This window comes from Pezoporus flaviventris, unplaced genomic scaffold (assembly GCF_033815535.1).
Source record: "Pezoporus flaviventris isolate CSIRO_AGI_PZ_B2104156 unplaced genomic scaffold, CSIRO_AGI_Pfla_v1 ptg000008l, whole genome shotgun sequence".
NCBI lineage: Eukaryota > Metazoa > Chordata > Aves > Psittaciformes > Psittacidae > Pezoporus > Pezoporus flaviventris.
This window is the reverse complement of record NW_026892556.1, coordinates 1,883,643-1,950,936: the sequence shown is the minus strand read 5'-3', so window position 1 is coordinate 1,950,936 and position 67,294 is coordinate 1,883,643. Positions and strand designations below refer to the sequence as shown.

At 51.9% G+C, this 67,294-nt stretch overlaps 5 protein-coding genes across 12 annotated transcripts; 4 read left to right on the top strand and 1 right to left on the bottom strand.

The window, feature by feature from the left end:
* The first annotated feature begins 8,105 nt into the window (after positions 1-8,105).
* RSPO1 (R-spondin 1) lies at positions 8,106-34,308 on the top strand. 3 transcript variants are annotated; one of them, XM_061449888.1, is made up of 6 exons: positions 8,106-8,301; positions 28,937-29,333; positions 30,920-31,111; positions 31,870-32,019; positions 32,625-32,813; positions 33,368-34,308. In XM_061449888.1, the coding sequence occupies exons 2-6, from the start codon at positions 29,240-29,242 to the stop codon at positions 33,523-33,525; spliced, it is 783 nt and encodes a 260-aa protein (XP_061305872.1). In that variant the 5' UTR covers positions 8,106-8,301; positions 28,937-29,239; the 3' UTR covers positions 33,526-34,308. The 3 variants fall into 3 exon arrangements, with proteins under 3 accessions (XP_061305872.1, XP_061305873.1, XP_061305874.1); XM_061449889.1 differs by lacking the exon at positions 8,106-8,301 and adding an exon at positions 20,197-20,693; XM_061449890.1 differs by lacking the exon at positions 8,106-8,301 and adding an exon at positions 21,175-21,226.
* A 5,661-nt stretch (positions 34,309-39,969) lies between these two features.
* On the top strand, positions 39,970-51,589 carry GNL2 (G protein nucleolar 2). Its single transcript, XM_061449874.1, has 16 exons — positions 39,970-40,047; positions 40,137-40,221; positions 41,297-41,391; positions 41,835-41,974; positions 43,288-43,472; positions 43,914-43,980; positions 45,277-45,435; positions 45,993-46,106; positions 46,823-46,951; positions 47,647-47,751; positions 47,859-48,017; positions 48,166-48,273; positions 48,582-49,012; positions 49,663-49,742; positions 50,431-50,519; positions 51,409-51,589. Exons 1-16 carry the CDS (start codon positions 39,984-39,986, stop codon positions 51,556-51,558), a joined length of 2,160 nt encoding a protein of 719 aa, XP_061305858.1. The 5' UTR covers positions 39,970-39,983; the 3' UTR covers positions 51,559-51,589.
* A 650-nt stretch (positions 51,590-52,239) lies between these two features.
* Positions 52,240-56,098, bottom strand: DNALI1 (dynein axonemal light intermediate chain 1). Its single transcript, XM_061449891.1, has 6 exons — positions 55,991-56,098; positions 55,793-55,917; positions 55,528-55,697; positions 54,725-54,903; positions 54,286-54,450; positions 52,240-52,584 (listed from the first exon to the last, which is right to left on the bottom strand). The coding sequence occupies exons 1-6, from the start codon at positions 56,069-56,071 to the stop codon at positions 52,549-52,551; spliced, it is 756 nt and encodes a 251-aa protein (XP_061305875.1). The 5' UTR covers positions 56,072-56,098; the 3' UTR covers positions 52,240-52,548.
* Positions 56,099-56,190: 92 nt separating this feature from the next.
* Positions 56,191-59,057, top strand: SNIP1 (Smad nuclear interacting protein 1). The gene is made up of 4 exons (XM_061449842.1): positions 56,191-56,416; positions 56,500-56,596; positions 57,237-57,826; positions 58,454-59,057. Exons 1-4 carry the CDS (start codon positions 56,247-56,249, stop codon positions 58,716-58,718), a joined length of 1,122 nt encoding a protein of 373 aa, XP_061305826.1. The 5' UTR covers positions 56,191-56,246; the 3' UTR covers positions 58,719-59,057.
* Positions 59,058-60,235: 1,178 nt separating this feature from the next.
* On the top strand, positions 60,236-67,263 carry MEAF6 (MYST/Esa1 associated factor 6). Of its 6 annotated transcripts, none has more exons than XR_009742797.1 (8): positions 60,236-60,377; positions 60,511-60,626; positions 60,713-60,800; positions 61,212-61,257; positions 61,781-61,973; positions 65,302-65,359; positions 66,003-66,036; positions 66,504-67,263. XR_009742797.1 is itself a non-coding variant. In XM_061449897.1 (8 exons), the coding sequence occupies exons 1-8, from the start codon at positions 60,282-60,284 to the stop codon at positions 66,510-66,512; spliced, it is 612 nt and encodes a 203-aa protein (XP_061305881.1). In that variant the 5' UTR covers positions 60,236-60,281; the 3' UTR covers positions 66,513-67,263. The 6 variants fall into 6 exon arrangements, 5 of the variants coding, with proteins under 5 accessions (XP_061305881.1, XP_061305882.1, XP_061305880.1 ...); XM_061449897.1 differs by lacking the exon at positions 65,302-65,359 and adding an exon at positions 65,169-65,198; XM_061449898.1 differs by lacking the exon at positions 65,302-65,359.
* Positions 67,264-67,294: the final 31 nt, after the last annotated feature.

Sequence of the window (67,294 nt, the reverse complement as noted above, 5' to 3'; positions counted from 1 at the left end):
GCGACATCCCTGTGGATGTGATGAAGAAGATGGGAAGCAGTGCAGGAGCAGAGGGAGGAGAGAGCCCAGGAGCGGGTCGTTTAGAAGGGAAGGTGCTGGTGCATCCTCCTTAGCTGCAGTGATGTGTCAGGGACAGTCTCAGTGCAGCCCCTGCACATCAGCACCAGCCCTTCCAAGCCTGACACTCAGGATGAGGACATCCCCCCTGGGAATGAGCAGGGCAGGTCCGACACGGATTGTCCCAAGCCATCCCTCCTGTGCTGCTGAGCGCCGGCAGAGCCGTGCACTGCCTCCCCTGCGAGCAGCGCTCAGGTTACACTTGACATGGAGAAGTGGCAGCAAAATGGCTTTAATTTATTTACTTTTTTTAATGTAATGACGGAAAACAAAACATGTTGCAAAAGTTGTTTGTTTCGTACCCAGCTCTGCACAGACCCACTGAGGAAGGAGTGGCTCCTGGCAGCTCCTGCTCTTCGGAGACCGGCGATTACTGAGCCGACACGCTGTGCCAAGGACCAGACGGCTGCTGGAGACACCCTGCATCCCCAGGGGCTGCGCTGGCCATGGCTGAGCCTCAGAGAGGGCCACGATACCCTGGCAAAGGTGCCTGGACATGGGGCTCCTGGGGCCATGCTGCTGACCCGCAGCTGCAGAGGGCTGTAGGTGCCACAGGCAGCCCAAGTGAGCGATGAGAGGAGCTGTAAGTGAAGGACACGCTCCTGCACACCCTCCAGCAACAGCACCCTTGGTCTGCTTTGCTCCATGCCTGCCCAGGGCACAGCCCCCTGCAGACCAGGCACAGGGCAGGGTCAATCATAGAATCACAGAATGGTTTGGGTTGGAAAAGACCTCCAGATCATCCAGTTCCACCCCCCTGCCATGGGCAGGGATGCTTCACACTAGACCACGTTGCTCAAGAATCAGTTCAACCTGGCCTTGAACACTGCCAGGGATGGAGCAATGCAGGGAGTGTGCCTGCCTCCTGGGACAAGGGGCACCCACCAACACAGCTCGAACCTCCCAAGGCAGGACGGGCTGTGTGGCTGAGAAGGGAGCTGTCAGCAGACCCGGTGGCCCTGGGGCAGCCACCCTGGCGAAGGGCTCCAAAGTGGCTTGGGGTTGGGTCTGGGTCATGCGGGAGGGAAGGCGCTGGTGTGTCTTGAAAGCCAGACCCCGAGATGCGCCTCGAGACACCAGCCCCCTCGGTCCAAACTTTCCCCTGGCACTGTCAGCCCTCAGAATTTATGGTGGACCACCAAGCCTGGGCATTGTCAAGCACCTAATTGAAAACACTGTAAAAGCAACACGGCAGCAAGGCCTGGGAGCCCAATGCTGATGGCCACCCGGGTGTTCCATGGTACCGGGGGCCTGGCACAGTGTGATGGTGGTGAGGAGCTGGGGTCCTGTTTGCTGGGTGCTGCCCAGCCCCGGGTCCATCCCAGTCAGGAGTCTGTAGGCAGGGGAGATGCCATGGGGAAGCCTCCTGCAGCCGTGCTGCCTCCTGCACGGGAGGGTGCTCTTTCCCAGAACTTGGGTTAGGAGATACTCATGAGTTAATTAATCCTTGAGTTCTTAAGCAGAGACATATTTATGAGCCTTGTAAGAGGCTGGGGCCTGGAGAGACATTTCTTTATTCTTCCTCCAGCTCAGCTGAAGGAAACCATAAGGGGAAAGAGCGACTGAGCCACGAAAGCATGGAAGATGGATTTCGGGCTGGTGATGGGGAAACAAAACCCGACTTGCTGGGGTGGGAACAGTGGCCAAGTGACAGCTCCCTTCCCTCTCCTTTGTCTTCTTGTTCTTTGTCTACAGGGTGCTTGCTAGAGCCTGGCCGCTGGATGCCAGGGTATCTCCAGCGTTTAAAGTACATATGTGAAACACACACACGGTGTGAGAGCCCACCACCAGCCTCCCCGGCTCCTTTGGGCTGGAGGGGGCTGTTGACGTGGTCCCATTGCCCCCTGCCAGCTGCACGCAGCACAGGCAATGCTTTGGGGTGAGGGTTTGGTCCATGAGCTCCCAGCACCCAAAGAACAGCTAGTGAGGATATGGGAGGGACCGCACTGCCTGCACCTCCTGTACCCAGCCCTCTCTTTGCCCTCTCCTGGCTGGGTCACCTCTGATTTCCTTCCCTGGTGCTGCAACCCCTGCTCAAACACACCTGCATGCGCTTCGCAGCTCTCCAAACTGCCCCTTAAATGGACCTGGGGATGAGGAAGGTGTTAAAGCAGCTTCTTGTTCCCTGCGATTCTCATGTGCAGCCTCCCCACAGCAGCAGAGGTCTGGCTCTCAGGAGCTCTGGCATCTCCTGCCAAGTGGATCTGACGGGCTCTTCTCCCAGGAGATGTGGGGCACATCTGGGAGCGGGTGGGAATTGCCATTGGTTGCCTGCAGCCAGGGGAGCAGGGGAGGGCAGTGATGCTGCTTACATCAGCCAAGATGCCGATGGAAAACCAAGAGTGGAAGAAACATCCACTGCGCTTTCACTGGGCTTCTCTGCTGCATCACAAGCAGCCGAGAAAGTGAGTGATGGGGACAACCAGATGCCTTCCTGCACAGGGCACGTCTTTTTTTTCAGGCTAAGAGCTTGGAATTGAGGCTATTTTGCTTTATCCCTTTCCTCAGAGTGAGCTGCTTATGACATTCCCTGTCTCCCTGCAATCACCGCTTTATCTATCCACCTCAAATGATGCTTCCTCAGCTTTACTGCGCATCTTGGCCAATAGCGGCTGAGAAATGTGGCCACCACATGTTGGCAGCGATTGAATCCTGGGCACATTTTTTCTCTGCACAGCCTTTAAGCTGTGGGAACCATTTCAAAGGAAACCATTCCCCCTATAACATGCTTGTGATCTGAAGATGTCTATTTAGATGGCAGCCCGGCATTAATTTAGCAATTCACTACAGAGTTTGGCGTGATGTTTAAAGCACTAAAATAAATTGTGGTGAAGTCGTTTCCCTCAAACCAGATTGTGTGGTTTACATTATTTGTCAACCTTAAGTACAACTGGCATGTTTGTATCACTCATGCAAAGCCCCATTGTGCCTCTCTAGAAGGGGGAAGAATCCGCACAGAAAACGCATCCAAGTTCCTGCCCCGGCAGTCTCATATCCCTGGGAGATCTGCCCCGGAGGCACACAGCCCAACTGGCTGGAAGAGAGCCTGGGCTTTCCTCAGGATGATGGGTGTTAAGTGCAGGCTCATATAGGTTATATTACAAAGGGCCGTTTTAATCAGACACAGATTTGTACTTTCTGCCTGCAGTGCCTGAAATCCACTGAGCCGCGATGACTTAGACACGCACATAGGGGCACACACATGCACACTGACGTGTGAACGGGGCTGCACGGGGACCCGGGGGGCTCTTTGCCCACCGAGGATGCTGCCTGCTGCCAGCACCGGGTGACAGCCTGGGCCTGACACCGCTGCCCTGCACACGGTGTCCCGTCACCCTGCCCGCTGTGCCCCAGCTCCTTCCTCTCTGGAGAGCCTGGTTTGATGCCCCGAAGGCAGCCAAAGGGAGCTGGGATGGGCTGAAGGTTTCTGGTCTCGTTGAAGTCTCTGAAGGCTGCAGGGGACATCCATGGGGGGGGGGGGGGGGGGGGGTGTTTGCCTCTGGCCAGACTGAGATTGTGCCCCACCAGGCAGCACTGCGGGGTCCCCTCGTCTCTCTGGCCATAGCCGGGCTGTCTCAGTGCCGCCAGACCTGGGTGTCCCTGCTGCCTTTGGCTCTCGGTGTGCGGCGGGGCCGTGTGCGGGGTCAGATGGGGACAGCGCGTCGGCACTTTCACCAGCGGCGCCGGGAGCAGGTTGGAGGGGCGTGCTGCGGTGCTGCGCCTGCCTCCGGGCGAGCAGGCGGGATCCCGCCTGTGATCTCAGCGCTTTATCCCTTCCTTCCCTTCCCTTCCCTTCCCTCGGTCCCTGCAGCCAGAGAAATCCCCCGATGGCTGTCACAGCTCTCCGCGCCTAAGCGGGGCTGGCAGCGCCGAGGGTGTTTCATTCCTCTACCTCCCAGGGGCTCCCGAACGCCAGAAGAGCTGTCCTGCGGGAAGCAGCCAAGGCTTTGCACTGACACGATCGCACCCGCACGTCTCCTCCAGCCCCTGGCAGCTCTTGCTGGCTCTCATGGACGGTGCTCCCCACCACACCGAGCTGCCCTCGGGGCGTGAGGATCACAGGGCAGGTTCGCTCTGCATGGAACGGGCAACCCCCTCACCCTCCGCTCCAGCAACCCCATCCCAACCCTGGGAATCACTGTCCAAGGGTCCTCTATCTCCCTCTCCCCGTGCTACATACCCCACCTCTACAGGTCTACTAGACCTGGATGGGAGCACATCCCTGCTCCCCTCCCGCAGCTCACCGCATCGCAATGTGCGCTCGGAGAGCAGCAGCTCGTCAGCTGCGTTTCTTCTGCAGCATCTCTGAATTGTAAGAGACACACAATTTTCTGGAAATTGAATTCAGACAATGAAAACCTCGGTTGCTCCCAAGAGCCGTCTGTGTGTGCTCTGGCCGGGTACATGTTTGTGCTTTCATTGGATAATGGCAGAAACTCCCTTGCTCGGATGAAAGCTCGAAGGGATGGAGCAGAAGCAGAGCCAGGCTGAGCAGGCATCTGGCAGCACTGGCGGCAGCCTCTAGACGCAGATGTCCATCCCCTGCCATCAGCCAGTGCCCAGGTAGCCTGTGCAGCCTCTGTCCTCAGCAGCGCTTTAGATGAGACATCGCCCAGCACAAACACATCGCAATAAAGGCAGCACAAAAGCTCCCAGCCGCGGCATTAAATAATTGTCACATTTTTCTCCTGTAAGGATTAGCGTTCCTGCTAACCTTGCAGCCCTTCATTGAGCTATTGTCACCCCTGCACAATCGCCGAGGGATTAGGGTGTCTGCGGAGCAGCCTGTCCTGTCCTCGCTATTGTGCGCTCCCGGCGGGGGGAGGAAATCCGGCGACATCAGCCGTAAAGTCCCTGCGGCGGGGACGCCAGATTCACTGCAGGGACAGGCACAAGGCAGCCCCTCGGCAGCCGGGGGCTGGATGTCTGTGGTGGTACCTGGGAACCGTCCCCGCATCCCCGCTGGTGCCTGGGAGCGTGGCCGGGCTGGTGGCACCCGCGCTTGGGGTGCCCGGCATGGGCAACCGCTGCCTTGGGCACCAGGGAGCCGATTCCCGTCCCATCCTAGGAGCAGGGCGCCCGCACCGGGCTCCTGGGCCTCCGAAGGCACGTTCATAAATCTGAATGCTGAGGAAATCCCATAAAAAAATCGAACAGGAAATACAGAGCCATAAAGGGAAGCTCTTGGCTTTCCTTGCCGGCTGTCGGCAATGCCCGCTGTGTGCGCTGCACTCAGGCACCTGGCAGCCACAGCAGGACCTTGGCTGGGACATGCTGGATTAGCAGCTAGTTCCCACAGCCCTCCCTTTGGAGCAGGAGGAGAGGAGTATGGCAGCAGCACAGGCTGATGCTCCTGGGAGCAGGACTTGGGTTTCTGCAGAGCTCAGCCTCACAGGCACACAGCACAGGCAAAAGCTGTGTTGCAAGGATGCAAGAGAGAACAAGAATGCTAAAGCAAACACAAGATTTATGCACATAGGTCCCATGAAGGTCTTACAATGCTTATAAATGACAATACGTATTGTCATCCCAGCGCCTATGTTCAGTAGCAAAGGAGAAGAAGTCTCCAGCTCTGCAGCTATTGCACAAGAACAGAGAATGGAAAACAACCTCATCTACTTGTCTCCAACATCTGGACCCTGCTTCAGCATCCCCACTCCCATGGCACTTTCCCAAGGGAAAGAACCTCCACTGAGAAATGGGGAGGATGAAAAGAGAGGAGAGCCCAGAGAGAGTGTGGTGCACAGGGAGCAGAGCCCAGCGTCCTTTTGATGTGCCCAGTTTGGACTGCTCAAGCAGCAAACACCAAGTGCCTGCTCCAGTCCTCTGCTCAGATAGGAACAGACTGAAGTTGCCATCATGGATGGGTGCTGGTTTTTTGGGCATTCATTTCTGCCGAAGGGCTTGATCAGGCTTTTGGAGAGGTGGCTGGGTCGGGGCAGACCTGCACAGAGAGGGTCTGCAATGGTAAAAGCAGCATCTGGACCCCATAGCCCAGCAGGATTTGTACTTGCCAGCTCTTTGGCAGGGCGCTCAGCATTAGGAAGCCAGCACTTGCTCATTGTTACTGCTGTGCAGTGGGATTTCATGGTAGGTTTTCATCAGCTTTGCACATGTTTGATCATATAAATAGGGACTGAACCTCCCCACAAGTGACAGCAGCCTGGCTGGCCAGGGCCTGTTGGGATTTTGGGGGAAAGATGTCCGTTCTCATCCAGAAACTCTGTATTCTCTGTGCACGTGGGGATAATTTGGCTTCCTTTCTGGTGCTATGGCAGAGAAAAGGCTTCTCCCTCTGCCTTGGGGATTGCAGGTGGCCATGCATGGGAAAACAGCGCTCCTAAACCATGCCTTCCACAGAGAAGTCCAGGACAAACGTGGCACCAGCACGAACATAAAGATAAGAAGAAGTCACCTAAAGTCCAAGGGAGTTTCCTTTCCATTGGGCTTTGCCAGCAGAGGTGGGAGTGAGTGCTCTGGGGAATGGTGTAGGTGGCCTTGAAACCCCCTGGAACTGACTGGTGATGTCCCAAAGGGTGCATCTCATGGCACATGCTGAATGTTAGGCTGGTGGCTGGCCATGGAGCAACTGGGAGCTCCCCCTGCTAAATCCTACAGCAGGAGCTTCCCCTGGACACCTCTGCTGGAGGTGAGATGTGGGATTTCCATATTAATCTGCTTTGCTTCATGTGGAGAGGCTTGGAGCAATGAGTCCTGCAGTGAGGCAGGCACTTCTCAGAGTGATCTCATGAGGCTGCAATGAGCCCTTGTGGGCAGAGAAGGACCTGGGGGCACTGGGTCCCCCGGGGGCACTCATGGCTGGGGGCAGCCTGTGCCACTGTGGGACTTCTTCTCATTGAACCCCTCTATTTTCTATTAAGGTGTCCATTCTCAAATGCAGGTGGTGACTCCGGTTACCGGGATCCATCCTAAGACATCTGGAGCGAGGCTGATTTCAGGAGGCAGCAGCAGACGGGCTTTGTGCCTGTTGAAAATGAGGCTCCTCTTCCATAGCCCAGAAATACAAGGATTGGGTTTGGAAAACACAACCAGCTGCAAAACCCCTCTTTCTTCTGAGGGCAGGAGGTGGCCATGACCCCGCTCTTTGTTGCTCTGGCTCCTGTGTGGGGCAGACCAGCTCTGGGCCACGCAGTGAAATCAGTTTCACTGCATTCATTTTCCACCGGGGAAGGTCATGAGGGCTGGGATGGGTGTCCCGCCCTGCGAGGAGAAATCGGCTCATGCCAACAGAGCCACCAGCGCGGCGGTCCGAGGGTGGGAGTCCCCGCGCTGTGACCGATGGTTATTGGCTATTCCGGAGCTGGTTTCCATGAGTTTTTAGTTGGTTTTTTTTTTTTTAATGGGTAAAAAAAAAAAAAAAACAACAAACCTTAAATTGAACAATTCTGGATTCATCCCCATGCGGAGCGGGAAAAATTTTGAAATCTTGAGCATTTTTGAGGGCTTCAAAACAATTTCCCACCCAGTTATAGCCACCAGTCCCATCAGGATGTGTTTGAAAGCACTCCAGCAGGAGCTGAGCAGAGCTGGTCTCAGCTGGATACCGCTCTCGACGAGAAATGCCGTGGTGAGGGGTCATGTTTCTTCAGAAAAGAAGTATCTTCAATAGGTCAGGAAGTTATTAGTGTCTGCTAACAATAAGAGCTTTGGATTGATTCAATAGATGCTCATTTTAATTGTAAAATGCCAGTAATGAGAAATGTGCCATCCAATGACTCATTTTTCCCTTGTAAAAATTATTGGACATTTTTATTAGTTTTACAAATGACAGGACCTCGTATTTCTGAGAACACTTTATACAAGCCTTGCACAAGCCCACTCTCATAAAAGCGTGTCTGTGGTGACATCCGGAGCCACAAGAAGGGGAGCGGTAGAAAGGCCCAAAGTGGTGAGGACAGCCCACAAGTGGAACTGGCAGGACCGAACCCCAAGAGGGTGGGAAGGGGTGGATACAGCACCGGAGACATGAGCCTCGGCGCTCCTTCCCAGCAGTGCCTTTCTGGAGAGGCACGGGGCACACAAGGGGATGGGTGCCAGCCGGCGCCCGGAGGTCGGCCCGGCGCAGAGCCCCGGAGCGGGGCAGCGGCGCCGGTGTTGAGGCGGGCGATGCAGCGGGCACAGGGAGGGCAGGAACCAGCCCCGGCCGGGTAGAGCTGAGCCAAGGTAAGCGCCGTCCCCCGGCCGCGGCCCCTCTGCGGCCGGCGCTGGGCAGAGCGGGGACCAAGCATCCTCCTCCTCCGCTCCCAACGGAGCCGCCGCTTGGCGCCGTTAACCCCAGCGCCCGGCTTCATCCGTGTCGGGGTTACCTCTGCCGGCAGACAGCGGGGGCCCGGAGCGCGGAGCTTGCCTGCCCTTGGCTTGCGAGGAACAAGAAAAGGGGTTGAGCGCAGCCAAGGAGCAGGGGGCACAGGGACATCCCACGTCCAGCCCGCCTGTGCGCTGGATGGGGCTGGCGGGGAGTGCCGTCGGGGTGTTCCTCCTTCTCCGGAGAACAGAAGAGCTGCTTTGGCCAGCTTTGCTCTTTTGTAAAATCCAAGCAATTTCCCACGGAGAATTAATTTGCACAAGGGGGGCGGGGGGGAAGGGAATAGTTTTAGGGAATTTCTCATTTCAGCGTCTCCTTTCCCCACTCTTGTTGGTGGTGTTTGTATGTCTGTTTACATCCCATGACAAGTCATCCGTGCGCAGCGTCCCATGAGCTGGCATGGTGTGACATAATGCGAGAGCCGAGATAGCCTCCTGCTGCTATTTTAGTGGGGAGGATATTTTAAACTTTATGTTATCCAGGAAATTTCTGGAATATTTGTCTTCATTCCAAACCAGAATGAAAACAATTCCTGAAATGTTGGAAGTTCCCGTGAAACAAGTAGCGAGAGCTTCCAGCTCTGGCACCACCGACAGCCGGGCAAGGGGAGGCCTCAGCAGCAGGCAGTGGGTGGCAGCAGCAGGGAATGGGCAGCAAGGACTGGGCAGTGGGAGCAGGGAATGGGGCAGGAGGGAATGGGCAGCCAGAGCAGGGAATGGGCAGCGAGCAGCAGGCTGAAGGCATCACACCTCTGCCCGTGCCTTGCTGCAGCCTGGCATGCATTTGCTTTCCAACAGCACAACTGCAATCGTGCATTAGGGCACAGGTTTAAAGGGGGATGGCTGAAGGAAAGGCACAGGGAGAGTACCAGGCACAGGGATGGAGCTGGCTTGGACCTGGCACATGCCACAGCCTCCCAGCATCACCCGGGCAAGGAGCTGGGACAGGGAGCAGGATGTGCCGCGGTGTCAGCGGATGGCAGTGGGGACAGGCAGCCCTGCTATGAGCTTGTGCAGCAGGCACAGCGCTGCCTCTCCCTCCCCATCAGGGGCAGGACACGATGCTGGGCTGGGAGGGCTGTAGAAACTGGGTTGTGGCAGCTTCCCCCAGCGTTGTTCTTGGTCAGTGCAGTTCTGGGCCTGCCTGCGGGCTCTCCTCAAGGGCATTGGTCCAGCCCAAGCCCCCGGGGCTGATGCTTTGCAGGGAAGGTTAAGGTTGTGTGGGGGACAGAAGCGACTCCAGCAGCCCCCCACGCTCCAGGGCAGACGCTTCCTTGTGCCAGGATGTGCTAGGAGAGACCCAGGGCTGCTTTGCAAACCCTCTGTGGTCTGTGGGGACCAGCCTCAGCCGGCAGCTGTGGGGCTGCAGGAAGGAGGGATCTGCTCCGAGCCTCAGCGCTGCATCTGCTGAGCCTGAGCCGCCATGGGACAGGCAGCGCTGCGCAGGGACCGCAGGGAGCCGGGGTCTGTGCGTCTGTGTCGGGGTGGAAAGCACCGTCAGGTTCCCGAAGCGTTTGCTTTTGCTTTTGCCCTTGCCGCTGCGCTGAGGCTCTCAGTGCTCGGAGCTTTTGTTTTGTGCGCTCCGGGAACCGACAATTTGTAAAGCCACGCTGCCGGGCTAATCCTCCATCAGCTCCCGCAGCAGAGACCAGCTGGGATCTGGCAGCAACCTCCCTTCTCCCGCTTCAGCCGGCTAAAGCAGCGAGTGTCTGTAACCAGTAGCTCACAGGTTTTGACTTATACGCAAAGCAGAGCAGCAGCCTTCTGCAGCCGGCAGCCGGCACTGCACAGGCACGTCGTGCTCCTGCGCCAGCACAGGGACCGGCTGGGTGGGCAGGCAGAGCTGTGCCAACAAGGTGCTGAGCGCCGCGCTGAGTCCTGGGGGCGATGCCAGCCTCGGTGGTGAAATCATCTTGGCTCTCTCCTGCCTTCGGAGCCGCTGTTATGCCCCGGAGATGCTCTTAAGGAGGGGAGCTCTTTCCACGGCATGGTTTGCCGTGGCTCCGGTCCATGAGCTAATGCATTGGGGAAGCAATGAAATTAGACTCTAAAACAGAGGTAGCTTCCTCTTTGTGTGCAGGAAAGCCCATCCACGGCACATGGTTTTAACAGAGAGCACGGTAGCGCTGTGAGTCTTGAACCAAGTTGTGCTGTCTCCTCTGTTGAGCCCCAGTGTGCCGGCTCGGTGAGCAGCAGGCTCCATAGCCGTGCTGGACGAGCACAGGTAGAGCACTAGGAACAGGGAGAGCTGCCCCACTTAAGGGAGGTTCAGGAGAACAGGGAGGACTTGGATCTCAGGGTGCTGAGATTTCACTGGAGCCAGGGGTTGATGCGTAGATAGGTGCTGGTTGGCATCAAACCCCACATCTTTCCCAGTGGTTAGCAGGTATTGAACACGGGGCTGGAAGCAGTGTCTGCTAATCCTGGGTATGCCAAGGGGAAAGGCAGCACAGGGGCATCTTCAGCAAGCCAGATGTCAGTGGAGAATAAACACAGCCCTGAGAGCTGTGCCCCGGGCTGCTGCATGCAGTTCGGAGGAGGCAGACAAGCAGGATGCTGCTGTTAGCCACTGGCTGCTCAAAGAGACACCAGTGTCCCCACGGACCGGCTGGCTCGCTCCAGGATGATCCCAGCTTCCCTGCATCCTTTTGCTCCCTAATCCCAACCAGTGCCGCCACAGCTCAGTTTGGGGTTAGCTACGACTGGTGCCATGGGATGGCGGCACAAATGGTGCCATTGGAAAGGCTATGGAGCACCCCAAAATGTTCATCACCTCTTTGCCAAAGTCCTGCTCTGATGGGACAGCGCAGGCTGACCCCAAAGTGCATCTGGCACAAGAGCTGCCCCATCCATCACTTCTCGGGCTGTACCAGGGAATGGCAGGGGTTGGGGGGGAAGCATGTAGCCAAGGGACCAGCTCTGCTGCACAAGGGGACCCTGCCCCAGGTCATCCCAGATGGCAGAGGTTGAACAGGGACCTGGTAGTGCCAATTGTCCCCCTGCTCCCAGGGATGTGGTACTGTGACACTGTGATACCGTGATGTGCTGCTGGACAGGCACAGAGCTGGGTTTGTCCTTTGCAAAGACAAGGCAGCATCTTCCCTTGATGAGGCAGCAGCAAGGGATGAGGGTTCCCCACCCAGGGCACCCCGTCCTCTGTGGGTAGCAGTGCCCTGGGGAGCTGCAGAAGCTGAGCATCCATTGGGCTCATCCTGCAGCTCCTCGTGGGAAGCTCCGAGCCCACGGCTCTGTGTGCAAAGAGCCTGTGATTTTCAAGGGAACTCATTCTGAAGCTGACTGGAGTCTGTCAGAGCAAATCAGCTGCAGTCTGAGCTAGCCACTTGTCTCTGCTTTAACCCTGGGAAAGCAACTGGGCTGCAAATGTTTACCTTATGAGGCAAACCATCAATATCCTTGAAACTTTGATTAAAAAGAATACTGGACGAGAGCATCTTGTGGGTTTCTTTTCTGGTTTTTTCTTCTCCCTGATTCGTTTCACAATAAGCCAGAAGCATGGCTTGAGTTAGGGCTTTGGCAGGGGTTTTTATCATGATGGATATAGTGGAGGAGAGAAAAGAAGCTTGGTTATCAGAGGATGCCAGAACTCAACTTCCTCACACATAGATTTAATAATGCAAAAGTTCTCCTTTAAAGGTCTCCTTAGAACAAATCCCAGTCATCACAAAGTCCACAGAGATAAATTAAATTACATTTTAATAGTGGAGAACTCATTCCTGGGCCGGGCGCAGTGAAAGTAATGTTCTGCCTTAGACAAAAGTAGCCTCGTCTCCCATCTGAATGCTACCATATGAAAAACTTAATTGGAAATGGAACCCCACAGCTTCCAAGGCACAACAAGGGGCCGTCATGGCTGGGATAGCTCTCTTGCAGGCATTATGGTCACTGGAGCATTATTCTTCTCCCCCCCCTTTTGTAAATGAAAAGGCGTCTCCAAGAAACTGCATCCAACACGTATCTGCTGGAGCTGCATCTGGAAGTGGCTGGCCACAGGCAGTTGTGTCCAGCATAACCTAAGCTCTGCCTCAGGGAACAAGGATGCAAGGCACTGCGCTTCCCATACATGCTTCACGCCCTTGAGAGCCCCACAACAGGCTTCGGCATCGCGGTGCTCCAGCGAAGCATCCTTGCCTTTCTCCTGGGATCGTTGTTTTCCGCTCTGCCACCTTTCCAAGCCAGGCTCAACCCGTCCTCATCTTCACGCTGTCATCCTGAATGTGTTTAGGATATGTACAAGTGCTTCCCATGCAGACACAGACATTTAAAGGGCATGGGGTGTGTGCGGTACGTGCCTCAGGACGGGGTGATGCGGGGTGCAGGCTGGGCCAGCCTCACCTCGAGGCCCTGCGTGATGAACACTCCCCAAAACCAAAAGAAAGGGGGAAAACCAGGCAGGAAAAGCGTGAGGGAAGAGCTGCCTTGTTCCTCTCCGTGTCTGCACAATCCCCCAGATCCCTCGGCAGAATTAGCTCCTTGCAGAGCACTGCATTCAATTAATTATACAGTTTAAAACACAATACGTAGACGTATCCCATTGACACCAGCAAAGCTCTTGGCTCCGCTGGAGACCTCTGTGAAGCTGCAGTGCAGCAGAAGTCGGGCTGTGCCACAGGAGATGCTCTTAAATTGTCATTAAAATCATTGTAGTGTACTACAAATGTCACAGAACGCAGCTTTGGCTGCTCAAGGAGCCCCTCCACATGTGTTTTCAGCTGATTTAGCTAGGCTGCTTTCAGTACAGTGGGATCCCTGTCTGCTTGCATGAGCCTGGGCTGAGCAGTGCGGGGTACATGGGTTCTCTACGGGGACATGGGGACACCCCATCTTCACCCTTTGGTGCTGCTTCAGTGCAACCCAGATCACCACCATCAGTGCTGCAGCCCTTTGCGGGTCCGCAGGAACACCCAGCTCATATCTATGGGGATCCCAAATCACCCCAGGGCCCCAAAACCATCTGAGGGTCCCTCCTGCTCTCTGCAGGGGCACAGATGGGCAGCAAGGAGCTGAACCAGGGGCTCACCCACCCTTTCCTTGCTGCTCCCAGAGCCAGCCTGGATCTCTGCTCTGGCTGCCGCACGTTACTGATGGGGGGCACTCAGGACCCCCGGGATCACCAGCCTGCATCCCCGTGCAGCGATGGGAGCCCACAGTGATTACAAGCTTCCTGCGTGTCCCGCCGCTGGGGCTTTGTCACACACGATGCCTCACATCTGGGATTCGACCCTCTTGGTGGGGATGGTAGTGCCATTTCCATGTCAAGCTGCAGCTTTTTGACCCCCAGCCGTTTCAGGGCTTGCAGCTATTGTGTGGGGTTTTTAATGTTGCAAGAATTTATATTGGGGGGAAAAAAAATTAATTTAAAAAAGTGCCTTTCCCCCCTCCCCTCCTTTTCTCAATGCCTTGGGAAATGTCATCCAGCAGGAATGTTCCCAAGAGCTTCCCGTGGCCGAGAAGAGCAGGGGCCCCCATGCCCAGCTCCTGCCCTTGTGCCCAGCCTCCTGCCATCAGCTCTTTAAGCCGCGGCTCCCTTGGGTGCCCCATCCCTGCTCCCCAGGCATTGCCCCACGCTCCCAGGGAAGCAGGGCCGGCCCTGCCCCACGGCAGCACCAGGTCCTGCTCTGCTGCTGCTGAGGCAGAAGGGAGGAGGCTCGGAGAGGGACAAGCTGTTCACAGAGCCACCTCTTCTGCTTAAGCTGTTTTGTGCCCTCTTGGCTGTGCCAATGGCCTCTTCCCCTTCCAGCTTTGGGCAGAGCTACAAGAAACGCTGGAAACCCCACACCTGTGGCTTGTCATCATTCAAACTCCATTCAATTGTGTCCCAAAGCAATTCACTTTTCCCAAACATCAAAGCCTTCAGAGTGATGCTGGGAGAGGGAGGGCTTCCCCCATGAATCCCAATGGCTCCTGCACTCCCTGCCCTGCTCTGGTCCCAGGGGCTGGACACCTCCATTGGCTGTAGCCAGGAGACCAGGCTGGCTGTCCCCTCATAGCCCATAGAGCTTCAGCCTGAGTGAGAAGCGTGATGTGCTTTGGAAATGGATTAGCACTGTGTGATGGGGCCGGGATTCAGCTGGGTTTGTTGAGCAACTTCATCCTGGGGAGAGGGATGCATCTCAGATGGGGTTGTGAGAGCAAGGGCAGGGAGAGCTGAGGCATTGCTCGCAGGAGGAGGAGGCAGATCCTCCCCAAGAAAGTGCAAGTGATGCTGCTATTGATTGCCCCATGAGAAGGTGCTGGATGCCTTTTTCCAGCCTCAGCATCACATCACAGACCACTTCCACGGGACTCATTGCGGGACAGAAAAGGCTGCAGGCAGATGTGTCTGTGTTCACCAGTAGCTTTGCTGTGATTGACCTCAGAGGGTTCTGGTTCGTGTGCAGGGAAGGGAGCAGAGAAAGGTGTCTGCAAACCCGCCTGCCTGTTGTGTTCTACATAGCAGGGAAATAGAGGGTGATGCCTGGGACCGTGCATGGGGCAATGAGCAGGGCAGTGCACAAGGCAGTGGCACAGCACCATGTGCGGGGCCAGGTGCAGGCAGTGCGGAGGGAGCCCCAGCCTGCCCTGCGTTTGGTACTTAGAGCGTGGTAGCCCCATCTGGGGCTCAAAAACCCAGCCCCAGGACCAGGTACCATAGAGAAATAATGAGGAGAAAGAAATAAGGGGGAGACGCCAGGACCAGAGTGGCCCCACACCCCTCTGCGTGCCAGCGGATGCTGCGGGATGCAGGTGGGATGCTGGTACCCAGGGTGCCCTCACTGCCCCATCAACACTGCCCTCCTCCCCAGCATCCGAACTTGTGTAAAGGCAACTGCATAGGAAAAGCTGTAGCAGCTCCTGCCTCTGCAAGCACCGTGTGCTGCTGTCCCTGCCGGAGCTCGGAGCTGGTTTGCCTCAAGGAATCCGTGAGATTCGTCCTGCTGTGATCTGTAACAATATTGGGATTAAATTAGCTTCCCTGAGCTGCAGAGGGGTCAGCGTGTAAGGCCCCCTGGTTAATCCAGCAGGCCAAAGAGAACAGAAGCCTCCCTGCATTGGGAAAGGAAAACAACGGGGTCTGTTTGCAATCCGTGGAGCTAATTCAAACAGCATTCCTCAAACAACAGGGGAAAAAGGGCCTTGGGAGCGAATGAGAAAGGAGCATTTCCCAACATGCGCATAGCATCGCTCCTTGCAAAGAGGCAGAATGTCCAAGCCTGCATGGGGTGCAGCGTCAGGAAACCCGGCAGGCAGCGAAGGAGATCCTGAAGAGCAGGGCAGCTCCCTGGGACACACATGGGAGCTCCCTCCCTGCCCTGTTCCTAGGGAGCACAAAGGGAGCCGGTCCTGCCAGACCCCTCCGGACCTGCCTTGGGCAGCACGGGGGGTGCAGGCAGGCTGCCCATGACACATCAGCGGGATGGGGCGCGTGGATCTCGCTCTGCCTTCACTTCACGGCATTTCCCTGGCTCAGCACCAAAGTCGGGGTGACCTCCCCAGGGCTGTTCCTGGAGGGACACGCGCATCCCAGCACGGCCACTGCCGGAGCAAGGCTAGGAAGCAGCGTTGCCCTGTGAAAGCCCAGGCTTGCTTGCTCTGCCCAAGGAGAAGAGGCATGCCCGGGTGATCCTATCAGGATCACTCCCGTTCCTCTTGCCTCCCCATGGAAGGCATGATCCTGCGTGCCCCCGTGCCTGACCCCCCAGCACGGCTTGTGCAGCCTGCCTCAGGAACTCGATAGTTGTCTTTGCAACCAGAGCACTTGTTTGCGCAGCAAGCTCGGCGCTTGGGATAACTGCATTGCTGGGGAGCCAGGACCGCAGGTGTTGGGATGCTGTTGCCCAGGCTATCAATCATGCTGCAGGAGATAAGCCTTCTGTGTGAAAGCAGGGTGCAGGGGAGCAGGGGAGCGTCAGAGACAACTTCAGGATGTTCTTGCTTTCCTTCTGCTTTCTCGGCGAGCGTCTCGCTTGCTTTTTGCTTATGCTGAGATATTATCACAGGCTGATGAGGCACCGGGGATGAGTAATGCACCCTCTGTGCCAGCTGAGAACTTGTAGGCACTGGTACCTGCCTCTGCACACAGGGTTAACGTCAGGAGCCCTGGGTCTGACAGAAGCTGTGGTGCTCAGGGCCGGAGCTGCTGGATGCAACCCCACTGCCTGCATCCATACAGGCTGAGGGATGCAGCTCCTGGAAGCTCAGTCCCAGCCTGGAAGTCCCTGTGGTCCCTGGGCAGGGTGGGCTTTCCATGGAGGAGAGGCCTTTTCCTTGGCTGATTGAAGCAGAGGAGGATGCAGGGCAGGAGATGGAGAGGGAGGAACTCAGAGCAAAAACCAGCAGGTTTTGAATGGGGAGGGGAACCATGTGCTCGAATGGTGGGGCTGGGAGATGTCGGGGGTCCTCCTCTGCTCCCTTTGGCTTTGTGCAGAACAGGACACAGAGCCAGCCAGGGAAAGGCTGGTGCTGAACAGGCAGAGTCACCCGCAGTGGGTGACCGGATACCTGTAGTGCAGGATTAGACCTGCTGCTTCTTTTCCACCTAATGTGGCCAAAAGTGGTGAATTCAGGCAGCCTTTGCCCACCCCTTTCCCCCATGCAGCGCATTCCCAAGGGCATGCGGGATGATGGCTGCGGACGATGCTCCCTGGGTACCACACCGGGCGCTGGCACTGCCACCACAGCCTGGCTGGAGGAGCCCAGGCTGCCGGGTACCTGCTCAGTGAGCACTTCTGTGGGCAGAAGGAAAACCTCCCAAGCCAGCAGCTCTGTTCCCAATCTGGAGCCGCTTGGCTTTTCTACCCTGCTCCAATGTGGAATTCCACGTCCTTTTGTACAAGAGGGAAACAACCTGTTTAGGATTAATTTAGGATCAGCCTTAACAGCCATTAGCTAAAGCAAACCAAACGGGTAAATGAGCTGCCTGCCAGAAGGGAAGAAATGTGGGACTTGGTGCTGCTTTTATTGTGGAGGGTGTTAAGGCAGGATTTAGTGTGATTTACTGTCCTCTGCAATGATACCTTCCAACACCAGGGAGCTGGCAAGCGCCCTTGCCTGCAGTCAGATACGCTTCTCTCTGCACTAATTATTGACGTGTCCAGTAGCCCTGCTCTTCCGGCTGGGTTTGTCAGCATTCCCATTTTAAAGCTCTGTCTTTAGGGTTTATTGCTCAGTTATAAACATTTGCTCCAGACGGAAACTTGATCTACAGCCGTCAACTGGAGCTGCAGTGCTCTGAGAGAGAGGAGGAAGGAAAAGGTTTGGCTGTTCAAGGCAAGTGTCAAACACAAGGTCTTTGGCTTATTAGGGGTTTCACTCTTACAGCCAACACAGTGATGCTGTCCCAGAGCCTCATTCGATGGGACTTCAGAATACCCTAGACTAGAAAGTGAAAAAGCTCCAAATCGAAAGAGAAAAAGGTCTTTAAAATGGAGATTTGCCACAGTGACTGCTCAGCATCTGCCCAATGCTCAAAACACATTCCCAATGCTCCTGTGAGAGAGCAACGATCTCAGAAGATATCATTTGCAAGCAGGAAAGCAGGGACCTTTAGCGAGGTGCCAAAGAAACTTCCGGATGAATAAACCCTCCATACACACGTGCGTTAACACAAGCACAACGCAAGGGGGAAGCTGGGAAGGGTGAATTCTCCTTCTTGCCTGTTCTGGGTTATTTTGCATCTTTGTGTTGATACCTGCTCCCATGCAGGCGCTGTGTAAGCAGAGGTGATTCCAAGGGTGTGAATAACACAGACCCAGGAGATCCTCCAAACCTGTGTATCCGGGGGGCTGTTCTATGCCAGGTCCCACACCCTTGCTCTCCTCTTCCTCAGGGCTGCCAGCGCACAGAGTGCTCTGCTGGGGATGCTCAGAGACCTTAGCAGGGACCTGTGGGCAGCAGAAATCAAAGGGACCTGCCCCATCTCTCCAGCATGGGACCCACAGTGGGATTCAGGACCCAACACAGCCCTTTAAAGAGCCTGTGCCCTCTGGCTTCCAGCTAGGAGCCCTGTGAGCTTGGGGAGGACCAAGTGCAGATACTGCTGCTCCTCCTTGCTTCAAGACTTTAGTAAGCAGTGCAGAGTGAGTCACCCTGCTTGGCATGGGTGTCTCACCCATCAGCGCATTGTCCTGGGCTGTCCCTAGGAGCACTTGGAAACCAAGACAGAATTTTACTCATTCCAGAAGAATTATGGCATCTGCTCGAGCGGATCTTACACCTAAAATAAAGAGTGGAACGTGTTCAGTGCTTGGAGACGTTGGCACACAAAGGGGGGAAGGTAAAGATGATGCTTTCAGTGCATCTCCCTCTGCAGCTCCCTGCTTCCTGCCCACTGCCAGGCACTGGTTTGGGCTTTATGTAAACCACACGGTTATGGACAAATAGCCGCCATGTAGAGAGTTTAGAAGATGCTGGCACTGACTTTGAAGCATCCCTTTGAAAGCCTGAGGATTACCTTCCACAAGAGAAAGGCAGAGGCAATGGGGCAAGGAAAGTGTTAGAGAGGGGCAAGCTTTCTGCCTGAGATTCCCAAGAGAGGGAAAGTGAACATGAAGAAGCAGCAGCCTCCTCGCCAGCTGCAGAGGCCAAGAGCACGGGTAGCTCAGCAAAGCAGGGAGAAGGCATACAACATCCTCATGTACTGAGGAGGATGCTCTGAAATGGTAAGGAAGGGAGGATGTGGCACCCCTCTCACTGCATCTCTTGGGTGGGAGTGAGCCCTGACCCTGCAGATCAGGAACATACAACCTGCTTGTGCTATCTAGGTTCTTGGGGGAGCTGAAGGGAAGCAAACCCCATCCCCAGGACACTGATAGCATGCCCAGAGGCTGGCCAGCAGCTTGCCACCCAGCCATACACCCATCAGGGTACCAGAGCCCCATGGCCATGGGCATTGCATCGGCCCCACAAGAGCCAGGGATGAGGGTCAGTCAGTCATGCAGAGGGACCCACACGGTGCTGCAGCCACTTGAGAAGTGGGCAGACAGCAATTCCTATTAATGGCTTGTACAGAGAGACAGCGGGACAAGGTCCAGCACGGCTCCATGTGTCCCATGGCATGTGTCCCGGGAGCACCAGCTCCCTGCCTGAGCCTGCGGTGCAGGGGGCATGAGAGGGGATGGGGGCCTTCATCGCCCCACAGCTCCCCAGTGGCTGGGGCCCTTCTGCCTCCTCTATGGGGGGCCAGCACACTGGGGCTACTCCTGTGTTCCCCTATGCACCCATGTGAAGCTGGGGTCCATCCCACATCCCATCGGAGAAGGGAAAGGCAGCTGACAGCAGCAGCAGGAGGAAAGCTCCCGTGCTGCTCAGGTGTGATGAGGGGCAGGTATCCCAGGCCAGCCCCACCGCAGTCACACTGCTTTCCTGAGCGTGAGCGTTTCCTCCTGCTGCAGAGCCAGAGATGGAAAAATATCCAGGCTTTGAAGCCCTTTGCCTTAGTGCTTTCCCCGCTCCAGAGGATAATAAGCTGCTTTTAATATTTGACATGTTTATTAACAGATGCAGTTGTGACAGCCGATGACTTCATGTGCCAGTTACCACTGAAATGTTAGTAATAACTTGGAATTAAGTGTCATAAATAAAGCAGACTACAAAGGCAACTAGATGGTGTGTCATTCTGCAGTAATTCACCGAGACCCTGTTGGCTCTGCAAGCAACACTGGAAGGTCCTTTGTGGAGCTCCAGTCCGGGTTTTGCAACAGTCACAATATTTTGGCTGGATATTGTCTTAGGAGGTGGTACTAGTGGGGTGGAATTCCCTCATGCAGGAGTTTGCACTAGATGCCTTTACAAAGCTGGATACTCTGGTAATAATAATAATAAAAAGCCCCTACCCGCTGGATGGGGATGGAGTCTACGGCATTGAGACCAGGATTTATTAATGTGCAAATCGCTCTGATATGATCACATACTTTCTGCTTTGCATACGCAGGGAGCAGCGTGGGCTGATGGAGTAGGAACTAGCCTGGGCGATCTTTACGAGCTGAAATCCTGCACATCACTGAAGGGTTTGTTCCTCTGCGAAGCTGTTAGAAACCTGCTTTAGGAAAGCAAGCGAACCAAAGCCCCGGCCCCAAACGCACCAGACCGCTCCATGAACTCGCCATGCATCGATTCCTCATTGTTTTTGACAGAAACGTGCGTGTAACTTTATCTGGAGGAGCCGAGGATTGTTGTAGTTGGGCTTGTAGTGGTTTAAACCTGAGGCACCCGTAGAGCCTTTGCAGCAGGGATGAGGGAGTGACAAGTCAGAGGTAAGGGTTTCCGAATGCGGGCTTGTTTAGATGAAGCTGTTGCAATGCGGGCTGCTAATGAGGAGCGCCAGCCTTGTCAGCATCCGACTTGCGGGTTTGCCTTGTGCAACGTGGGTAATGAGTCCAGACAATGAGAGCTGTGAGGAATCACAGCGCGATCTGTCGCGATCCCCGTCTCCCCCGCCCCTTCCCAAGGTGTGCGGGGGGCTTTGCGGGAGGCTGGGCTGCTGCACGCTGGCCCCCGCCGCTGTTCTGCCTCCCCGGAGAGGGGAAGGGGGCACGGGGAGCTGGTGGCACCATTGATCCGTTCGCTGGAGCTCGCTGCTGGTCCTGGATCAGCCCCAGGGTCCCGCCGAGCGCAGCGCAGGGGCGGCAGTGCCCTGCCTGCTTCCCCGCTGGCTGCCAGGGACGGGAGCGTGCCCGCAGCTGAGCAATGAGGGCACGGGGCGGTTGAGCAGGCTCAGTATCCCTGCGGCTGCACCCCGCAGAGGACGGCACCCATGGGGGCACGGCAGGCACCCGGGGAGCGCGGGGTAAGTACGGACTCCCTGCGGGATCAGTGGGGAAAGAAAGGGTTTAACAGTGATCCCGGTGATGGTGAGAGCTGTGCGTTAACACCCCACCTTGATGCTGCTGGATCTCGGAGCTGGGCTGCTGAGCCGGTGGGTTAGCGAGGGATCGGGGCAGTCCGCGGTGTGCTCCCGCAGCCAGGCGGGGATGCGGCTCCCTGACAAGGTGATGTTTCAGCCTCTGCCCTCTTGATCCTCTGAGCCAGGGGGCTGCGAGACGTGGGTGCAGGCAGCTGGGGAATGGGCACCCCTGCACTGATGGGGTTTCTTGTAGGTGTTTCCTTGAGTGGTCCTGGGGATGGATGAGGGGTGCTCAGGTGATGTGCTTTGGGTTTGGAGGGGTGTCTTCCAGTAAAAGGCATTAAAACAGGGCAATACCAGCCAAAGCAAACACTGCTCACCATGGCAGGCCTGGAGCCTTCACGCTCCTGAATGAATGGGGCTTGGTGGGTTCCAATGCAAAAACCCTTGTTACCTGGAGGTCTCTGAACCAGGGGCAGTGCTTACAGCGCTGCTGTGGTGGCCAGGTTTATGCTGAGATCCCACAGGAATCCCCTGAAACATCAGCCTGGAGCGTTCTTCAATGGGAATGACTTTGTTCAAAGTCCATCCATGGACTTCCATGGTGCACCTGATCCCCACTGCAGGGCCAGGGCCGTGGGTTTGGGTGGGAGCAGGGCAGAAATCCCAGCGGGCCTGGAAACCACCCTGGAAAAAAGGCTCCTTTCAGCTGGATCAGCTCCGCAGCCACTGCGAGAGCAGCAGCACCACCCTGAGGGACACAGCAGGGAGAGAGCTCGGGGTGCAGGGGCACGGATGTGACCCCCTGAGCACAGGCAAAGGCAGAGCATAAACCTCGCATTGCCATCACCCGAGGTTCATTTGAGCTGGCATCTGCTCTATGGGGCTGTGAGGCTGCAGGGAACTGGGGTCAGGTCATCCCTGGGCTTTGAGCATAGTGGGGACCGTGCAGGCAAGAGAGGCAGGGGATGGAAGGCAGAGACACCTTCCCCAGGGCTGTCTGAGCACAACCTGTCCTCTGCTCGGGAAGGGAAGTGCTGTCTTTGCCTGACACTGCCCCCTCTGTAGTCCTGAGTTCAGCTCTGGGGCTCCCAACACAAGAGGGATGTGGAGCTGCTTGAGTGAGTTCAGAGGAGGCCATGGAGATGCTCCAAGGGCTGGAGCAGCTCTGCTCTGGAGCCAGGATGAGAGAGCTGGGCTGGGTGAGCCTGGAGAAGGCTCAGAGGAGACCTTACAACAGCCTTCCAATAGCTAAAGGGGGCCTACAAGAAACCTGGAGAGGGGCTTTGGACAAGGGCCTGTAGGGAATGGCTTTAACTTGCCCGAGAGGAGACTGAGATGAGCTCTTAGGCAGAAGCTCTTCCCTGTGAGGGTGCTGAGGCGCTGGCACAGGGTGCCCAGAGAAGCTGTGGCTGCCCCATCCCTGGCAGTGTTCAAGGCCAGGTTGGACACAGGGCTTGGAGCAAGCTGCTCCAGTGGAAGGTGTCCCTGCCTGTGGCAGGGGTTGGAGCTGGAGGAGCTTTAAGGTCCCTTCCAACCTAAACCAAGCTGGGATGCTATGGTTCTATGAACACATACCCAGCCTTCCAGCCGTACCCATCACAACCTGCCTCTGAGGATGATCCTTTGGGGTTGCAGCCAGGTGCTGTGGACCAGCTGTAGGATGGCCTTTGTGGCAAGCCACCCTGAGCCATGCCAGAGCTCAGAGCTTGCTCCCTCTGACCTGGATGCTGTTACCTCTTAAAGAGGCAGAGCTTGTGCTTGTTCCAGCTGGTCCTGCCCTGCCCCATGCCCAAAGCTGAGCCTCCCGGTTATTTGTCCCACTTGGGTTTGCTCCCGCTGCTGAAATCAGTGCTCCTGGCTCTGCGGGGCTCAGGTTTCCCAGTGACGTTCACCGGGAATCCCTGCAGGAAGCTCACACTTGGCAGATGCTTCCTTTGCACATGGCCAAGCAGAAGGCCCCGGGGGCTGTTTAGGGTCTTGGTCTCTGTTTTTGCCCGGAGAAGGGGCTTAGCGCAGCAGCTTGAGGCTACTCCTGTAAGCCCTGGGAACTGCTTTCAGGAAGGCTGCGTTTAGAGATGTGGAAGGTTGCTGTAAGCCCTTCGGTTACACTGGAAAAAGAGGGGAATTGGGTACTGAGCCGAATGTGTGCACACTCCAATGGGATGAGAGCCTCAGCAGCCCCGGCTGTGCTGCATCAGACCCTCCTGCTGGCACACTCAGGGTTTCCAGGAGTTGGGGCTGTACTCTGCACCTCTGCTGAGCACACCCCTGCATGGCAATAGGGCTTTTAGGGTTGGTGAGGAGCCCCTTTGGCAGAAGAGCAAGGTTTTGGGTGATGCTCTGAAATGGACCGGTTTGCAGCTCCTGGTCTGAAATTCGCTTCGGCTCCTGCCGGTTTAGTACGATTTGTCCCTGGTTGGCATTTGGTAAGTTGGTTATTGAACTGAGGAGGCTTAAACCTGCCTCACGTTGCACCTCATAGGAATAGGCTTGCTTTATCAGTGACTGCACCTAAATCCCCAAGCAGCTCCTGTCTGTGGCACTGGAGCTGTTCCTGCCGGGATGACTCCAGCGCCTGCTCCGGGGCTTCGCTGCTTCCTTCTTCTGCAGCCCAGCACGCAGCCTCTCTGCTCCAGCAAGAGGGTAATGGAAATCCCCCAGTAAAAGATTTCCTGATGTTTTACAATGCTGGAGCACAAGCGCTCCCGGAGAGAGGCCTGTGGCACTCTTAATCACAGCATTACTCGGAGCAGCTACTGTGCCAGGCACTGCGCAAGGAGCGGAGCAAGGAGCAGGGGTGCTCCTATAGCAGAACCCTGGAGCATCTCCATGCTCCAGGCTGGGACAGAGGGGTGGCCAGGGGCAGGAGCCTCTCCTCAGTGTATTCCCCATTAGCAGCTCTCAGCACGGCTCCGCAGATCCGGGGAATGCAGCGCAGAAGCTGGTGGAAGGAGTCAGACCTCAACAATGCTGCGGAGAACTCTGCTGCCAGATTGGCTTTTATGATTTCATTTCTCTCAGCGCAGTTGATGGGTTGGGGATCCTGCAGAACTTGGCGCTCGGGGAGGGGCTCAAATGAAGACCTTCTGCTTCGGAAATGTGACTTAATGCAGCCTGCTTTTATTGCTTCAAGGATTAAGCAGAACAAAGTGGCTCTGCCTGTGCATGTGCAGAGATGTTTGCCGGCTGGAGGAGCGTGAGACACCCTGTGGCAGGCGCGATGACCGAGCCGTGCGTGCATGGGACCTGCTTTCACGCAGGGTTTCACATGCTCCTACAGCGTTGTCTGTGCCTTGACAACAGGGACAAGTCCTCAGTGACAGGGTTTAGGGGTGGGCTTGGCAGTCCTGGGGTAAAGGTTGGACTTGGTCATCTTAAAGGTGTTTTCCAACCTGGTTGTTTCTGTGATTCTATGAAACACTGCTTGGAATGATAGCATGAAGGGGAGACTTTCCCAAAGAGAATTCCCAACTCTCCTCCCTGTGGTTCTGCACTGCCTTCCTCCCAGTGCAGAGCAGATAGGGAGCTGCAGGCATGGGGGTCACTCAGAGCAGGCAGGACCATGCAGGCAGTGCGGAGACATTGTGTTGGGGAAGCACAAGCATTGCGTCCATCTTTGTGTGCCTGGAAATAGGAATAACAGTGCCACAGGGCTGAATGAGGTGTGGGCTTGGTACTGCTGGTCCTTCGGCATCCCAGCTTGCAGCTCCTGTGCAGCCCTGGCCCGGTGGGGTTTTGTGCCGAGGAGCCACTCCTCAGTGCTCACCTCTTTGCCCCTTTCCCTTGCTGCTGCCCAATGAGGCCAGCTCTGGAGATGCTCCAACTGGATGAGGCTCCTGCTCCACACCCCCCCGAGGCTGGTTCCTGACACCCGTGTCTCCTGGTGCTGGGGAACAAGGGAGGATGTGCACTTGGGAGCCCGCTGGCTCTGCTCCCTCGCTGGGCTGGGGAGCTGCACAGGCACACGTGGGGCTGCAAGCTTCTCTTCGGGAAGCTTTGCCTGCCGGAGGCTTTTGCCAAGGGAGGGCAAGGCACACAGGGAGATAAACGTGCGTGTGTGTGGGCTCCTGCTTGTCTGAAAGATGCCTCCTCTCCTGCTGGCTGTGTCCCACCTCCGAGGCTCAGCCGTGATGGAGGAGCAGCTCGGATGCTCTCCAGGGCAGGGCCGGACTGTGGAGGGTGCAGGGGCTCACGGTGGCAGCGGTGCCTCCTGATCCCTGCACCATCATTGCCCCATCCTGCTGCTGCTGGACGCTGGCCAGGGGATTTGGTGGGCACTGGGGAGCTGAACCACCCTTGGATGGGATGGCTGGTCCTGATGCTGGTCCCCTCCTGCCCCTGCATAGTCTCCTTTACCTCTCCTGTGGTACCCACTGGGATTTGTCCCCCTGCTCTGGCTGGCTCATTGTGCCTGGGGCGAGGACCACTATGTGCCCCAGTGACCCCAGGAGGACCCCAGGAGGACCCCATCCTCGTGGTCCTCCTCTCCATAGCACCCCGCTCTCATTTCCTCCTTCTCTTCCTCCTCCCGCTCCCCTCCCTGCACCTCTGATACAGATCCAATGCCATTGTCATTATTTGAGGAGCTCGATAGAAACTTAAAGGCAGGTTTGGGAATCTGCTGGTTGCTACCACAACAACCAACCTCCCTGGAGCCTTTCCTGGGGCTGAGATGCTGCTGCCACCAAACCAACCCCGGTGAAACCCTGCGAAACCCCAGCTCCTGCAGGCAAAGACACTTCTGAGACCTGTTCTTGCTTATTCAAGACATACAAGATACCCCTCGATAGACTGCCAAGGTGAAATTCAAGTTCTCTACCCAGCCCCAGGCCCTGTAAGCCCCAATCCCCCTGTGCTCAGAGCTGATGCCCGGACGCTGCTGGCAGCAGACCTGGCACTTCCTGGGGGTTCATTACTGCTGCTGCTGCAATCAGACTTGGTCCTGCCTCCAGCCCTCACACAAGCATCTGGTCCTTCTCTCCCAGACGCAGGAAAGCTTTGGAGAGCCCGTTTACATTATGGCTAGCCTGATACCTTCAGCAAGAGGCAATATATCAGCAATTTAGTTATTGAGGATTAGGTCTTGAATATCCTGGGGATATAATGTTGGTCTTTCTCACCTTGTGTGTAGGAGGACTAATGGTAAATTATCTGGATGGTTTACATTTTCTGGCTTGCATTGGAGCTCCCAAGGACCAATTTATCCTGATGGAACTGCAAACAAGGCTTACTGTCATCTCGGATGCAGGGGCCAGGTCTCTCCAGTAATGAATTCAGAGCAACTCAGGTTATCCCAAATCCTTCCTGTCGATGGGATAATGGCATAAATCCTGCTCATGTTTAGACTGGAAATTGTTTGCAGCAACCTGAGCTTGACCGATGGCTGCAATAGCTGAAAGAGGCATAATCTGTGTCCTGAGGTGAGGGTGGGAAGAGCTGGAAGCCCGGCCCTTGTGCTGCAGCCTCCGCTGGTGGGCACGCTGCAGACCCTGGGTGCTTGCAGGGAAGTGTTGAAACACGGGGATCGTGCTAATGGGCAGCATCCAGGATGCAGGGAGCTTTCCTGTGCTGAGCGGGCAGCTGCGGCTGTCTTTGGGCTAGAAAGCAAGGAAACAAGGAGGGAAAAGTGGGTGCTTGTTTCCCATGGCACCTCCCTGCCCTCGCACTGAGCGAGCCCTGAGAGACGGGGTCTGTGGAGGCAGCACAAGCTCCACGCTGGCTCTTGGCAGGCTGGGGCTGTGTTTGCTCCATCCGAATATCCCTGCTGCTGTCCCCACCCCGAGGGGACTTTGCCCAAACTGTGAGTGTTGTGTCAACACCCGGGGCAGGTTCAGCCTGTGCTTGTTGTGACTGCGCTTCACCTGTAACCGCTGTGATTAAAGCAAGGGGCAGCACCGTGCTCCCTCCAGAGCTGCTGGCGCTCGGCACTCATTTAGGGACGCTGCTCTGCGCACACCAGGTAGCACCCATGGGGCCCCCTCTGTCTGTGCCACGCTGCGCATTGCCATGCTGTGCATTGCCATCCATCCGCAAGATCCTTCCTCTCCTGGCTGCTTCACCCCAGGTCCCTGCACATCAGCAGGGTGCGGAGGGAGGCTGCGGGGCTGGGGTTGGGATCCCCTCTCTGCTCTGCTCAACGCTCCCAACAGCCCAGCTCAAGCACTTGCCAGTGTTTATAAAGCAGCTCGCAGCAAACAGCCCTGGAGGTGCAGAACGAGTCCGTGCTTACACAAGCAACTCATTACGTATTGGAGACCCCTGCGGCTGGGCTGGGGGCTGTAAGGACAAGCACATGGGCAGCGCTGTGCTCCTGCCCCAGCAGCGCCGCAATCACTGCAGGGACACAAAGAGGTCAAAGGCGTTGGGGTGCACGTGAGCCAAAGCTGCCACAAGGTGCCCGCTCGGGGTCACATCTTGGCATCGAAGCGTGTGCTGCTGCAAGGCTCAGTGGTACCCGGTCACATCCCCCTTCAGCAGCTGAGTCGGGATGCTGCGGGCAGCCCTCTCTCACCAGGTATTTTGCTGCTGTGGCCATAACCAACTTTGGCCACTCCATGGTGGGCATGGAAAGGGCCTGGAACCCCAGGGCCCACGTCTGTCATACAGACGGGCTGCAGCTGGGCCTCGTTCCAGCACCATCACTGCTGGCCGTTTGGGGCATCGGTGGCTGCGCAGTTATTATAAAGGGATTATACCCATTTTCTGTTTCATTTGAGTTCACAGAGTGAATGTTGTCGCCTGTATTCCCACACAATGGCAGCCATTGGCAGGGCTTCCCTCTGCCAGCTGCAGAGAGGAGCACGGCTCTGCCTGGCAGCACCAGAGCTCTTGGTGCAGCCCAGAGGTTGCCCTTCCTTCCCAACAGCCACAGAGCATCACACTGCTCCCCACGGGCCCTGCCTGCACTGCCTCTGCCCTGGAGCAGGAGCAAGGAATTGGATGCTCCAGGGCGAGGACAGGGCACACGGTGGCTCCCACGCAGGCTGTGCCTGCAGCCCTGGTTGCCATCCAACATCTTGCTGCCGCACCAGGCTTCCCTTTGCTCTCCAAGACGCTCATGCAAAGCAATTGGGCATCTCACCGTGCACAGGCAGCGCTGACCCTTCCCTGCCGCTCCGGGGCAATGGGAACTGGGAGGTTTGGAAATTCCCTCCGAGCAGGAGCGCGCTGTTTTGGGCAGCTCGCGGGATGATCCCGCCCTGTCCCCAGACAGCCCCGGCTCCGGCTTTGGGGCTGCAGCTCGCTTTCTGCTCGGCTCGACGACCAGCCCCAGAGGTGCCCACTTGATGGGAAACATCTTGTGCGCTTGGCAGCGCGCAGAGGCCATCTGCTCCTCGAGGAGGGGCGGCCGAGGGGGGACTGGCACTCTTCTAAACAACTTCCAGCTCGAGCCGTACGCAGCGTCGGCAGATGGCAAAGCCGCGTCGGGCGCTGCGGCGCGCGCTCGGTTATTGAGCAACGCAGTGACTTATGGATGAGGTTGGGGGGCGGTTCGCCCCACTCCGGGGGCCGCCGTCTGCCTGCACCCTCTATGTGCAGCTCCCCCGGTTCACCCCACAGCTTCCGTGCTTGCCCGCTGCGGTGCCGAGCCCAAGCACTCTGGGAACGATGTCGGCTGTTGAGTTAATCTGTTCTCCTCTTCCTTTGCAGTCCCTGCGAGCGCGCTTGGAAACCGCAAGCAGCTAACGCTCGCTGGCAGAGCCCCCCCGATGGGACTAGAGCCAAGCTCCTGCGCTCCTCACGGGGATGAAGGTAGAGCCATGTTACCTGCTACCTAAGCTCGCTGGCGCTGGCGTGGTTTGTGGATGTGGTCCTGCACCGGGCTTCGCGCAGAGACTCTCAGCTCTGATCCCGCCCGAGACGTTTTAGCAGCGGCAGACAGAGATCCCCAGCTGCGGAGCGGGCTCCTCCGACCACCCTGCGACGGAGGGGCTGCAGCGCTGGAGAGTTACTATGCAGCTTGGACTGTTTGTGGTGGTGGTTTTTCTAAGCTCCATGGATCTAACGGGCAGCAGCAAAGTGGCGAAGGGCAAGAGGCAAAGACGAAGTATGTATGAAACGCTTTCCTTCCCTACTCCTTCTCGTGGTGCTCTGCGCCTCGGGCACACGGTGAACGCGGTTTACCAACGCAGAGAGCCAGGGGTGCCCTTGGAGCAGCCCGAAATCCCACTCCCATTCAGAGATGTGCATTCCACTGCCCCACATTGGACCTGACGCAGGCCAAGGGGTGGCCCGGTGCAACCCGAGGTGCATGGGGGTTTAAGCACCCCTCCAGGCTGGATGATGCTCGGCTGGTCCCAGCCTGGGGCTCCACGCAGGGCAACCAGGCTGCGTCGGCGCAAGAGCAGCGGCACGGGTTTGCCCTCGTTTACGTAAGCTCGCTTGTAGAACTGTTTTACATTAAAACTGGTTGAAATTCGATTATATAAAAATGATTTTCTATTAAAACTGGGACTGCTGAGCCCTGTGAGAACAAGGGAAACTTGACGTCATGCCTAATGCTATAAAGTGCAATTTCCAGCGAGGGCCCAGTTTATACCTTTGCCATAGAGGCAGACCTTGGCTCCGCGGCCCAGCGCTGCAGGAGGAATGGGGCCGCATCCCTTGGGAGTCACTCCACACTAGGGGCCAGGGCCCAGAATCCCGAGGGGACATCCCAGAGCAGACCCAGCAAACCCCCTTGCACTGAGGATCCGCCGGGATGGGGACCCCCTCTGCTTTCTGTGTCACTTTCCATGCCTGAGGGAGGACCCAGCGATGGGGCTGGGACAGGCAGCAGGGGAGCTGCTGGGGTCTCGGGTCACTGGAGGGGGACAGGAAAGTTTTGCTACCTCTTGGACTGGCATGTGAACGCTGTGATGCTCCACGCTTGCTTTGGAGGGGTAATAAACGTGGTATTTAAAAGAATACATCTTTTTAAATCCACAGCTTTTCTATAAACAAGGACACTGCTTGCATAATAAACTAATAAAAATAACCTGCATTCTAGCCTGCAAAGAATGCTATTGGTTTCAAAACAAGCAGCATTTTTATATGATAATTAAAAGCAGAAAACTCTCTCAAGACATGGGATTGAGTATTTTTCTTGGACTGGATTTAGGAGCTGAGAACACATCTCTATTTTGGGGGCAGTGAAATCTCCCGCACTGCCAGATATAGTTAACATAAGCAGGGTCACGGCGAGATCTAGCTCGGGATGCGGCCTGGCTCGAAGCACAGCACAGAATTAGTCAGATGGTTTTGCTCCAGCACCCCTTGGCTCTGGTCCCCGCTTGTCCTGCACTGTGCCCATGGCTCAGCTGGGGTGGCACCGCCTGCTCCAAGAGGGGACATGGCAGGGATGGTCCCCCCCAGATACGTGTCCCCTTGTGGGTGTCTGCATGGTGGGAGACAGAGCTGGGACCCTCTTGAGCTGGTGGCTGCTTCTGGGTGCTGCTGCTGCTGTTGGGACCCTCGCTCCCGCGCTTGATGCTGGTGCCTGTGGGCATCGGGAGCGGTGCTGGGAGCACATCAGGTCCTTGGCCTGCCTCGGTCCCTGCCCTTCCTGATGGTGTTTTGGGGTCAACCCCAACGCGTGCAGAGCCCAGCCATGCACACAGGCACTAATCACTGCCTCTCCTCTTGCCTTTCCAGTTAGCACCGAGCTGAGTCAGGGCTGTGCCAGAGGCTGCGACCTGTGCTCCGAGTTCAATGGGTGCCTGAGATGCTCCCCCAAACTCTTCATCCTTCTGGAGAGGAATGATATCCGGCAAATTGGGATTTGCCTACCATCTTGTCCCCTGGGATACTTTGGCCTTCGCAATACAGACATGAACAAGTGCATCAGTGAGTATGGGAGGGAATGGGTGCAACGTGGGAGGGTGGCATTGCTTTGAGGGGCCTCCTCCAGCGAGGTGAGATGTATCAAAGGGCAGAAGGCACCAATTAACCCAGGGAATAACCCCATAATTTATGCTGTCAGACTGACCCCCTCCTTCTCTACGGGGAGAAGGGGAAGATGCTTTCTGCTTTTAAGGTACTGCTCGCACAATTACCTTTTCCACCTCCTCTGCCCGTTCATCATAGCCAAGCATCGTTCTGAACCACGATCCTTGGCCTGGGGCTGCCTCTTTCAGCCAGAGCAACAGAAAGAAGCTGGACATGGAAAAATAGGATCACTTCCCTTCAGTTTCATGCAAACCACCCTCGTGGCCAGATTTCCATCTAACCCCCTTTCTTTGCAGCCCATATTGTAGCTTCATCTGGAGCTGTTGGCACTGGACTTCATTCTTTGCACTGTCCCACTCTGGCTGAGTGTTGCTCAAGCTGAATATCAGCCCAAACCTTTTCCACCCTGATCCTGATTTGGATCTGGCAGGAGCTGCTGCTGCCTATGGGAGCCTCAGCACAGTAGCTCTGTCCTGTACCAGGGAAGGATGCAAAGACACAGCCAGGCCTGGCAGGACATTCCGAGACTTGCCATGGCTGCTGGCAGAGCCCTTGGGGCCAGGACTGAACCCTGCTTAGCAGTCAAGAGCTTCCTGAGCTGTTTGTTCACATCAGGCTTCATGATGCCTTTGTGGTTGGTTGTTTTTCCCCCACAGAATGCAAAATTGAGAACTGTGAGTCCTGTTTCAGTCGAAACTTTTGCACAAAATGTAAGGAAGGTTTGTATTTGCACAAAGGGAGATGCTACGTCACATGCCCCGAAGGCTACTCTGCTGCCAACGGCACCATGGAGTGCAGCAGTCCTGGTAAGTGATGCTTGGGCATCTGCTGGGTCCAGTCGCATGAATTGATGGAGTGTGGGTTAGGGGATAAAACAAACCCCTCAGAGACAGTGGCAAGGAAGGGGGTGCTTGAAAACTTAGGAAACTGCTGGGGAAATGCACATCTGGGGCTGTTCAGCCTGGAGAAGAGAAGGCTGCGTGGAGACCTCACAGCAGCCTTCCAGTACCTGAAGGGGGGCTATAGGGATGCTGGGGAGGGGCTCTTCATTAGGGACTGTAGTGAAAGGACAAGGGGTAACGGGTTAAAACTTAAACAGGGGAAGTTTAGACTGGATATAAGAAGGAAATTTTTTCCTGTTAGGGTGGTGAGGCACTGGAATGGGTTGCCCAAGGAAGCTGTGAATGCTCCATCCCTGACAGTGTTCAAGGCCAGGTTGGATGAAGCCTTGGGTGAGATGGTTCAGTGTGAGGTGTCCCTGCCCATGGCAGGGGGGTTGGAACTGGATGATCTTAAGGGTTGGAAAACCCCTACCTATTCTATGATTCTATCTATCCAAGCCTAAAGTGGGGGAGAAGCTGATGGGGCAGGGAAACGAGAGTCACCACTGGCCTCTCTTGTTACCTGGCAGCACAATGTGAAATGAGTGAGTGGGGGCCCTGGGGGCCCTGCTCCAAGAAGAGGAAGCTCTGTGGCTTCAAGAAGGGCAACGAAGACCGAACGCGGCGGATTCTGCAGGCTCCCTCCGGAGACGTGTCCCTGTGTCCTGCCACCACGGAGGTGCGGCGATGCACGGTGCAGAAGAGCCAGTGCCCCGAAGGTGAGCGCGCATGGTTTGGGTTGGAAAGGACCTTGGGATCACCCAGTTCCAGCCAAAGCTGGATGCCTGTGCGCTGCAGTGGTGGGACTCATCTCCTCCTCTCCCAGAGTGCTTAGGTCTGTGTTTTTCCCAGGAATTTGAGTGTTTTTGGGATGAATGGTGGTTTGGTCACTCTCTGATGGGATGGACAAGATTTGCAGCTGGGTTGAGTGCTGAGAGCAGTGACTAACACCACTGTGGCCAAGCTGTTCCTCTGATGTACGCAGCAGCATTAGCTCAGGGGCTTGGTATGCAGCCCCGGAGAAGTGCAAGTGTTCACACTTCTGCTGGAGACTGACAATTACAAAGCTAAACCCAGATTTGACCCTTCCTCCCCGTTTGTGTTTAGGCAGCAGCTCACAGTGCAGAGCACAGACTGGCAGATAGGGCAGCACTCAAGCACCTCCGTGCACGTGGAGGGGAGCAGGACCTTTTGGCCACCAGCAGCAGCAGTGGGCTATGGGCTAGCTGGGTTCTGCTGGAGAGCCTCATGGTGCCTCTTTGCTTTGCTGCAGGGAAAAGGAAGAGGAAGGAAGAGCAAGGAAAGCAAGATAATGCGAATGGGAACAGGAATAGGAAAGACACCAAAGACGCTAAGTCTGGCACCAGGAAGAGGAAGAGCAAACAGAGAGGGGCTGCGGTCCTCACCACATCCGCTAGCCCTGCCCAGTAGCTGCCCCTTTATGTCACCTGATGGCAAGACTTCATTGCTGCTATGTATATGAAAGCTTTATTGAACCAGAGCACTGCTACACAACACATACACATGTCCAGAAAGACAGACATATACTCCCCGACCGACCCACAGACCCAACAGAAACCACATACACAATGCATAAGGAGGCTGCACACACCCACACCACCCAGGACCATGGAGGTATGCTGCTGAGAAGAGGAGTGGGAGCACGCACGGAGGGATGCTCATCTCCCCATGGCTCCACAGGCACGCTGCGGGGAGGAGAGGTGGAGTACGAGTCAGCAGAGGACCCAGAGACTTCATGACCAAAGGCCTCAACTCGAGACCGGGTGCATGGCCCCAAGTGCAGCACGGCTGCAGCCACAGGGATGAGACTGGACCCATGTGGCCGCTCTCCCCAGCCTGGGACCCCGACTCACACAAAGGCAGTGGCCTCTTTCTCTTCCCCCCGCCCTTTCTTTTGTGTTTTAAGCTGTATGACTTTATCATTGCGAATACATGTTAACCGGTTGTGGTAAGAGGTCAGTGGTATCTGCCCTGAATCTGCTTCAAAAGAGTTATTTCAAATTAAAAACAAACAAAAAAAAACCCCAAAAACCCCAAAATGACAACCAGCTTCCTGAGTGTGTGGTTCATGCCTTGGCCCCTATGGAGGCTGGTGTCCCACAGGACAGAGACTCACTTGTGGAAGGGAAACTCACCAAAGCTCTAAGAAAAGCCCAGATTACGTTGCCAGCTGCACTGCAGCCACCCACCAGCCGTCCTGTGCCCGCAGGACCCCAGCTGTGCTCCACGGAGCCCCTGAGGAATTTCCCCCCCCCCCCGAAGGATGCTGTTAACATGCAGCAGCTGGAGAAAAGGAAAGGTTACAACAGGCTGTGGAAGCGCTGTGACTCCGCTCCTCCACTCACAGCAGCAGGACTCCATCCCGGGCTAGGGACAGCGCTTGTCCTTCTGTCCGGACACCACGCAGGGACGTAGCGGGAGGGGAGGCAGGCAGGAGGGGGAAAGCACAGTTTGGGCTCTGCAGAAGAGAAGCACACTGCTAGGTTTGGTAGGAGCTCCCGGTCTGCACGGCTGGAATTCCCTGGATTCAGCACAAAGCGCTCCTGCGCGGCAAGAGCCGACAACTGGGTCGAGGAACTGGGATGAGGACCGTGCGGGATGGAGGCGTAGTGAGACCCGTGTGCTTCCCTGCATGGAGAGCTCTACCCTCAGCAGTGGCACGAGGTGGCATCCTGCTCAGTTTCCCTTCTGGTGTAAAACGTGCTTCCTCCATATAAACGTGTGCAGCCGTTTCATTCCTCTAGAGCTCAGCAAAAGCCCTCTGGCCCTGAGGGATGGAGTGGGGATGTGCGTGGGGTGGATCAGTGACGTGCTGCTGAAGCTCCTCGCTCCCCTGGTGAGGCGATGCGCAGGGAAAAGCTCACCCCAAAGCTAAACCTGGTGAATACCACCTCCGCTGGTGGTTCATGGCACGCACTGAGGACTCGGCACCGGCGGAGGACGCCTGAACTCTGCCCCCTTCACCCCGGCTGGCTCGGCTCAGTGCAGGACGTGGGAGCTGCACAGTTGTTCCTGCTCCGGAGCTGTACCAAGCTCTCCGTGACTGCTCTGCTGGCAGCAGAACCTTTCAGCCCATCATCCACTTTGGGTTTAAGTAAACAAGAAGCCGTTATATCTTTTAAAGGGGGTTCCATTTCAGCACAATGATAAACGACCAGCATTCCAAGCAGGGAGAGAAAGAGGTTCTTCAAAGTCATCCTTTCGAGTTGTTTATGGATCATGTTCAAACGATTCCTGAAAGCCTCCCAGCTGAAAGATCCGATCTCACTTGATTCTCCAGCCTCAGCTAGCCTGTGAGATGAGTATTTTGTTTGTGCCAGGGTGTTGTATGTAAGCAGAACCGTTTTTCCCTTCCGCTTTTTAGCAGCAATAATCAGTAACCCTTTCATGAACCTCAGCTTGCTAATTCATAAACAACTCCTTCCTCCCTCCTGCTGCAGTATCTCAGTCCAGTTCTCAACAAGGATTAGGGGAAAGAGAGAGTGCATTAGGAAGGTTTGGTACACAGAGGCTCTGTTAACCGACTGGATTCCCTTCCGTATCTCAAGGCAATATTAGCACAATGATTTCAAAACTGAACTGCATGTAACAGATCAACACAACCTGTTCTATAGAACTCTCAAGAGTTTTCTAGATAAACTGACAAACTACTTTCTGTCGTGGCCTTTTCTTTCTTCCCTTTTCATAGCAAAATGGGAAGAAAAAGGGCCAAAGGCAAAGGAAAGTTTAAAATGCGTATTAAGAATATCCACGATTTTTTCAGTATGGGTGATATTGAAATTAAATTGTTTTAGAAAAATTAGGGGGAAAAAAAAGGATTAAAAATAAATCCAATTTCTTGGTATTCAATCAGCTCAAGATTTGTGCTGGTTCACTTCTGAATTTAGAAAACCTTTGACCAAGGTGATTTGTGCACTGAGCTCAACAGTCCAAGCCAGAGACTTCCTTACATAGGCTGGTGTCATCTCAACTCCCATGCACACGAACGCTCTCTTTCAGCCCACCAAACAAGATCTGTTGTGGTGTTCTCTCCATGGCATCACTGTAAAATATGCTTCTTTAAACAAATAAATAAATACATGGGTTTGCTGAACAAGCTTCGTTTGCTTTATTCACCCAAAACTGCAAGGAAATCCCAGCTCTAACCAAAAGTGTCCAGAAAGAGAGAGCCTTTGGGGTAATTCATCCCATGCAATGGGGGTAAAGGGCGAGGAATAAAATGTTAACAGCTTACAATCATGGGTTTGGAACTGTTTAATTTCTATCTCATTCATGAAGATTTAGGAGCTAAAGCAGACAAATTCCCCCAAAGACAGGTTGGTTGTATTATGTTCTTACCCTCTCTGTGTAATATAAATCTGTAGTTTTCATCAGCTACAGTCAAGTTAAATGGGCGCACGTATACTCCTCAAACAAGAATTTACCAGCTTTCTACCCCCATGGAGATGGAGGCAATGTATACACTTTTTAGCTCATGTTTATGTTAAAAAGATTTCTCACTCAGAAGAAATCTCTGCTTTGATTAAAGGAAACAGAGTAGGATAGGGAAACAGGTTACCCCTAATGCTACTATTTGGATTACATTGCCTGAGATCACTAAAAGGGAGATTTTACATGTATTTACAGATTGTATTAAGTCAATAGTGCTCTCAGAGAGAGATGTTAGGTATAATCAGTTTAAAATCTCTACTAAAACTACAGAAATACCAGCTGTATTTAACCAGTCGCCATAAATAAATCACACCAATGGCATTTATACACATAATATATTATACCCAGCTGAATGCCAAACCATCGTTTAGATGGAGCTGCTTGCCAGAATCTCCATGATTTTCAAAGAGTAGCAGGATCTTAGTGGGAAAACAGAGGCAGTCGGGCAGATAATATGTTATTTCCTACACAAGCTCAAATGCCTGCTTAGAACCTGGCATTTAGGCCAAAAGGCCATGTCAAATCCTGTGCCACACAAAGCTAATGTTCGGTTTTCCACAAAAGAAATCACTTTTCATGACTATTAAAATCAAATCACAAAACTAAGCATTTGTACATAAATGCTTTAGCTTCTATTGCTAGTAACCACTTCATTCCTGTCAGAAAGATCAGATTTCTCCTCCCTCCAGCTTCCCCCTGTTGCTTTCCATCACCATTTTGGGAAGTCCAGGTCCAAGGCAACCGTATCTGGGATCACTTTGTTTTGTTCTGTTAAGGAGCCATCAAACCTGGAGCTTGTTGCCAAGGAGCCCTGCCTCAGCTCTTGTGAGCTCTATCCCTGAAAACCCATTCCTGAGGAGCTGAGCTGGGAAAACTGCCGTGGTGATAAACCATCTACTGTATCTTCTGGCCATGCTTGGGATGATTTTGAAGGCTGGCTAAGAAACCCACTTCTGTCCTTGTGTTCTGCATTGAATCACTGCAACAGGGAGAGTAAGATGGCTGATGTTGCCTTTACCCTGTTAAAACCAAGTAGCTCAATTGCGTGCTGAAGAAGTGCTCTCATTTCAAGCCCAGTCTTGCTCTGAAGCCTTGGAGATCTCCTTTTCCTTCATTTAATTGACAAAATCTGTAGATCACACAAGGAAGACAGCCCCTGCCAAAAATCAAACATCACTAGTTTTTAATAATACAATGGGAATAACCCCTTAGAACATATGTAATTATGGCAATGAGTCATTCCAATGGCATCACATAACCACATTCACTGGGATTTTGACAAGGAAGAGGCCACATAAAACTCAAAGTGATTTCATTTCAGGCCAGTCATGCCAATGGAGCCGAGGCTGTGCGGCAGATCTGACAGGCTGGGCTTCCGTCATCGACCCCGCTGTCTTGTTGGGTACACAGCAGGGACAAGATCCCACTGCAGGCAACTCAAAAAGAAGAAGAAAAGAGAAGTTAAAAACCGAAATGGGGGGATGCATCCATAGCAAAGGCTCATGAGTCACAGAGCAGCAAAAAATGAGTAGAGTAGGATATCTGCCTGGTATGTGAACAGATACACAAGTAAACCACCACAGTTACAGAGACCCTGTGAGTTAAATACTGACTCTTAGCCCCAGCAATGCAATTTTGGTCAGGAAAACCAGGGGAAGAGAGGGCAGCGCAGCCGAAAGGATGCATTGATTCCAATTTGAATGCAATTCCCAGATGTTATCAGGAGAATCTGTTCTTGTGACAGCAGATCCAGGCTCGCAGCCCACTCCGAGCGGGATGAAAGGGCTCACCACGAGCTGGGTTGGGGACAGCGGTGCTGAGACCTCTCTGTTAAGCTTCCAATGTGGGAATTCAGCAAGTAACTCTGAGGCATTACCAACAGAAGTTCTCCACGACATAACCTCATGTCTAAAGCGAGCTATTTCTATTCTTTCACAGAAAGAGACAGCAGCTTTCTGGATGTGCTCCAAGATTATCTTGCTAACAATAAAAAGGGTGTTTTCTTAAGGAAAAGGAAGAAAGAGTGGGGGAGAACAGAGCAAGGATTACTCAACTATTTAGTCTAAAAACTCTGAAAATCAAAAGCATCTTCTGACAGATTGATATCAACTCTAATAGAAAACACACTTGTCCTGGGAAAACTCTGCTACATGAGCCTCAAGTCTGATAGCTTCAACAATTATCTGCAATTTGGCATTAATTTCTTAGGCCCACATCAATGTGTGCTTTTTAAATGCCCAAGGCACAGATAATTCTAGTAAGAGAGAGGAAAAAATAAAAACCACCCAAAAGACATCATAGGCTTAACCAAAACAGGCTCAACATGAGACCTCCATCTTACAAAACATCTCCCAAGTCTCATTAAGAGGCTGTTGTATTATGCATTACCTAAAAGCAAAACGCTGAAAAGCATTAGAAGAACAAAATCTCAGCAGCTCTGTTATTGTTCTGGATTTAGAGGAGCATTAGCAGAATGGGGAGGAAATGGAACAAGCCGTGAAGGCTCTGCTGCTAATAAGGGTTTAGGAACAATGGGCTAGACCTTTGTTTTGGGGGACGATTCCCGAATGTGTTGAGCAGTTTGGCCCCAGCCCAATCTCTGGTCTAAATTAACACCGTTTCAGTGGAGCTTTGTTAATTCCCCCTAGGTGAGGATCTTTTCAATCTCTGTTAGAACCTGGCAGTAACACGGACTGAGGCTCAGCCTTCAAATACTGCAGTGCCCGTGCATTTCTTTACACGCACACCAAAACAGCGCTGTTATTCCTAAGTTTAAGACGCCAGTAACCCTGTGTGCCCATGAACACCCCAACGCTGCCCCGTGCTTGTGAGTGTGCTCCCACCAGCACCTTACACCCGCAAACCCTCCCTTGACCGCCCTCATTCACCGCGCACGGGAAGCAGAGCTCCCAAATGATTCTTATTATGTTGCTGTGAACAAACATCATGCCACAAACAATGAGGGCTGCTCTGCCAGCACCCTCGCTATTACAGCATCCTCTGCCTTTGAACCGGCCTGCGGGCCTCCCCCCTGCCCTCAGCAGGAGCCTCGCACACACAGCAGCGGCCCGGCCGATGGCTCCGGGGCTTCCGCTCCGGACGGGGCCTCCGAGGGCGGGTGGTGGCGGCCTGGAGCTGGGGATGCCCCGGGAAGACCGGCGGCAGGAGCGGGGAAACCCAACGGGGAAACAGCGGCGGGGGGCACCGGGGCCGGGCCACTCGCACGCGTTGCCATGGCGACCGCAAGGCAGACGCGCTTGCGCCTGCGCAGGCGGAAGATGGACTCAACGGAAGTGCGTCATGGCGCTGAGCGCCGCACGCCGGAAGTGGGTTTGCCGCCGCTTCCTAGCCGGTGCGGGCCGTGTGGCGGGGCGGCCGCTCGGTTCCTCCCGTCTGTGGTGAGCGCGGCCCGGCCCGGCCCGGCCCCGCTTGCAACCATGGTGAAGCCACGCTACAAGGGGCGCAGCACCATCAACCCCTCCCGCGCCAGCACCAACCCCGGTACGTGCGTGAGGCAGGGGGGGACGCGGACCGGGCCGCGCCGGGCCCCGCTGGACCGGGCCTGACCTGGCGCTGTTTTGTGTCCGCAGATCGCGTGGGGGGCGCGGGAGGAAACAACATGCGGGACCGGGCCACCATCCGGCGCCTCAACATGTACCGGCAGAAGGAGCGGAGGTGAGCGCGGCTCGGCCCTGGCCTGGTACCGGGAGCACGGCAGCGGGGTCAATACCGCTGTCGGCCGTGCCGTGCGGACACCGGGCCTCGCTGGGCAAAGAGCGCGTTTCTCAGCATGGCCTTCGGTGCTGGTGCGCTCAGGCTGTGGCAGAATGAAGCACTGCTCTAATGGAAGGTGTCCCTGCCCGTGGCAGAGGGTTGGAACTGGATGGGCTTTAAGGTCCCTTCCAACCCAAACCACTCTGTGATGTTTTCTGTCACACCGTGAGCTGAGAAGCCTTGTCTTGGGCTGTGGTGTGTGTCAGGGAATGCAGCTGGAAAACACATGGTGCAGAACATCTGGTGTGATCTCAGCGGAGGGTCACGCACCCCAAAATGTCCAGAATTCTTTCATTTCCCACAACAAAACCCAAAAGTTCACCTCAGAATGTCCAAAAAGCCTGACTTCCAAATGGCTCCTTTGCTGTGAGATGTCCCTTCACTGTGCTTGATGGTCGCTGGCTATGGAGCAGCTCCCACCTTGTAAACACGTGCCTCGGCCCTGGTGTAGATGCTGTGGGGCTTTCTGGGAGTCCTGGTTCAGATTGGCAGTTGTGGTTTGGTTTTGCCAGATTTCACTTTGTTTTGAGAGCAGCCTGGGGAATAGGTATTAAAAAAAAGAATAAAATTGCTGAATTTAAGCCACATCTCAGCTTGGAAATTATCTTCTGATGAGTGCTCTGCACCAGCTGATGGGTAGAGCTAATTGAAAAGTTCCACATAAGCCCATGAGGAAAGGAATTGCACTTTGGTACCTTTTGCACCCCAGTAAATCATTCGTGGTCTGACACAAGAAGCCATCATGAAGAGCGCGGTAAAGCTGGAGTGAGACTTGAGCTGTCATAACTTCTGTCCTGGTGTTTAACTTAATGGCCTTTCCTGGCAGCACCATCCCTGCTGAGGAACTCAGGAGCACCAGTTCTACATGAAGGGTCTTTCTGGGTGTTGTGGATGTACTTGTGGTCTAGTGAACCGCAGTGCTAGTGGTGTGTGTACTGCTCTTGGATGTTTACACGTGTTCTCATTTTTCACTTAGAAACAAATACGGTAAAGTGATCAGGCCTCTACAGTATCAGTCAACAGTGGCACCAGGCACCGTTGCAAGAGTGGAACCAAATATTAAATGGTTTGGTGAGTTTCTTCCAACTTCAGACTCTGCAGCTTCAAAACTGTTGCTCTCTGTGGGTTTGGAGGGTGTTTGTTGCAGAATTGTGGTCTTGGTGCTGTGTGGGACAGGAACTGAAAACAAAGGTGAAGGCCCGTGGGTGTGGACACACGTGGACCTGTACTTTGGGTGTTTGCTTTCCACACACTCCTCTAAAGGGTGGTTATTCTTTGCTCACATTGTGCTTTCTGTATGTTAAGTGTCTCAGGGATACTCTTAATGCTTTCTTGAAATGAAAGGGATTGGCTTATTTATGCTTATTTGGGGTTTATCTCAGGTAAAATCCTCTGTTTCTTGTCACTGGTAGCTCTGATTCCAGGCAAAGCATTAATACTTTATTAGCGTCCCCAGGTCTCTGAAGCAGTTAAGCTGAGCAATGGTCAGGTGCAATGTGTGTTTTTACATGCAGGAAATACTCGTGTGATCAAGCAGTCGTCCTTACAAAAGTTTCAAGAGGAAATGGAAAATGTCATGAAAGATCCTTACAAAGTGGTCATGAAGCAAAAAAAGCTGCCGATGTCTCTTTTCTATGATCGCATTAAACCACATGTGGGTATCGTTCATTTGTACAGATACATTTAGTATAATGGCTTCACACTGAACAAAGGGAGACTGAGATGAGCTCTTAGGCAGAAGCTCTTCCCTGGGAGGGTGCTGAGGCGCTGGCACAGGGTGCCCAGAGAAGCTGTGGCTGCCCCATCCCTGGCAGTGTTCAAGGCCAGGTTGGACACAGGAGCTTGGGGCAAGCTGCTCCAGTGGAAGGAGTCCCTGCCCATGGCAGGAGTTGGAGCTGGATGAGCTTTAAGGTCCCTTCCAACACAAACCATTCTATGATTTATCTGTGGACAATTGAGTTGCCTCTGTTCCATCTGGTGTAATGTCTTCTGGAAGCATTGGAAGGTGCAGTTGGAGCGGCTGACTTGGGGAGGGATGTTTTTGAGAGCCTAATGCTGTAGACATTGAATGTGAAGCCAAAGAAATTGTCCATTACTTCCCCCTTGTTTGGGAGAAGATCTATTATTTATTAGAAATTCTCATTAGAAAACTTAAACATCCCAGGTCTCAGTGGACCCGCTTAGAATACCTGCGGCAGCTTGCCACCCTCTGCTGTAATGCCTCTAATCATTCATGTGACAGAGGGACCTCTTTTGAGGATCCTTTGTACCACAGACACTCTCGTGTGATGAATTTGAACTCCAGTATGTGCTTTTTATCTCATGCATGCAGCCTTCATTTCTAGTGCATCAGGTTTTAGTTATTACCAGGTTTCTTTCGTGATGTCTGAACTATTCTTTTGGACCCTTGTGAGCTGTTTTTTTTTCAGATGGAAACTTCCCAGGTTTATGTCATAAAAATGTTGCTTAAATGAAGGGAAAAGTTATAAGAAACTAAAATGTGCATTACCAAAACAAATTGCTTCTTTCAGCAATGAATTGTATGCTGTTCCAAGAAAAGTTGGCATTCATTACAAGGCTTTAATATCTACAGTTTTGATTGTAATTACCTCTGACAAAAATCTGTGAATTTGGCCAGATTTGTGCACTTGTTAGAAAAATAAGAAATGATCAAAGATAGCAGCTGAATTTTCATCATTGTAGCTTTAATTACATTTGACATCATTTATGGGGAAAGAACTGAAGCATAGCTCTTTGGCAAGTGCACTGTGTTTTGTTGCTTATTAAATATCCACTGTGATGTTTTTCAAAGATTAAGCTGGAGAACTCAAACATTGTTAGGAAAATGCCTGTAACTCTGGTCACAGGTTGCAGAGTTGAGCTGAACTAAGGTCTTGTTCACTGCATGTCACGAGAGATGGAAAACACGGTGCTTGTGGGGGTTTTTATCAATCTCTTTTTCCTTAGACTTCCAGAGTTCACATTCTTGACACAGAAACATTTGAAACAACATTTGGCCCCAAGGCACAAAGGAAAAGACCAAATCTTTCTGCTAGTGATGTGCAGTCTCTGGTAGAGAATGCTGAAGCCTCATCAGGAGCTTATGATCAGGGCAAGGACCGAGACCTGGTGACAGAAGACACTGGTGTAAGGTAACTAGAAAGGAGAAATGATTTGTTGTTTCCATGTCTGGAAAGCCAGCTTCATTTTTAAAGAAGTATCTAGTCTACCCATGGACACTGTTTCTGTATGAGAGGAGGGAAAGTGAAATTAGCTGAATTTGGCATTTTTTTAATCCTCTTTTGCCCTGTGTATTTAACCAAATTGTTGTTTCCATGAGATTCCTGTGGCTTTATTCATAATTCCATCCTCACGTTTTGGGTTAGATAAGGGTCTAACCAGTGGACAGGTAGGGATCTTTGAAAGAGGGCATGTTTGTAGGATCTTTCTGCAAGGGATAGGGAGAGGGAGCTGAATCCCAGCTGTCTGTTACTTGGGCTCCATCTCCTCTTTTGTCTGTCAATGGCTGTAGAGAAGACAACACTGTAACGTTGTTACTGTGGCTGCTGATGTCTCTGGTAATCTACTTCCAGGGATGAAGCACAAGAGGATATATATCGGAAAGGACAGTCCAAAAGAATCTGGGGTGAGCTCTACAAGGTAAGTAACGTTTATAATTTGCAGCAGTCATGGCTGTCAGCCTTTACAAAGTCAGATGCTTCAGCGCAGCCTTGGATATCCTATACAACAATAATCAGAAAAGCTCTGAAAGCTGTTTATTGCTCCAATAGGGAAGCTTTGGTACAACTGGAATTTGCTATGAAGTTCCTTAGAAACGTTAAGACTTTTTCATGCAGAGATGTCCTGAGTTTGTCATTCCCTGGCCTGCTTCCCTGTCAGCCTACTTGAACTGACCAACTTGAAACCGTACACCCTTTTTCTGGTACCAATACAGTACATACACACAGAATTAGCCAGCTGTAGAGGAGAGCAGAGATTCAATTCAAACATCTTACTGGGCTCATGTCCCACTGGAATAGGCATCCTTAAAATAGATGATGCAGAGATGGACTGGCAGGGCAGTGGTGTTAACTCCTTTTGGATCCCTGGGACTTCGCCACAAATGAACCAGCCACATGCCCTGAAGTTTCTTCAGACTAAAACCAACTGGCAGTTTGATAGGGTCATTTTTGGAGGGCTCTGACCCTCAATTCCCTGTGAGCCACCTTGACTGCTAGAGAAATGGAGACAGACAATGAATTAGGACTTAAAGAACAGAGTGTTTGCGTGCTCTCAGTGCCTGTTAAGTGTGGAAGTGCTTGACTTTCTGCTCTGAATTTCTGGATGTGTATTAAAACCTTTTCATTTAGATCTGAAAGCCCTGGGAATGATAGAGCCAAACAGATTTCAGTAAAACCCTGCCAAAAATGCAGGAAAATGCTGTGAAACAAATTCATTTGGCTTGAAGCAAGTCATAAAATGACAGCTCCCTGCTGGAGATGCTTAGGGGGCTAGCAGCAGGTTCCTCCTTGGTTGTGTGTTTCATATTGGTCCAGAAAACATACTTTATATCCTGATCCTTTCTGAAATGGCAGGGTTGAATTGCTGAGGAATGGATGGTGAACTCTGTTTTTTGTCCACTGAAGCAACTGATTTTCCCATGTGGGTGCAGTGTTTTCTTTCCCAAGTGTTACAAGCATCTTCCTGGTGTGTAGAGCAGGTAAAAGCTGCTGAGGTGTCCAGTCTGGATGTGGTAGGGAGTTGGGAGAAAAGTGAGTGGAGTATCAATGGGTATTAGTCTGAGCTTCGCTACTCTATGAGGCAGTAACTGTTGATTGTGAAGGATACAAGGTTTTTAGATGCAGTTTAGCAAATAACTAGTTTTCATTTTGAAGGACAGATGTCTGGCTTTCTGTAAAATCCTTTCCTTCTGTGTGTTTTTTTTTTTTTCCCCAGGTTATAGATTCATCAGATGTTGTTGTTCAAGTTCTTGATGCCAGGGATCCCATGGGTACTCGCTCCCCTCACGTGGAATCTTATCTTAAAAAGGAGAAACACTGGAAACATCTCATTTTTGTCCTGAACAAATGTGATCTTGTTCCTACCTGGGCTACTGTAAGCACATTCCTACTTGTTATTCCTTGGACCTTCGTTGTTCCTTTTGTAGCCTCTGCTTTAATTCTGTTGCCAGTCCTCATTCTCAAAGTGCACAATGTAACTGGGTCAATGGGAACTCTCTGCTTGCCTGCTATAAAAGTAACAATTACCATGTAAATCTGTCCAGGTTTGGCTGAGTTGAGCAACCCTCACCAGCCGCAAATTCTCTACTTCCTCTGTCTGGATTTAACAGTTGAGCTGATGTCTCCAGAGTATGCTAAATGGTCGTGCACGTAAGATCCATATCCACCACAGCTGGTTTGCTTTATGTCTTTAAACTAATTAGTTTTAGCAGTGAAGGCGTTTTTGGGAAATGGCTTGTCTTTTAGAAAAACAATGCTGAGTGTTTTTAGCTATTGCCTCGCTGAAATGCTTCAGAGGTTCTTACACAGCAGTTTTCCTAGACAGTTGCATTTGTACCCAAGTGAAGATGCTGTGTACTTCTGCACCTAAGTAGATTGTTTCACCACCTCCACAGCACAGGGTTCCTGACCAAGTAATGTTTTCCTCTTTAGAAGCGCTGGGTGGCTGTCCTCTCCCAGGAGTATCCAACACTGGCTTTTCATGCCAGCCTCACAAACCCTTTTGGCAAAGGTGCTTTCATACAGCTTTTAAGGCAGTTTGGAAAGGTATGGAACCATTCAGGGGATTTCTGTTGTTTGGGCCGGGGGGGGTTAGTGTGGAGTCTTGTGTTAGCATTTGGGCTTCAGTACATTCTCTATGGGCGTGCTATCAACAACTTCATAAATAGAGCTCCCCTCTATGGAGAGAAAATGGAAAATATTCCTTCAAATGCATTTAAAGTGTTTGTCAAACTGAGAAGATCCAGAAAGAGTGGGTTTCACCAGCATTCTGGCCTAGGTTTCTTGTAGACAGTGTCTCATAGACACTCCTAGGTCTCAGCTGAACGTGTAGAAGAAAAGAACATATTTCACTCCCATTCATGTATGTGTATTCTGTTGAGGTAGTCCTTTCCTTTTGTGTCTTCATCTATCCAAGAAAGGCACCTTCTGTTGTCTTTAAATTAGTGTCTCTTCAAGCCATATCTATATTCTGTCCCCTCAGCCTAAATGGTTTCTAACTAAGGTGCTCACAAGTAATTTTAGAGCAGCCAGGAGCACAAGGGGATTATGTCTTACTTTTGAAACAGCAGATACTTTCTTCAGTGCTTGGAGTTCTTTGGTGGCAAGTTGGTTGTACCCTTATATATTTCTCTTGATAGAAATGAGAGCTTATCTCATTTTTTGATCTGGTGCTTAGGAGTCCCCTTTGCCTTTCAGTATAGAGGGAACAGTAGAACTGTAGTAACTCTATGAGGTGTTAAAAACATACTCTTTCTTAACAGTTACACTCTGACAAGAAGCAGATCAGCGTGGGGTTCATTGGTTACCCAAACGTTGGCAAAAGCTCAGTGATCAATACGTTACGGTCTAAGAAGGTCTGCAACGTGGCCCCTATTGCAGGGGAAACTAAGGTAGGAAGAGATCCCTCCATTAAAGATACAAATTAATTGTGTAAGTGTATTGTCAAAGGCAGACTTCCTATAAAATTAGCTCAATGACATTTTCAAGTCTTGCTCTTGAACTGTCTGGGCTTACACAGCTGTGAGTCTGAGTAGCAGCTGGTTGACAGTCATTGCTCTGAAGCATTGCTGCTGGAAGCATTCTTGAGTTCCTGCTCTGCCTGTACTGTAGTGCTGTGATCCGAATGCTCAGCTTGCGCTGGCTCAGCGTCTGTGCTCTCCTACATCAAATGAGTTGCGTTTATTTGTGCTGTCAGGCTCTGTTAGTGCTGGTTTTCTAACTCTCTTCAAGAATGTGCCGGTAAACAAGAGAACAGAGTTACAGGAATCTCCTTTGCTAGCTTGTTCCTTTTACCCCTAAATGTCACAAGTTACGGCTTGTAGAAGTAGAAAACCATGGAATATCAGAGTTTGTTGTGATCTTAGTTTCCTCACCTTATTCCTGTGGGTTAATAGTTGGATGCAAACACCACAGGAATGGCTTTGAAACAGAAGGAGCAAGGTGGGATGTGCCTTGACTAGCTTACAGAGTTATATTCTATTTCTGTGTGTTAATACCAAGTTCCTAAGTCCTGTGTATTAAAAACATGCATTTAAAAAGCAGAGTGTGGAAGGAGGTAACATGGGGAACTACTGATCTCTTTCAGGTGTGGCAATACATTACCTTGATGCGGCGAATTTTCCTCATCGACTGCCCCGGTGTGGTTTATCCATCTGGAGACACAGAAACAGACATTGTGCTGAAGGGAGTGGTATGTGTCTGTGCAAAATGCTGGCAAATCCTTGCTGGTGTCAGTGTGATGGGTTCAAAATGAATGCACACTTTCCAAAGGGTTGATATTCCACCATTCATTTTCAGGTTCAAGTCGAAAAGATTAAGAGCCCTGAAGATCACATTAGTGCCGTGCTGGAAAGAGCCAAACCGGAGTACATCAGAAAGACGTACAAAATTGATTCCTGGAATGATACAGAAGACTTCCTTGAGAAACTTGCTTCTAGGACTGGAAAACTGCTAAAGGTGTGACAACGTTGTGTATTTGCAGGCTGGAAGAGCATGTGGCCTGTTCCTGACCAAGGGAAATAGGAATATTTCCATTATTTCCACGTAATAGAAAGGCAGTATGCCCTGCAAACATGGACATCAGTTGTTACTGTTTTCTTTCCAGGGTGGTGAGCCTGACCTGCAGACTGTGAGCAAGATGGTTCTTAATGACTGGCAGAGGGGCAGAATTCCCTTCTTTGTGAAGCCACCGAATGCAGAAACAGGTCCCCAGGTTAGAATGTGATGCTTGTGCCTCTTCTCACATACTTGTTTTGCCTCGTGGAGTGCCATGTGATTTGGGCAGTGCATGGCTTGGGCTCTGCCCAGTCTGGTGATTCAGGTGACACTTGAATTTGAGGACCAGGCAAGAATGCACTTTGCAGAGATGTCTGATCATTTTACACCACCTCACTGCCAGTAATGTCAGCAATTATCACATAGTTAGCTTGTCATATTTCAAAGAGATAAAGTGGAAATCCCTGTAAGGGATGCTGGGCCAGACTTTGTGAACACTATATCCATTGCATGCTTTCTTTCCAGCCTCCTGCATTGGCAGCAGCTGTGACATCAAGCCAAGATAATAATGAGGAGAAAATCTCTGAGTCCCTAGAATCAAGTGTGGAGGCAGCAGAAGAGAAGAATAATACAGACACTGAAATCAAGCAGCTCATGTCCCATGTTCGGCAGAACTTTGGGAGGATTAATGTGGCACCTCAGTTCTCAGAAGAAGACCTGGTTCCTGTAGATGTGCCAGGCTTTGAAACAGACAATGATTCTTCTGGAGAGGAGGAGCAGGAAGAGGAGAAAGAGGAAAATGAGCAGCATCAAGACTTAGTAGAGGAGGAATCACAGGTGGCTGTACCAGGTGCCAAGGAGAGCTCTAAAGCAGTTCTTAAGGCTTTGGATGAGAAGATAGCAAAATACAAAAGATTTCTGGATAAAGCCAAAGCCAAGAGATTCTCAGCAATCAGGTATATGAATCTGTTCAGTGACTTGCCTATTTCACAGGGGGGGGAAGGGTTAATGTGATGCTGCTGTAGTTTCTCTCCATTCATGACTTGCTTGGCTGGTTCTGCTGTGTTGCCCTACACAAGCTGCCACAGCTTAATCTAGTTTAGCCTTAAAAATCTGAACTTTGCCTAAGCAGCAGTTTGGTTTTGAAAGATTGTTCAGAGAAGTCCTATTTAGCAGCGTGACAAAGTGCTCTCTCTCCTGGAAAGCTGCTACTTACGCTATGGATTAGAAATTTGTTGGTTTTCTGGGTAGCAGCATTGAATCTCTCCTTGATGTTGGGTTCTTCCCTGAGCAATAGCAGAGCTGCTGTCCTGCCTGAATACACCAGCTAGGTCTCCGTGCACATGCCTCTATCCTCGCTCTTCCAGCAGGCCCAGTTTTAGTGAAGCTCATTGTGAGGATTGAGATGTCAAGGTTAAGTGTTACATTTTGTCCCTTTGTGCAGCACACAAGCTCACTAACTCCAGAGGCAAGATTACCATGAGATGTTTTTTAGGTGCTAAGGCTGTTTCTTTGATGCTGGGATCCACTGCAGACTGATCACATCTCGGAGGTGGTTTCATTCTGTGTTACGACATTCTTTCATTGCTTATTTTCTCTCTTGCAGAATCCCAAAGCAGCTGAGTGAAAAAGTGTTTGCAAAGTCCATGCAGAAGCCTGAAGAACCCAAAGAAACTGAAGACAGAGGTAAATCAAGATCAGTAGATGTTCTTAATCTACCTTTGGAAATGCTGTAAGCATGAGAAGAGAGTGAGTTAAGGGGAGAAGCGTTTGTTAGCCTCTGATTGCAAGTTTGGTTCCCTAAAGCTAGTTAAATCTTTCCATAGCTACCTTAAGGGCTCCCTGATGACCTTTGCTGTAGCCTTTCTGTAGAAGACTTGTCTGTAGAAGTCCCTCTGTTAGAGAACGAAGGTGGAGACAAATGTTGCATTTCCAAAAGAATGGTGCTATGGGGAGCTTGTGTTCCCCATGGTGTAATGTTACACAGAAGGGAGTGGAAGGGGTTTATGATGTTATAAAAGCACAGCAATACTCCAGGCTATAGGATTTACTGTGGTGACTTCAAGAGTCTGTGGCTTCAGTTTCCATCGTAAGTTTGATTAAAGGCAAAAATTACGTGGGAGAACCCTATTGTGCCAGGACTGTGAAGTTCTTCTGGACTTGCATGGGGCTTTAAGCAGTCTCAAGGGCAGTTTCATAGTACTAGTGAGTGATTTTCTGGTGAGGAACTTGCATGCTGTTTGCATAGAAGCTGTTGAAATACGACCAAAGGAATGCTTTGCTGAAGTAGATGGAATGATGACCCTAGTCTTAAGTTCTGCAAGCAGATTGGTGTTTTGGAAGGTGCCCCAATAGTGATCTCTGCTGTTTGCAGGCACCACAGAGAAGACAAGAAAAAGGAAAGCAGAAGAGGAAGATGATGATTTGGGTAAACAGCCATGCAAGAAACTCACATCCAAAGAAGTAAGTGTGTTTTCTTGTAGTACAACAAATGCGCAGAGTGCTAGAGCTGGCTTTTTGTGTACATAGATTGACCATTACCACATAAGGGCTTTGAGTCTGAACACTAATAGGAGGGAGTGAGCTCAGGGACTGTAGCTGAGTGTCCTGGTTTTGGTGTTTGGTTAAACCACAACGCTGAGGTTGGTTGAATGTGAAGACACGGTGACTTGCTGCTGACATGCAATGTGCAGGAGCATGTTCCAGCTGAGCAAGGACCCATAAAAGGGTCCAGCAGGTAACCACAATGGGAAGAGTGTTCAAGGGGAGACTTCTTTGTGAGTAATGGTCCTGCTTTCGGTGTTAACTGGTGCTGTGAAGAGAGCAGGGTCTAAATCCTGGGAGATGAGAGAATTTGGAAGTAGATGAGCAGTCCTGGTCTGTCTTCAGAGAAAGCCACTGCTGGTTTCCATTCATGTTAGTCAAACCTAAACTAATTTCAAATAAATTACGTACTGAGTGATATTGTCTGCAGGACTTTGAAAGGGATTTGTAAGTGAACTTATATGGTGTGTAAATGGTTTTTAGGGCATTGCTATGGGCTGTTAGGACAGTCAGAGGGGAGCAGATGGCCAAATTGGCAACCCTGTGCACATCACATTGCTTCTTGTAAAGCAGCTCTTGTAAAGATTAAAGTTACCTTCCTTTGTTTAAGAGCATGGGTAGGTTCCATGTAGAGGTCCATATGTTCACATCAGTAATGTTTCCTTTGAATTGATTCTATTTAAGTTATGTGGAACGCAAAGTGAATGGCATTTGAAAGCTGCAAACTAATCCAGGCTATGGATACTGTGGATTTGCTAATGTGGTTTGTGTGTATGTATTTGCTAATGTGGTTTGTGTGTATTTGCAGAGAAGACGAGCTGAGAGGCAGCAGCGCTCCAAGAAAGTCGGAGTCCGGTATTATGAAACTCACAACGTGAAAAATAAGAATAAGAACAAGAAAAAAACTGGCTTGGAGGGACAGAGATCAAAGCCCCAAAAACCCAAACATAAGCAATAATTGCTTATTCTATTAAATTTTACATAAAACAGCTCTAGTATGCAGTGGCTTTTTTTAATATGAAACTTGTACTTCCCATTCAAAGCCCAGTTTGAGTTGTCTGCCTCGTTCCCAGGAGTAGCATCTCGCTCTTTGTTTCTGCATCATCTGAAAGTCCTTTATGCAGTTGGAGATCCTGGTATTTCCACATCCCCGTCTGAGGCCAGTAAACACTGCATTGGCAAAACAGCTCCTGAAGTGGTATTTAGTGGTGGTGGCTGGTCTTGTTTGTTTGATTTTTCTGGAAAAATTCAGATTTATGGAGGTTTTTCATGTAATTACAGTAAGTTCTCTTTCCCATGACTGTTTGCTGGGTATAACCAGTTAGTTACACAGGTACCTCGAGTGAAGATTGCGTTTGCTTCCATTGAGAAGCAGTGCCTGGAATGGTTATGTACCCCTTTGTTTCATTAGAAATAACCATGTATTTCTCATCCTAGTTACTGCTAATGGTACTGGCAGGGGATTTTGATGTACAATTAACACCAACATGCACCTACTCAAGGAAACAACCCCTCAAACACCCTGCCCAAGAATGACCTGACTGATTCGTGGTGAATGGGACTTAGATTTATTGTAGATGCTTTGTATATGGTTTCCCGTACTTTATATGACATTTTCAAAGTAATAATGTTACAGAGATGCTTGCATGTAGAAATGTTTATTGCTTTGAAGGTCATGTAGCATGTTACCAACAGGCAAGTCCCAGCCATGCTTGCTGTTCAAAGAGCTGAATGCTGAGACAGCATTGAAAAAGGGTGCAGTAATTAATGAAGCCCTTGAAATTCAACTCTTCAAGAGACAAAGAAGGACAGAACACAATTGTGCTGCCTTCAGTTACCGGTAAGTGAAAATTCAAGCTTGTTTTACGAAGACAACTCTTTGTTACTAATTGCAAACTTCTTGCTCTGACAGCTCTTCTGAATGCTGCCTGGAGGATAAGAACAAAATCTACTTATTTGGTGCAATGATGCTTTCAAGTTGTGCCTGAAAAACAAACGAGACAGTAAGTCAAATTAGATTCAACGTAAAAAATAAACCCACGTTGCTGTAAAGTAATAAATTATCTGTTTGATATTCAAAGCAAGGAGCTGAGGGATGCTGCAATACTTTAAGCAAAGCAGGCTGGGATTGTTTTTTCCCTGAGCTATCCCATTCCTTACTACACATTTTATAAATTAGCTTTTTGCTCTTGGCATACACACTTGTTGCATTCTGAGAAGAAAAGAGCTGGCATTGGTTCCGTACAATGAAAGAGCCGTTTAATAATGTAAAGCACTGAAGAGGAAATTAAATAAAAGCTGTTGAAACAGTGGTCCGAATTCTCTGATTTCAGGCTGGACTATGTTAGCTAAATTAAATATTTGGCTCTCTAGTATTTGGAACACAAACCCTGGAACAAAAGTATCTGGGAACAGCGAGTTTTGCAGTTACAGAGACAACTTGACGCCCAATTAGTAGATTTATCGGAGAGCTACTCGTGCTCAGGGAGCATGTTGTGTGTGAAGCATTCAGGACTCCTGGGTTGTCCTCTTCCAGAGCTGCCATGAAAAAGAAATGACAGCAGTGTATTCACGGCTGTTGGAGTACTTCAGGAAACATGGGTTCTGTGGCAATGCATATTTGATCTGAGTTACTCCATCTTCCACCCTAGAACATTTCAAGATGGCTTGAAGGAGTCAGTGGTTTAGAAAGGAGAAACTGTAGGGTACAGATAAGGAGAGCAGCTCAGTGTAAAGGAAAAAGAACCCCAGACTGGTTTGTGTTGGAAAGGACCTCAGAGCTCCTCCAGTTCCAACCCCCTGCCACGGGCAGGGACACCTTCCAGTAGAGCAGCTTGCTCCAAGCCCAGTCCAGCCTGGCCTTGAACACTGCCAGGGATGGGGCAGCCACAGCTTCTCTGGGCACCCTGTGCCAGCGCCTCAGCACCCTCACAGGAGAGAACTTGTGTCTAAGAGCTCATCTCAGTCTCCGCTCTAATCGTTCTTTAGCTGTATCCAGAAACATTTAACGTTTAGGGTAACATTTTATCTTTACTCGCTGGGATTTTTTCCTTTCAAAAGCAAAGTAACGAGCAGAAGCTGTTTTCACCAAAGCAGCATGCACAAAATTGCTCCTGTAATTATTTAGTCCCTGCTGCGTAAGTACACAATTGTTCCTATTATGCAATATTTAATGTTAAATGGTGCAGCTTGTTATCAGGGAATCAACTGTAATGGCCAGCAGCAAAGGAACAAAACATCTCAACTTGCCTGCACTAGATTTTCTGATTTGTAGCTGGGAAGGGGTGGTGCTGCCATTGTAACCTCACAGTCTTGTTGTGCAGGAGCAGATTCCTGGAGTATTGGTCAAGCTTGAAGCATCTGACTGTAACAGTTCATCATTTTCTGAACAAATTCTGCCCTCTCCCTGGCAAACGTCTGTGCATGAGTAGAATTTGGGTATTTTCACCTGCTGTTTGCATCATCAGGTTTACTGATAGTGACCGGTTACTGAGTGAGCAAGGAAGCAGAGAATGCGAAAGCACTATTTTTCCCATTTCAGTGAGAATTTAAAGGAAGCAGAACATTAATGCAAACACCTCCATAAATGTAACACTTCTGAACCCATAAGGATAAAGTTATTTCTGTGTCTTTCTGTGAAGTTTTACCATTGCTACTTGAAATGGTCTTTTTGTTTTTAACTAACCTTCAGCTGCTGATTGGTTCTTTTCAGGACCTGCACCTCTTCAGTGTGTTTCTTTTCTTCTATCTGCCTCCTTTCATTTTCCCGTTTTTCAATAGCTTCACATTTAGCTTTCTGGTCACTCACTTGTGCTTCCAGCTCCCGCTTTTCCTCTTCTAGCTCTGCAATCTTGAAGAAGAGTATAGATCCCTCAAGTTTAGTTGATTAATAATCAATATTCAGTTAAGATGGGACAAAGCTCTACATTGTACAGTCTTTATCACGTCCCAGACATAATAGCACATCATTTACTCAATGCAATTAAGCCCTAGGAAAGCGAACAAGTATTCTGATGATCTTTACTGCCATCCAGTGGCAATAGAAATAACTGGTTTCATATAAAGCTTTACACGTACTATCCCTCTGCTGTACCACGCGACAGCAAACTCACAGCCCAGCTTACTCTTTTTATCATGTCAGATTTGCCGTGCTCAGCTTGCAGTGCCTTCCGCATGCCAAACGCAACGCTGCTCTCGTACAGCGTCTGGTAAGCAGCGATGGTCATCTGGATTTCATCCCTGACCCGAAGCAGGAGCAGTCCTCGCTCGGCACAGTTGATCGTGACTTCTCGGATCAGTTCATCTTTAAAGCAAGGGTACCACAGTCTAGTTAGTCATTTATCTGGGAATCCTGGATTCACACGGGGCCCCGAGCTTTGTTGTCTTTCACCCATTCTCTGCACCACAAAAGCAGCATGGGTTTAGTACAGACAGTAAAGTTACTTTCCTTTGTATGCTGGCATGTAAAAGCAGAGTGGTGATATAGAACCTGTGGTCACAACAGTGATAGTGATCCACTGGAGCTGTAAAAGCAAGTGCCTAAAACACTGTAATGATTTCTTGCAGGGGAAGCTTACAGAAGAGCCAAGAGCCTCCAGAAGAGTCCTGCTCAATCTCAGCACCATGTCAGCAGAGGGTGTAAGTCTTTAACAGTTACACAGCCTTTCAAGTTATTTAAAACTATTGGGTTAAGTACAACTAAGGGATTTATTATGGTTGTTTGCAATTTTTACTGCTTTACAACATGTCTTTCAAGTAATACGGTCTGTAGAGAAGCTGACAGCTTCAGCAAGCGTTGAAGTGCTGATCCCTGACAAGGAAGGCAAGGGCAGTGTGCCCTGCCTGGTGGTCCCTACCCTATGGGCTGTGTTAAGCCTCCTTGGAGGAGGAGCATAGCGGCTGTGGGAGCTGCAGGGGGGGCACTGACCGAAGCACTGGGAGTAGAGCTCCCTGCGCACGGGGCAGATGCCCGTCTCCCGTGCCTGCCTCTGCTGCAGCCGCAGGTCCAGCTGCTCCTGCAGGTGAACGACGTCCAGGCGGGTGCTGGGCGTGCTGGACACCTCCTGCACCCACAGCGTGTTGTCCTCCGTCCATTCCCTGCCAGGAGAAGCACGGGCTATTACCGGCCACGCCGGGCACTGCCAGGCACTGGGGGGGGGGGGGGGAGCCCGGCTCCGCTCTGCTCCGCTCACCGCGGCGGCAGGATGGCGTTGAGGAGCTCCCGCGTCTGCTTCCCGGCCTCGGCGGCCGTGCTGGGCAGCGGGACGGGCCCCGTCGGGGCGGGCGGCGCCGAGGGTGTCGCCTGCAGCGGGGGGGCCTGCGGAGAAAGCAGAGCGTGGTAGGCAAGGGCGGGGCGGGGCGGGGCTCTCGCTCGGCCCGGTCCCGCTCACCCCGGGGGAGCGCTTCTCCGTGCGGCGGCGGACGAGCAGCGGCGGGTTGTACCGCAGCAGCGAGTCCGGCGGCGGCATCATGGCGGCCTCGGATGCAGCTGTCGCTATGGCAACGGCGCTGCGCGAGGGGCGCCTGCGCGGTTGAACGCGGTTGTGCGCAGGCGCAGAAGTGCCTGAGGGCGGTGCGGCGCGAGGCGGAAGTGCTTCCGAGCACCGGAAGCGGGGCGCGCTTCGCTGTGTGGCTGCCGGCGGCGCCATGGAGGCGGAGGGCGAGCGGCGGCGGGAGCGGAGGCGCCGGGACGTGGCGGTGAAGGCCGAGAAGCGGAGCCCCCGGCGCTCCGCCTCCCGCTCGGCGCGGGGCAGCCAATCTCCGCCGGCCGAGGAGCGGCGGGGCCCGGCCGGGCCGCGCCAGGGCAGGAGCAGCAGGTAGGGCCGGGCCCGGTGGCTCAGGGCCTTGCGCGACGCCCTGCCCGGCTCCGCTCCTCATTCTTGCGCTCGTTGCTTTAAAGGTCGCCCAAGAGGAAGAGCAAGTCCGGGCGGAGGAGCCGGTCCCCGCGCGGCAGGAGGAGCCGCAGCCCGCACCACGCTGCCGTGAAGGTGAAGCAGGTAATTGGCGTTGTCGGTAGCACCGAGGCCCGGTCCTGCCCGCGGAGGTGTTAGCGGGGGCCTTGCGCGCTTCGGGACTCTGTCCGACAGCGGTTCCTGTGGGACTCGGCCGTGAGAGGTACGCATTACAGCATCCCAGCCTGGTTTGGGTTGGAAGGGGCCTTAAAGCTCATCCAGTTCCCACCCCTTGCCCCAAACAGGGACACCTTCCATTAGAGCAGCGTGCTCCAAAATGACTTATCAGCTGGCAGTTACGTTCCACGAGTCCTTGTAGTGTGCAGCCTCAGGAGGAGAGTCCTGGCAGTTTAAGAGCTCTTGCTGCCCACCCCAGGCTTTGCCAGAAGTTCACATGTGTGCATGAACCCAGCCTGTGTCCTCATGCAAGCCACTTCTGCGAGGTCCTTTGCCCAGTGCAGATGATGCATTGCACGGTTGCTTGATCTCTCTTTGGTGTGAACTGTGGGAATCTAGATAGCTTGGCACGGAAGGCAGTTTCTCTCATGTAGCGGTAGATCCGCAGATAGCGTCCAAGTGTGTGTTTTCCATGTGTAGGATTGTGATTTGCTTAAAAGCTGAGGTAGATTCGCTGCTGTTTCGTGCCAGTTCCGCCTGCGTTGCTGTAAATGATTCTTCATTCCAGGAGCGAGATGATCACTGCCGGCGAGGAAACGAGGAACGAAAGCAGAGATACCCATCGGAACCAGAGCACAGGAGAGACAGGAGCGGTGACAGAGACAGACACAGAGACCACGCAGACAGAAGGAAGAACCTGAATGAGCGGCCTGGAGTCCGTGGCCACGAGCGAGAGAGGGATGTCCACAACATCCGTGAGCAGCAAGCAGAGAGGGAGTTTTACAACGAGAGGAGACGAGAGCATCGACAAAACAACCAAAGCAGTGGCGTTGAGCAGAAACCAGAACTGGGGCAGTCTGATAACAAACCTAAAGAAAAACCTGCTGTGAAGAAAGAGAAGCCAAGCTTTGAACTGTCGGGGGCACTGCTGGAGGACACCAACACTTTCCGAGGCGTGGTGATCAAGTACAGCGAGCCCCCTGAAGCTCGCATTCCGAAGAAGCGCTGGCGCCTTTATCCCTTCAAAAACGATGAGTTTCTGCCAGTCATGTACATTCACAGGCAGAGTGCTTATCTGCTGGGCAGGCACCGCAGGATCGCAGATATTCCCATCGACCACCCCTCCTGCTCGAAGCAGCACGCTGTGTTTCAGTACCGGTAAGTACCTGCTGATGAAACAGGATTATTCAGGAAGGAGAAAGAAAAGCAAGCAAACCCCCCTGGATGTGCACGGTTGAGAGGTACGAGTTTGCTGTAAAGTACATTAGAGATGGGATTTATGGTGGCTGCTGCACATCATCCTAGCAGTAATCAAAGCCATCTGTAATTCCTCCTATTTAACCACAAGCAGCCTTTTAGTAAGACAGATGACACAGCAGGGTTAGACAGAGCTGATGTGTATCCTAACTGGAATGATTTGGCAGGTGTAATTGGCAGTAAAAGTGTTTGAGAAAGAGGTTTTATCCATGTGGCCTTTCACAGCAACGTGTGCCCGTCTCCTCTGGAGCAGCGGGGGTTGCCTGCTGCTGAAGACAAAGATGCTCTCGTAGGGCACAGCCATCTGTTCTGGTGTAGGAATTGCTTTATTATATCACCAGAAGTTTTAGGAGGTGATGCAGTCTCAGAATCTGCTCAGTCTCACAGTTTCCCATTGCTTTCATCAGGCTTGTTCCAATCTCTGTGAGTGCAGATGAGTATTTAACTGCACTGGGGAACCCGTCTGCTTTCGGAGCGTGCTTCCTTTCTGGCTCTTGTCATCGAATGGGTGTTGTTTTGTTTCACCAGGCTCGTGGAGTACACCCGTGCCGATGGTACCGTTGGCCGCAGAGTGAGGCCCTACATCATCGACCTGGGCTCTGGGAATGGCACTTTCCTGAACAACCAGCGGATTGAGCCGCAGCGCTACTATGAACTGAAGGAGAAGGATGTGCTCAAGTTCGGGTTCAGCAGCAGGGAATACGTTCTTCTCCATGAATCCTCGGATAAATCCGAGGCCAACACAAAGGACGATGATGATGACGATGAGAAGGAGGAAGAGTCTGACAGTTAACAGATGAGGAGGGAAAGGGAAGGGGCAGGAGAGAGAAATTGCAGTTGAACATGCGTTGGAGCATCACAGCACTGATGCCTCTTATTGCCTTAAAGTCCTTTTTCCGTTGCTGTTCTGTTCTCATAGTTTATTCTGGGGGACTTCCCTGATTATTCATTTCTGATAGTTCTGCATATTGGGAAATACAGCTTCTCTTTGTTCTTTTTTCTTTGCTTTCCCTCCTCAACAAGCAGAAGAGCACCTGGATGTGAAAGCTCTGATGCTGGGAGGACTCCACAGATGTTGAAGGACATTTCTGCCAGGAAATGACTTGGAACACAGCTGGTGTATTTAAAATTATTTTTATTGACTGTTTTGTCATAGCCCTTTGAAAATGCTCCTTAACAGAAATCTTAGTTAGAAAGTAACCCCATGAGTTTTGTAACACATCGTGTTCCCTAGTTTGCCAAATTCCTTTGCCCGGTAGGAATTCTGGACAGGAGAATTTACCTGGCTGGCTACTAATGAGGTGGAGAAGTTGGTATGCGCTGGGCACTTGGTTTGCCTTGTGAGGGTATTTCACTGGAATTCACCACCCAAAAATCACGAGGCAAGTTGAAGTCAGTCTTCCTGGGGCTTCAGGTGCTGCCCGTGTGGTTTGGGAGCCGAGATCTGGGTCATCTTCCCCCACATGGTGGGAATATGCTGGATATCAAGTGTTAGGGGCTGGAGCCTTTATTTCTGGCACCACCCCAGCCCACAAATAAGTTCTCCTTGGTTTTGTTCGCATTACACAAAGACCTTCTATGTGGTGACTTGTTTCAACCCGAGTTTGCACTATTTTTCTTTTGATAAAGAAAATACACAAATCACTTGTTTAAAATACTCCCCCCTGCCCCGTGAAACAAGGCTTTAAGAAGAGGATGAACAGTTCCACTCCCTCAAGTACATGCATCTTTGGATGTCTTCCCCCCACCCCATGGCTTCACACTGTAAGAAACATGCATTTTCCACGCTGCTCCCAGTGGATGTTTGTTCCGTGGTCGCGGGCTCTCTGACCTGTGCTCATGTGCTGTGCACACGTGTTGCAGACGTTACACGCGCAGGCTGGAGCACTTGGGATGTAAATATGGGGCACTGCTGCAGGGTTTCACATGGTAGGTAGAGTTTTGACTCGGAGGATCTCCTTTATATTATACTCTAGGGGTTTTTAAATAAAGAATTTGTAAATTTAGCCCTAATTACTTTTAGGTGTTAATACTTATTTGCCTTTATGTTCCTTGAAAACAGATGAACCGGTGATGGGATGGAGGGCACTAAGTACGTTAAGGAGCCATATAAAGTATGATTTGGGTGCCGGGGAGCCTCCTCCCTCCCTTTCGGGGTCCTTTGCCCCCTACGCAGCCCGGCTTCAGGCTCAGCTCGTTGGGGCCGGGACCCGCTCCGGGGTGCCCGGGAGAGGAGGCGGGGACCGGAGCGGGGAGGCGGGGCCGGGGCTCGGCGCTGCCCCCAGCGGCCCCTCCCGGCAGCGCAGCCGCCGCCGCCGCCTCCCCGCCCGCCCGGCCCGCGCAGGCCGCAGCCGCCATGGCCGCGCTGCACGCCAAGGCCGGCGGCCCCCCGCAGATCCCCGACACCCGCCGGGAGCTGGCGGAGCTCGTGAAGCGCAAGCAGGAGCTGGCGGTGAGCAACGGGGGGACCGGCGGGGGAAGAAGCGGCGGCGGGGCCGGGGCCGTGGCGGCGGCGGCGGCGGGGCCTGGGCCGCGGGGCGGGCGCGGGGCCGGGCCTGCTGCATGCGCTGCGCTGTGCCCGGCAGGAGACGCTGGCCAACCTGGAGCGGCAGATCTACGCCTTCGAGGGCAGCTACCTGGAGGACACGCAGATGTACGGGAACATCATCCGCGGCTGGGACCGCTACCTCACCAACCAGAAGTGAGTGAGGGACGGAGGGACGGAGGGAGGGAGGCAGAGCCGGGCCCCCTCCGTGCTCCCTCCATGCCCGTTCTGCCCCCTTTCAGGAACTCCAACAGCAAGAACGACCGGAGGAACCGCAAGTTCAAGGAGGCGGAGCGGCTCTTCAGCAAGTCCTCGGTCACCTCGGCAGCGGTGAGAGCCGGGCCGGACCCCGGCGGGCTGAGCACACAACCCGCTCCCCATCCCCATCTTCATCCCTTGGTGCTCCTCGGTGCTCTGGTCCCAGAGGCTGCTGCAGGACCACTTCTCCGTTTAAGCTCCTCTCCCCCAGCCCGAGCATCTTCATCCCGTGTAGCCGCCTCTTTCAGAGCCCTCTTCCCATTTAGTACCCAGAGAGGTGGAAGGGACCCACCCGCACCACACGCTTGGCACTGCCATCGTGTCCTTATCTTTTTGCGCCTATCCCCCATCTCCTGTGCTGGTGCCGGGTTGTGAGCTCTCAGGCCAAAGTCTGATGTGTCCTTGTGAGGTAATCTCTGTGCTTTTGAACATTTGAGAAGTGGTGAGTTGCTGCTCCCATTAACACCCCTTCTGCTTTCCTAGGCGGTCAGTGCGTTAGCTGGAGTTCAGGACCAGCTCATTGAGAAGCGTAAGTGGCTTTTTCCTTTCTCTCAGGATTTGGAAGGAATGATGCTTCTGTCTCCAGCTGCCTGGACCCGGGCTGTACTCACTGCTCCCTGTGTGAGTACAGCCTCCATCCTGAGTGTTCCCACCCAGCGCCCTGTGAGGCACAATTAAAGTTGTTTCCTTTCTCGAGTGAACTTTGACGCTCAACAAGAGTTCATTGTGCATTAAACTCATTTCAGTGGGGTTGGTGCTCTTTGGAGAAAGAGGCTGAAAGAGCTGAAGCAACACCTTGGTGTGTGTTGTCAGTCAGAGGGACATGTGGAGAGCCGCATACCTTCAGGACATTTAAAAATGGGGTTGTAATTGATACCAACCCAAGTACGTTTCTGGCGTGCGCCGCTTGCTGCGGAGGTAGCTGCTGGCCTTAGGGGATGTTTCAGGTTCTCTTATTTACCTCCTGATGCTGTAAGGCTTAGGCTCTGCTGCCCGTGCACTGTGCTCTGCAGGGAGGTAACTTGTGCTCACCTGTGCTTGTCCTGCTCTAGGGGAGCCGGGCAGCGGCACGGAGAGCGACACTTCTCCAGACTTTCACAATCAGGAGAACGAACCCAACCAGGAGGATGCTGAGGAGCTGGATGGGTCCGTGCAGGGGGTGAAACCCCAGAAAGCTGCTTCTTCTACTTCTTCGGGGAGCCACCACAGCAGCCACAAAAAGCGGAAGAACAAAAATCGACACAGGTTAGTGGTACCGGCAGCCTGCTCGCCATGCCTTCTGCGCGGTTAGCTGCTCCTGGGTTGGTGTGATGTGAAAAGAGCCAGTAACTCGTTAGAATAACAAGCAGCTGGGGTTATTTGTGTCAGTAACCTTTCTGGTTTTGAGTTGTACCCGCCCCGTAGTGTTTATCAGCCCCTTGTTGTATCAAGGAGGGGAAAACATGAAGAAGTTAAAGCAGCAGCACAGGGCGCTGACTCCAGCTCTGGTCTAGCCATACTTTTGAGCAGGCTTTCTCAAGTCTCCTGTCTGTCCAGGAGAATAAAGCTCTTTGCCTCCCAGCAGAGGAAGATGGGAGTCCTGGCCTCCTGTGCTTGCTTACTGGTTTCTGCAGGACCAAGTGAGATGGGAATGTCAGTGCTTTCTTTGGAGAAGGGGGGGTGAAATGGAAAAGCGAATCTAAATGTTCTGGGGGTTGTGGGCACTTCCAGTACCTTCACTAAGATTCCTATTCCAAGCCCTTTTAGCTGTCATATACCAAACTGAGTCTCTTGATCATGGCATAGAAGAGTTGCTTTGCTACGTTAAAGTGTTTATTGTTAAGCTGACCTGAAATCCATGTGAAACAAAGATTTCCTAAACTCTTTATGGCTGGATTTAGGTGAATGGTTCTGACCCGTAAACCCCTTAAAGCATGATGCAGTGTGGCAGGCTGATGGCTCACACTCCATGCCTCACAGCGCTGCTCTCTATGGGCCAACATAACCTGCTGCTGGACCATAGAATCCCAGACTGGTTTGGGTTGAAAGGAACCTTAAAGCTCATCACTAGGGCAGCTTGCTCCAAGCCCCTGTGTCCAACCTGGCCTTGAACACTGCCAGGGATGGGGCAGCCACAGCTTCTCTGGGCACCCGGTGCCAGCGCCTCAGCACCCTCACAGGGAAGAGCTTCTGCCTAAGAGCTCATCTCAGTCTCCCCTCTGTCACTTAAAGCCAGGAGTCAGGTCCTAAGGGAGGAAACATGGAGATCCATGCTCTTGGAAAGGGGAGGCATTTACCGCAGAAATGCAGTAAGTGCAGAGCTTGGCTTTGGATGGGCTTTTCTCTTTAAGGGAACTTCTTATGAGTTACAAGGGAGAGATGTTTTAAAGAGCAGTGGTTAAAATGTCCAGAGTTGCTGGGGGAAGGTTGGAGTGGGAGATGCAGAGGCAGGTATAGTGCTTGAGAAGCGGTTAACTGCTTTTTCTCTTTCATTAGGTTTTGGGGCATTAGTGTGTCTTTAATTCTTAGATCAGAATTTGCTTCTTGCAGCAGTCTTAATTGGGCAAACCTCTTGAAGTACTAGGTGTCCCTTGGGTTCCTCACGAGTCTAAAGCAGCTCAAAACTCTTTTGTTGCCTCTAGACAATTGGAAAGACGTTGAATAACACAAGAAACTCCATCTGTGAATAAGTTCAGAGAAACACCCTGTAAACCTGTACAGCTCAGGAAAACTGCTATTTCAAATGAGTTACAAAATGCTCTTCTAAAAGCACTCACCTGGCCAGCAAACCCATCCTCTGCACACACAGTGGGGTGCAATCCAGATGCTGTAAATAATACTTTTGCTCCATTGCATAACCTGAACTTTAGGGACAGGAGTTAGCAAGAATCTGCCCTACTGACAGGTTCTGTTGCTTTGGGGGTTCTTCTCCATTCCTTCTCCTGAAGCAGCTGGTGCTGGGTACTGGCGGGGACAGTGTTGGACGTGAAGAGCCCTGGTCTGATCTGCTATGGCAATTCTTATCCTCCTAAGAGGTACATCAAACACATCCACGTTAAAGGAAGGCTTAGGTAGTGATTGACTATTTTGTAATGCTTAACATGGCCAGATAGAGAATTAAAAGAAGATAATTTAAGTTTGTAACAAAAACTCTTGTTAAAATTGCGATTACTGTTACTATCCCCTAAATTTTGGCAGAAAAGACCAGTTTATATCTGGGTTAAAAAACCCCAAGGACAAAGCAGTCCCGGTCTACTAATAATAGAGCTATGTGCTTTAAAATGCATTGCAGCCCTGAGTGCTGTCGGAAGGGACTCACGGGTCTGTTTCTTGAGTGCCATAGAATGAAAAAGATTAGAATCCAGAGAAAGAGTGGCTTTTCTTTTTGATCAGAAGCTCTTGTGTTTGCCAGCACCCTGCCAGCATTCTGCTCTCCTGGTCGGGGAGCACGGGGAGGAGTTGGGACCTGAAGGTGCCTTGAGTCCACTGGGTGTTCTGCTTTGTATGCCTCTTAGAGGGCTGTTGGGAATGGGATTCAGACTGGACAGAACTGGTGTGAATAGGCAGGTCAGCTCCCAACAGTGAATCAGATGGAAGTTGCAGTGTCTTTACTGAAGTCCTCTGTTCCCTGTGAACCCAGAGGAAGGCCAGGATGGTTATTTTCTATGGGCTCAGCAATTTTCATGCCTAAAAAGTGTTTCAGGAGAAAACAATACTGCTCTTAGAAAGTCTGTGCTGAAGAGCTCCCGAGTTAGAGCCGATTTGTGGAGCAGCCCTTTCCAACACCCACAGCTGTTGGCTCTGGGGCAGGACTGCTCCTAGAGACGGCGCTGTGGTATGGTGTGAATGCTGAGGCGAGGGGTGGGAGTGTCACCAGCCTGTCACTAGCCTTGGCCAAATGACCCTGTTCTCTTTTTAGCTCTGGAAAGGAAGCGAGTGCAAGAGGATGTGTGTGTGTGTGAGTGCGTTGTGAGGCTCTTCAAATGCCAAGTCAGCCACTTAGTTCTGCGTCTCCAGCTCTGCCTGAACCAGCTTTGCTTTGCTGTAATAATCTAGACAAAGCCTCTGCTCTCTGACCCCCCCCTCATTTGGTTTTGCAAGCGAATCAGTTTTCCTCTCTCTGAGCTAGTGGGCACTCCCGAGGGTCTGATGATAGCTCCGTTTTCAGCACCTAAAATCCCCTCCCTAAACCCACTCTGCCTCTGTTCTAACACCTCTGTTACCCAGAAATCCAGTTGGGGAGGGGGACTCGACTGCCACATCCGGAGTGCTTTTTGTGCCCGAGTTGGGTTAAGAGATCTTAAGAAAGAACTTGATGGCATTTGAACAGTGGCTTTATTATTTCTTTTATTTCCTTTGATTTTTTTAGTAATCTTGCTAGGGTGGCTAATCAACTAATTTATTTAATTCATTAGTATATTAATTTCTATTGCTTTCTTCCTTTCAAATGCTGCCCCTCAGCCCGTCTGGCATGTTTGATTATGACTTTGAGTAAGTTTGACTTGAATTAGTACTTGTGCTGTGTTGTTAGTGTGTAGACACCAATGTGCCTTTTGAGACCTTTCTAACCCATAGTTTATCTGTTTAATTGTAGGTATGTATATTAGGTTAGGCTGGGAAGTTTTTTTTAAAAACAGAAAAACGTGATGGAGGTAACATTTTATTTAATAACTTCAGCAAAATTCAATTAACTTCACTCTCCTTTACTTTTCTATTTCATTTTTTTTACTTAAAATAGAGCAAACTTTTTAACTTAAACCCGTAGTTTAAAACCTGATTCTTCCGGCTTTGCTTCTGAAGGAGATGAGTGTAGATTGGATATTTCCTTCTGGAAAAATGTAATCAAACTCCATCCCTTTGACTCATATAATCCCTGCTCATCCTAAACTCCTATCTGTATCCCAAGTAAATAACCATTACCGCTATGTCTGAATAATTACCTGTGGCATAGTTACACATCTAACAAATTAACATAGAGCATGCGTGTTTAACCTCATTTCTTTATGCTGCATAACTTCCCTGTGATTTTGGTTATGAACCTTGTATTAACTCCTGTTTTGAGTGGACACAATATGCATTTTGGCAAATAAGAAAGAATCCACTCTCTGTCTCTTTGCTGTTCTCTTGTCCAGTAATACTGGGACAGTGATTTGGCTCAGCCCAATTGAGAATGTGGATTGAATTAACCAAATAGTCTTTGTTGTAGCCTGTGCCATATGCAGTAGCTGGTTCTTTGAATGCTAGTGTTGGTTTAATGTATTGAAATGGACATTTCTCTTATCTTTCCAACCACAGGATTGATCTCAAGTTAAACAAAAAGCCAAGAGCCGTAAGTATCAGTGCTCTGTCATTGTTTTCATTGCTCATCTGTAGACTTGAGTGGCTGACTGACTCCTAATCTTAAAAAGCCTCCCTCTGCTGTAATTTAAGACCTTATTTTCATGGTTGAGGAGAATCACGGTATGAGCTAAGCATTGTCTTGTGGATGTAACAGTAAATAAGCCCAGGTAGGCTTGTTATGAAGCCAGGTCCCAGTTAATCCCATGCACTTCTGATGCAGAAAGCTGTTTTGCGTCCTGTTGCCTTGTCATGATCTGGAACATTAGAAGCATCTGGTTTGAGCTGCTGTGTTCTTGAACTAAGGTTTTGAAGGGTCCTTTCTTTTGAATGTTTAGCTACATGTTTTGCCTGCAACTAGTGGTGTGTAGAAATGAGAGAAGACTGAGAATCCCAGCTCTGCGAGCAGAACTGAAGGTAGAAAGGTGTTAATGTGCCCACCCTTTCCTTTCTCTGCAGGACTACTAGACTCATCAGTGCTGATGCTTCTGGGATTTAGGTCTGCGTGAATCCCCACTGAGAAAATGCCAGTCGACTGAATGAGCATGATGGCAGCTCCCTGGCCAAGTGTCTGCAGATGGGAGTGGCTCACTCTAAAGAACTTAGATGGGGGGAAGAAATCTTGGACCATGTACTTTGCATCATTTATACATCACCTGAGTTGCAGGAAGACTGAGGTGTAGTAGCAGTGGGAGTCCTGAATTCCTGACCATTCTGTGCTTCCACCTCAGTTGGGAACTTCCTAGAACGGGCTGATGTTGTTGCTGCTGCCACCCCTGTCATCTGCAAACCCATGGAGAGGTATTTCTTTTTCCACTGGAAGTGGGCTGTGATTCAGTGTGGCCCATCCATGTTGCTAAGACTTAGATTACTTTTGTTGCTGATACTTAGCTTTGTAGTTTTGGTTTTGTTGGTTCTGTTGTGGGGGTATTTTTTTTACAGCCAAGTGTATAGTTAACAAATGGACTTTTGGTTTCTTTGGTTTAATCCATGTAGAGTGGCAGGAACAGCTCCTTTTGGTTCTTTGTCAGGCAGAGAAGAAGGTGGTTAACCCTTTTCTCTTTCATTTTAAACACCATCTCCTAAAATCTACACAGTGCTTTTAGATGCAGGGAAGGCTGGAGCTTGAAGCTGTCTTGCTCTTTGCGATCGGGTGGATTCTCTTTTTAATACAAACCGATGTCATTTGTACATAAACAATAAAAGGTACACGTTTGTCTCTCTTCTCACGGTTTGTTCAGTCCAAAACC

Bases quoted from the DNA above. Each gene is read 5' to 3' on its own strand.
- RSPO1 (XM_061449888.1), top strand. From the start codon at position 29,240: ATGCAGCTTGGACTGTTTGTGGTGGTGGTTTTTCTAAGCTCCATGGAT. The intron at 31,112-31,869 runs GTGAGTATGGGA...TTTCCCCCACAG, and splicing joins AGACATGAACAAGTGCATCA to AATGCAAAATTGAGAACTGT. The intron at 32,814-33,367 runs GTGAGCGCGCAT...GCTTTGCTGCAG, and splicing joins GAAGAGCCAGTGCCCCGAAG to GGAAAAGGAAGAGGAAGGAA.
- GNL2 (XM_061449874.1), top strand. From the start codon at position 39,984: ATGGTGAAGCCACGCTACAAGGGGCGCAGCACCATCAACCCCTCCCGC. The intron at 46,107-46,822 runs GTATGGAACCAT...CTTTCTTAACAG, and splicing joins TTTTAAGGCAGTTTGGAAAG to TTACACTCTGACAAGAAGCA. The intron at 47,752-47,858 runs GTATGTGTCTGT...ATTCATTTTCAG, and splicing joins ACATTGTGCTGAAGGGAGTG to GTTCAAGTCGAAAAGATTAA.
- DNALI1 (XM_061449891.1), bottom strand. From the start codon at position 56,071: ATGATGCCGCCGCCGGACTCGCTGCTGCGGTACAACCCGCCGCTGCTC. The intron at 55,698-55,792 runs GTGAGCGGAGCA...TTCTCCTGGCAG, and splicing joins AACGCCATCCTGCCGCCGCG to GGAATGGACGGAGGACAACA. The intron at 54,451-54,724 runs GTAAGCTGGGCT...CTCTTCTTCAAG, and splicing joins AATCTGACATGATAAAAAGA to ATTGCAGAGCTAGAAGAGGA.
- SNIP1 (XM_061449842.1), top strand. From the start codon at position 56,247: ATGGAGGCGGAGGGCGAGCGGCGGCGGGAGCGGAGGCGCCGGGACGTG. The intron at 56,597-57,236 runs GTAATTGGCGTT...TCTTCATTCCAG, and splicing joins CTGCCGTGAAGGTGAAGCAG to GAGCGAGATGATCACTGCCG. The intron at 57,827-58,453 runs GTAAGTACCTGC...TTGTTTCACCAG, and splicing joins CACGCTGTGTTTCAGTACCG to GCTCGTGGAGTACACCCGTG.
- MEAF6 (XM_061449896.1), top strand. From the start codon at position 60,282: ATGGCCGCGCTGCACGCCAAGGCCGGCGGCCCCCCGCAGATCCCCGAC. The intron at 60,378-60,510 runs GTGAGCAACGGG...TGTGCCCGGCAG, and splicing joins AGCGCAAGCAGGAGCTGGCG to GAGACGCTGGCCAACCTGGA. The intron at 60,627-60,712 runs GTGAGTGAGGGA...GCCCCCTTTCAG, and splicing joins CGCTACCTCACCAACCAGAA to GAACTCCAACAGCAAGAACG.